The sequence below is a fragment of the Moschus berezovskii genome, chromosome 1 (assembly GCF_049115385.1).
Source record: "Moschus berezovskii isolate FMDL1 chromosome 1, NW_MosBer_1.0, whole genome shotgun sequence".
In the NCBI taxonomy this organism is placed as follows: domain Eukaryota; kingdom Metazoa; phylum Chordata; class Mammalia; order Artiodactyla; family Moschidae; genus Moschus; species Moschus berezovskii.
Genome location: NC_142460.1, coordinates 87,858,369 through 87,912,697, shown reverse-complemented (window position 1 = coordinate 87,912,697; position 54,329 = coordinate 87,858,369). Strand labels below are relative to the sequence as shown.

At 38.1% G+C, this 54,329-nt stretch overlaps 1 protein-coding gene across 2 annotated transcripts; it reads right to left on the bottom strand.

The window, feature by feature from the left end:
* Window positions 1-4,860: 4,860 nt before the first annotated feature.
* On the bottom strand, window positions 4,861-45,643 carry SLC15A2 (solute carrier family 15 member 2). 2 transcript variants are annotated; one of them, XM_055438650.2, is made up of 22 exons: window positions 45,501-45,643; window positions 43,566-43,653; window positions 42,628-42,769; window positions 36,670-36,762; window positions 35,426-35,525; window positions 32,898-32,988; window positions 32,542-32,619; window positions 25,580-25,662; window positions 25,087-25,173; window positions 24,825-24,914; window positions 24,688-24,732; window positions 23,398-23,430; window positions 22,593-22,681; window positions 20,871-20,952; window positions 18,473-18,607; window positions 17,439-17,603; window positions 17,241-17,287; window positions 15,497-15,607; window positions 14,728-14,824; window positions 8,062-8,208; window positions 7,146-7,250; window positions 4,861-5,061 (listed from the first exon to the last, which is right to left on the bottom strand). In XM_055438650.2, the coding sequence occupies exons 1-22, from the start codon at window positions 45,603-45,605 to the stop codon at window positions 4,942-4,944; spliced, it is 2,133 nt and encodes a 710-aa protein (XP_055294625.1). In that variant the 5' UTR covers window positions 45,606-45,643; the 3' UTR covers window positions 4,861-4,941. The 2 variants fall into 2 exon arrangements, with proteins under 2 accessions (XP_055294625.1, XP_055294556.2); XM_055438581.2 differs by lacking the exon at window positions 4,861-5,061 and adding an exon at window positions 5,636-6,814.
* Between the last annotated feature and the right edge of the window lie 8,686 nt (window positions 45,644-54,329).

Sequence of the window (54,329 nt, the reverse complement as noted above, 5' to 3'; positions counted from 1 at the left end):
GAGTTACTCACTGGAAAGACTCTGATGCTGGGAGGGATTGGGGGCAGGAGGAGACAGGGACAACAGAGAATGAGATGGCTGGATGGCATCACCGACTCAATGGACATGAGTTTGAGTGAACTCCGGGAGTTGGAGATGGACAGGGAGGCCTGGCGTGCTGTGATTCATGGGGTGGCAAAGAGTCGGACACGACTGAACGACTGAACTGAACTGAACTGAATGAGTGTTCACACAGCCAAGGAACTAGAATAAGAACAAAATAGCAGAATAGAAGACGTTTTTTGCAATACCAACCCTACTGCAGCCAAACACCTCCATTATGGTGTCTATGGGACTGAGTAGGGAGTTAAACTTCGATCCCTGAATCAACGCTGGAGTCTGATTTTCCCACTAGAATGGTGTTCGCAAGGTCAGTGGTAGCAAGCAGTATTCTGATTCCACTACTTCTAGGGTAGTGTCACCATAACCAAGCAAGGAGCTGAGAGCTTCCACCCTTTATAAGTTAGGAAGCAAAAGGAGGTGGTTGAAGCTGATACAAGTCAGCACTTTTTTTCCCTTCTGCCCTTGTGTTGGAAAGCCCAGAGTTTTGCTGAACTTCTTCCTCTACCCGGCAGCAAAGAGATGGAATGAAGTGGGCATATTGGCTGTCCACTTTCTCCATTCTTTCCATCTTTCCATCCCTAGTTGAAGTAGAGCTCATCAGAGAACTGAAGTTCAACACCTACCCAGTAGCAAGAGGTGAAAGGGGAAGAGCAGGGTGTGTTAGTGGCACTCTAGTCTCCCCTCTGCTGTCATGGGGCCCAGAAGGGAGCTGAACTTTAAACTCAGCAGCAATGAGATAGTACTCATTGGTATCATAGGAGCCAGGGTTGTCATAGGACCATTGGGGAGCCAAAAATCCACCCCCCTCCTGATCTGAGCAGTACACCTAAATAAGGTGAATTCTTGTCAGAAAAGAAAAAGATTAAGTAGCATGCAGAGTCTAACAACAAAAATGTACAAGACATAATTGAAAATAACTCATCAATCTAAGAACCAGGAAAATCACAAACGAGAAAAGACAATTAGCAGATGCCAACAATGAGCTGATTCAGATGTTGGAATTATCTGACAATGACTCTAAAACAGCAGTTGTAAAAATATTTTAACTAGCAATTACACACATTCTTGAAACAAATGAAAAAGTAGAAATCATCAGCAAAGAAATAAAGCTATAAAAGAGAAAATTTGAAAATTACAGTAAATGATGCAGAACTCACTGGATGTGCTCAACAGCAGACTAGATATGACAGAGTAAAGAATCAGTAAACTGAAAAACAGATTAATCTTAGCTATCCTGTCAACAACAGCAAATGAACAGAGACTCGGGCATGTGGGACAAGAAAAAAAAGATCTAACATTTATGTCATGAGAGCCCCAGAAGCAGAGGAGAAAGAGAGTAGGGCTGAAAAATTATTGAAAGAAATAATCAAAGGATGAAAACTTTTCAAGTTCAATGAAAGACACTAATCTAGAGATTCAAAAAGATTAGGTAATCACAAAAAGGATAAACTAAAAGAAAAAATTTAAGCCATGACACATCATTAACCAAACTTCAAAAAGCCATAAAAAAGAAAAAGAACAAAAACAAATCTTGAAAGCAGTTGCAGAGAAAATGACACATTGTCTATAATGGAAAATGGTTCAAATGACAGCAGATTTTTTGACATGTTAAGTTGGTTATGCAAAGTGATTCTACCTAGGCTGTGCAGCTTAAACCTCATGACAGCAGTGTCTGCACACTGAATAGCAATTTTTTTTAACCCGAGACCAAAAAAAGGTAATACAACATTTTCGAAGTGCTGAAAAAAAAAACAAAACTGTTAATCTTACATCTATATATAGGGAAAATATACTTCAGTAATGAAGAGCAAATAAAAACATTCTTAAATGAAGAAAAACTAAGAAAATTTGTCACCAGCAGACTCACCAGTAATGGATGACTCAAAAGAAGTTCTGTAAACAGAGAGGAAATGATGACCAAAGGAAACTTTAAGATATAGTTGATTTTGAGGTTGACTGAGTTATCCCAGCTAAAATAAAATGGAGATCTTTGGCACCTTAAAAAGGTGTCAAAGAATTGGTGTTAATGTTTATGTTTACGGATGTGGAAGACTTCAACATATTATATACTTCTACAGCCTTGCTGCTGCTGCTGCTAAGTCACTTCAGTCGTGTCCGACTCTGTGTGACCCCATAGACGGAAGCCCACCAGGCTCCCCCGTCCCTGGGATTCTCCAGGCAAGAACACCGGAGCGGCCTGCCATTTCCTTCTCCAATTCTGCAGCCTTATCTCCCACTATTTCTATGCACACACTCTGCTCCACACAAATTAGGCTACTCATCATTTTCCCAATGTTGTGTTTTCCTGCCTCTTCACCTCTGTTTGTGTTGGAACCTTGCTACCTGGAATGCTGTCTTATCCCTCACTTCCTTGTCCAAATTCTAGTCGCCTTCAAAGTGAAGCCTAAAACGATATCTATTCCATGAATCCTTCCTCAATTCCTGTGGCCAGAAGTAAACTCTCCTTATGAATTTTTGTAACATTTTGTAATTTCCTTGGCATAGGTGACATTCTGTCTTCAGTAAACAGGACTGAAATAATGCACATGAAAAGTAAATTGCTAAACAAATGAAATTTATTATACTAGGTTTTATTTACATTATAGCTATTTATGTATATGCCTTCTCTTCCTTCTGCAGGCTCCTAAGAGTAAGGACTCTATTCCCATTAAGTTCTCCCATAGCTTCTGATATGTCTCTCAGGTTTAAAAAAAAAAAAAAAAGGTCCATTATATTGAATTAAACCATGGAAGCAAAAGGATTCAGGAAAACTTACATAGAAATTATCAGAACCCAAGTTTCCATGTCCATTCTAAAGGAGATCAATCCTGGGTGTTCATTGGAAGGACTGATGCTGAAGCTGAAACTCCAATACTTTGGCCACCTCATGCGACGAGTTGACTCACTGGAAAAGACTCTGATGCTGGGGAGGGATTGGGGGCGGGAGGAGATGGGGACGACAGAGAATGAGATGGCTGGATGGCATCACCAACTCGATGGACATGAGTTTGAGTGAACTCTGGGAGTTGGTGATGGACAGGGAGGCCTGGCGTGCTGTGATTCATGGGGTCGCAAAGAGTCGGACACAACTGAGCGACTGAACTGAACTGAAGTTTCCGTGTGCTTCCTTTAGGTAAAAAAAAATCTTTTTTCATTTCAGTTTTATCTAATTGTAATGAAGAATGTATAATTAAATCACACTCTCCTGGTTCTCCTTTTACTTCATAAATCACCCGTTCTCATAATCTTCTGGATCCCCCTTTCTAGATCTCTAAGGTTGCGAAACTCCAGGAATACTCCTTGAAGCCCTTCTGTATATCATTTATTATAACATTCTCTATGATATTTAGGCTATCTCCTCCTATGGCATACCTTTAAATACCATTTATATGCTGATGACTCTCAAGTTTGTATACCCAGCCCTAGTTGGATACCCTATTGGGATCTGAAGTTCAAAATGCACAAAACTCTTACTTAACTCCCCAAATCAATTTTTACCCTAGTCTTCCCTAGTCTCAGAAAATTGCACCATCATTCATCCTCATTACTTGAGCCTTCAAATCTGTCAGAATTTCTGTCTTTCAAATAATGTATGTAGACCATATTCAATTCATGTCTGTCCTTCCTTAATGATAAATTCCAAGTCAAACTTCTCTCCACCTCTACTGCTACCACCTTGTCCAAATAACAATCATGTTTTATTTAGACTCCCTTTGTTTCCACTATTTCCTACTTACAGACAATTCTGTACTTAGCAACCAGTGAACTGAGAGAATCAGATTGTGTCACTCCCATGTTCTGAACCTCCAGTGGTTTCACATGGGACTTAGAATAGCATCATAATGTCTTACCATGGCCACAAAGCCCCACATGATCTGGTCCCTAGCTTCCTGGGACGGCATCCTCTACCTGTTCATACTTGACTGACTTACTCCAGTCCTGTCGTACTGTCCATATTGCTCTTCCTCAATACTCATGACTTCCTCAAGCCCCATGTAGTCTCTAAGACAGCCAGACAAGATAAGTGAAGTAAGCTTGCACACTGGTATAGCAGATTATTCATCTTTTTTTTTCCCTAACACCTAGATGAATGGAGTAAGTGAAACCCAAAAATGAATTTAAAACAACTCTAAAATTTTGAGGTTTAACCAACATGTGTTTAAAATGTAAACCTATATTGTAATATAGTTGCCTAAAACATCTAATGTTACCTAAGGCTGCATAGAACAGAAGTGTATTGTTGGGAGAAAGGCAGGTTCTAGTTCTTCTGGTCCAACCTCTTCTGGAATGTTGTATATACTTGGCTTCAGATAACACATATTAAGAGGGATTCTTATCTCCCATTGAATTTCAAGCAAAGGATATTTTTCAGAATTGGAAAAACAGTTGTGAAAGGACTGAACTAGGCTCTGTGAAGAGCCATGAAATAAACTAAAATCTTCAGTTTGATGAATACTTAATGACTGTGGAGGTGACTTGAAAATTTTCCCCAAATAGCAAGAAGTCTGCTGCGTAAAAGAGGGGTTTATGCTTATTCTTGTTAGCCATAAAGCAAAGAATCAATGGTAAGGGGTTTCAAAGAAAAAGCTTTTAGTTCAACATAAGGAAGAATTGCCTGCCAGTTTTTCCCAAGTCCGTGTTCTGCAGAACATTATACCATGTGAGGCTAAATGAGGTGTCTTATGTCTTTACTGAAGCATTTCTCAGAATCTTTAATATGCGAGTCTTAAGAAGAGGATATAATATGTTTCATTTCCAAAACTTATTTAACCATAGAAACTTTTATTCACAGAGCACTGTTAATATCTTTTGAGACAGAAGTTCATAGAATAAGTGGAGTTAAAGCTGCTTCAAAAATGAACAGATTATCTTCTGAAGAAGCACAGTCAAGTTCACATTAAGGTGTCTGTTGAAAATGGAAGTATTGCTTTGACTTCGGTACTTCTCAAAACTTGGTAACTGAAAATAGAGTATTAAAGCCTGGGAAACTGGAGCAACTTTCTTTGTTATATTTACAATGTGACTGACTCAAAACAGTTCTAGATGAGAATAATGGAGCAAAACCAATAGAAATGTTTGAACTTTTTCCCCAGCAATACACAGTAGAGTCAGGATATTCCCATGTCTGTCCACTGAGTCATTCATTGTGTGTAAGGTAATATTTCTCAACTTTTTTCACCAACACAGCGACAAACACAAAACCCTGTCATGTTCTACCACTCTAACCAGTGGTTAGATTCTACCCAGATTTTGTTAGAATCCTGATATGCGACCATGCCCTTCATTAAGCACTGCCATTTTAGAAGCTCAAACCTAGAGTGTTAAGGTAACTTAAAAAAAAAATAAACAAGTCATTTAAAAATTGTCAAAACAGTAAAAGTTATCAAAATAGATCCACTGCTTTGAAGCCAAAGGAAGTACAAATAAAATGGAAGTGAAAGTGAAAGTCGTTCAGTTGTGTCTGACTCTTTGTGACCTCATGGACTATACAGTCCATGGAATTCTCCAGGCCAGAATACTGGAGTGGGTAGCCTTTTCCTTCTAAAGGGAATCTTCCAGGGATTGAACCCAGGTCTCCTGCATTGCAGGCAGATTCTTTACCAGCTGAGCCAAATAATGTTGTTATTAAATACTTGTTTCAATAAGCAAGACAATGTGATAATAAGAAAAACCTCGCCTAATAACATTGAAAAGACAGAGTTGGAAAGTTATAATTAGTGTCTTCTATACAGTTGTCCACAGAAGGGTATGATTTAGGGCTGAAACAATGTAGTCCCTAAGAAGAGTGTACACAAAAACACTGGCTCACCAGGACTTCTACAGTTTATACTTGTTCTGTTTTCCAGAATCATGTTTATTGTCTTTAATTTGGTTTCCAAGGATGTATCAGTACTGAGAAAGGGCATTTGGATTAGTAGATAAAAGACTAATTATCAGAAAGATGTATCATCTCCTATGTGTTAGTAAAATTTAATTTTTCTCCTACTATCTGTACTGAAAATTTACTAAGGTCTTATCAGATAGCTGACAAAGCAGGTCCTGGACCAGATCACACCAGACATACCAATTCTTGAAGACCTTGTAAACAGTACAATTACACCACTAATGAAGAACATTAAAATACCATTTCTCTGTTAATTTTGCAATTTTGCCCCTGAATCAGCTCTTCAGAGAGTGGGACAGTCAGTTCTAAATAGCAGGTAAAAGAATTCCTACATAACTGTGATAACCACAGAGACCAATCTCAATTATACATTTGTGTTTTTGGAGACAGCAGGTCAGCTTCAGCAATGCTACACACTGTTTACTGAGTTCACTGACAGATGGGAAGACATAGAGTTTCAGGGGCCTTCCTGTAAAGAACTGAAAAACCTAGTCCTGGAGCTGCCTCTATCATGGGAGAAAAGTAGAGGAGATCAACTTGGATATGATGCTATTTCTCTCTTCTAACCAAGCTGGAGTAAAAAATGCTTGAATATGGTGATGGCCAAGACCAGAGTCAGGAACTGGGGTCTGGTCAGAGTCCAGGGAGCCATTAGAACTTGGTCTTCTTGGTTTCCAGGTTGATCATGTTTCCTTGGATTTGGGGGGTCTGCTTATTAGCTGACCCCTGAACATCCCCTGGCTTTAAAGGAACATAGTAGTAGCCCATGATGGAGAAGATCAGGCAGACCACCAACAAGAGGCAGGAAAACAAAATGAATTCGGCCCACTGTAGGAAGAAATACATACAAGAGAAATATATGGAGAACCTGAAACTAAAGGGATCTTTATAGGATGAGGAATGGAGAGCAGGTTGACACAGGGTCATCGGTTTAGGAAGAGCTTTGGTAGGAGAAGACAGGGCTCACTGTCCTTGACTCACATGGACCTATGTGGCCATTACTGCAATTTACGAGTCTATTTTCCTGGCAAAATCTGTGTCTAATTCATCTCAGGTCAGAGGGTTGAGTGGGAGACAGAGTGGTCGGGGAAGGGCAACAGAGGAAGATGGAGGGAAGTCCTTGGGTAGACACGTGCTCCTGTTTCTCTTAGGTACATACCTGAGCCAGGCCACTGAACTGCGCCACAATAAGCACGATGATATTCCCAACTGCAACTGTCAACAACCAGGCTGCCTGAAGTACAGACTTCATACTAGACGGAGCCTAGAGAAGACACAAATCTGTGAGTAAAGAAACTCCCTACACCACCCTGCTATTCTCATGCATCTACCCAGAAAACTTCTCACACCCCAACTTCCAGATTTGAACTTCCCCCTCAAGTCCAGCTATCACATTGGTTCAGGTAATGGTAATAATGTTCATAGTAACAACAAGATGGAGCTCTTAACTAAATATTCAAATTAATTGTATCATATAATCTTCATTACAACCCTAAGAGATAATTTCTATTACTATTCTTATTTTACACAAAAATAGCATTAGAGAGATGATAATTCACTTGCTGAAGGTTACACAATAGATGTTCAGCCAGAATTTGAACATGGACGGTTTGATTTCACAGTCCTTAATCTTAATGTTTCAGTATCCTTTTCTGGATCCCAAACAGCATGGGGATCCAGCCTGCCATGTTCCTGGGAGTCAAGCAGACTCTGCTCAGGGTCATAAGAAATCTAAAGCCAAAAACTATAGAGGTCTTGACCATGGTCACATACCTAATTAAGGCAGTCAAAGTGTTGGTTGCTCAGTTGTTGCCAACTCTTTATGACCCCATTGACTGTATTCTGCCAGGCTCCTCCGTTCATGGAATTCTCCAGGCAAGAATACTGGAGTGAGTAGCCAGTCCCTTCTCCAGGGAATCTTCCCAACCCAGGGATTGAACCTGGGCCTGCTGCATTATAGGAAGATTCTTTACCATCTGAGCCACCAGGGAAGCCCCAAGTAAGGCAGTATCAGGATTAAAACTCCATCCTCTGAGCAGTAGTTCCATCTCCACTTTCCACTTGCAAAAACCTACCTGAGAATAAGAAAACTCAAGTCCTGTGACAGAGAACATGACCTCTCCAGCTGTAACAAGAGCATATTGTGGTAGCTGCCATGCGATAGACATTTTGTTGGCTGGGATGTATTCCATCTTCCAGGCCTGAGGACCCTGATTGGTTCTCTTAGTGAGGGAAATAAGAAATGGGCTTGTTAGGAGTCTCATGTAAATATTCCTGCCCTATAGCATTTATGATCTTACATCCATCTCCTCATTATATTGTCATTCTTGTGGTACCATGAAGAGATTGAGCAATTTCTACACAATTTCAGGTTTTTGAAATTCCTTTTGGTAACAGTCCACTCACTTGCCTGGCTTCAGTCAATCAGATACCATTATTGCAGAGCCCTTAAATGGTAGACTATTTTAATACTGTAGTTTGGAGTCCCATCATTTTGACCTACTGCATATTTTGATCCTGGCCAACATTTTAAATGTAAAATGGCATCTGATATATGAACAATTATCAAAAAAGCATGTACTTTAAAAAGTTAAGTACAATTAAAATATTTCTAATATTTTCCATTTAAATATCTTACTAAAATTACTTTATCAGAATAAATTATTTTCTTGGTAACCCTAACATTAAAGATTTTCCTGATCAATTTTTAAATACCTATATCAAATACCACCTGCTATTTTGTCTTCTATTTTCTGGCCGTTAGTTTCAAACTCAAACTCACACATAAAACTTTTGCCAAAAAGATGCTATAGTCCTATAAAATTTTGGTCAGAAAGAATCTTTTCAGGGTCAATTTTTTTGATATTAATGTTACCAAATATACATGATTCTACAGTCTTTTTTCCCTAAAACTACTTTTACTGTATGTAGGTTCTCAGCTGTATTTGGTTTTACTGTATAATAAATGGAATGAAATTTTTGAAATTATAAATTTTTATAGGCATAAAACCAAGTTATTAGGTAGCAGGTGTTATTAAATAGTAGATGTAATACATGGATATATCATGAGATAAAAAACACAGATAAAATATCAAGTTTAAAAGTCCTGAAATAAAAAGCTGTTGATGTTGAAATGCCTTTGATTTCATTTGTAAATAGAGTTGTTGCAGATGTAATTAGTCAAGTTATAATTAAATCATTGGGGTGGGCCCTAATCTAACATGACTGATGTCTTCATAAGAGTCAGAGTCACTGCATTCAAAATGTAGTAAGGAAAGTGTTGCTTTCGTTGATATTGTAAACAATACTGGGCATATATTTGGGTTTTCTTAGCCTCAGAGAAGACCATGACCTGAGCCTGTAAATAAAAGTCACATTCTTAAATACTCACAGACAAGTATAATAATTAAGTAAACAAAGTAGATTGAATGGGAATGATACAGACTACAGTAAACTGTCTAAAGCATACATTCACTATAGCACCAGCCATGTGACATGGTAATACTTGTTACAAAATTTTCTGATCTAATAACAAAGAAATATTAGGAATCCAGTTTCTTTGGCGAAATTGCTTGAATTTTAAATATTGTTAATTAATAATAATTAATTATCATTTTTGTCAGGACTGTAACCAGATAAAACAGAACTACATGAGGAAATGGGCCCTCAGAACCTCTAATTAATGATCTCTACTCTAGATGATTATTAGATCCTCACATTCAGAAATAATATATATAGCCTCTAACTTGAGCAGTATACTATAGACAAAACAAAGAAAAACTGAAATAACACCAGGAATGCAAGTGTTATGAGTTGAGTTGTGCCCCCCTAAAACTCATATGTTGAATTCAAACCTCAGTACCCACCTGAGAATGTGACCTTATTTGGAAATAGAGTTGTTGCAGATATAATCAGTCAGATTATAATGAGGTCATTTGGGTGGGCCCTAATCCAATATGACTGGTGTCTTCATAAAGAGAAATTTGGACATAGACAAACATACAGGGAGAATTCCATGAGAAGATGAAAGTGGAGACTGGGGTGATTCTTCTACACACCAAGAAACACCAAACATTGCCAGAAAACCACTAAAAGCTAAAGGAAGCTAAATGAAATGGATTCTTTCTCACAGCTCTCAGAAGGAACCTACTATGCCAACACCTTGGTCTTAGATTTCTAGCCTTCATGACTATAAGACAATAAATTTCTGATGTTTAAATCATTTAGCCTGTGGCACTTTGTTACAGTGGCCCCAGAAAACTATACAGCTAGGTTGCTTTAAGAGCAGAAAATCAATTAATGCACCATATCAATAGAAATTATTTTCAGTAGACACAGAAAAAGCATTTGACAAAATTCAATGCCTCCTCCCACTTTCTTCGTAAAAAACATACAAACAAAAACCACAACAGACTAGGAATAGAAAGGAACTTAACCTTATACCCAATCAATGACACCTATAAAAACCCCACAGCTAACATACTCAGTGATAAAAGACTGAACACTATCCCCCTAAGTGGATGTCTATTCTCACCACTTCTATTCAGTATTTTATTGGTGGTTCAAGCAAGAGCACTTCATTAAGAAAAAGAAGTAAAAGAGAGAAAGAAAGAAAGAAGTAAAGCTTCTTTATGCAGATAACATGATCTTGTATGTATAAAGTCCTAAGGGATCCACTAAAAATCTATTAAAACTAACAAACAAGTTCAGTAAGGTTGCAGGACATAAGATCAGTGTCAATTGTATTTCTACATATTTCCAATAAGCAATTTAAAAATGAAATTAGGGAAATGATTCCATTAGTAACAGCAAAATAAAGAATAAAATACTTAGGAATGAATATAACAAATGTAAAACCTATACTCTAAAAAGTACAAATCATTGTTGAAAATATTTACATCTTGAAGAAGACCTAAGATAAATGGAAAGACATTTCATGTTCACTGATCAAGAGACAATATTGTTAAGGTAGCAAAACTCCTCACAATCACCTCACAAATTCACTGCAATCTTTATAAAAAATCCCAGCTGGCTGCTGATCTAAGATTATATGAAAATTCAGGGAAGCCATAATAGCCAAACCAATCTTGAAAGGGAAGAATGAGCAAAATTGAAAGACTCATACTTCCTGATTTTTAAATTGACTACAAAGTAACAGTAATTAAGAGGTTATGGTATTGGCACGAGAATAAATATATAGGTAAATGGAATAGAATTGACTCCAGAAATAAACCCTCACATTTTGATCAGTTGACTTTTGACAAGAATGTCAAGACCATTTAATGGGAAAAGAAGAATCTTCAACAGATTGTTCTGGAACAACTGGATGTTCACATACAAATAATGAAATTAACCCCCGAACTCATACCATATGCAAAAATTAACTCAAGATAGATTAAAGTCCTAAATGGTGGTTTAGTTGCTAAGTCATGTCTGACTCTTTGCAATCCTATACTATAACCTGCCAGGCTTCTCTGTCCATGGGGATTCTCCAGGCAAGAATACTGGAGTGGGTTGCCATTTCCTTCTCCAGGGGATCTTCCCAACCCAGGGATTGAACCCAGGTCTCCTGCACTGCAGGCAGATTCTTTACCAACTGAGCTACATATAGAAGTCCTAAATGTAAGAGGTCCATCTACTCAAGCTATGGTTTTTCCATTAGTCATGTATGGATGTGAGAGTTGGACTATAAAGAAAGCTGATCACGGAAGAATTGATGCTTTTGAACTGTGATGTTGGAGAAGACTCTTGAGAATCCCTTGGACTGCAAGAAGATCCAGCCAGTCCATCCTAAAGGAGATCAGTCCTGGGTGTTAATTGGAAGGACTGATGTTGAAGCTGAAACTCCAATACTTTGGCCACCTGATGAGAAGAGCTGACTAATTTGAAAAGACTCTGATGCTGGGAAAGACTGAGGGCAGGAGGAGAAGGGGACGACAGAGGATGAGATGGTTGGATGGCATCACCGACTCAATGGACATGAGTTTGGGTAAACTCTGGGAGTTGGTGATGGACAGGGAGGCCTGGTGTACTGCGGTTCATGGGGTCACAGGTCACAAAGAGTCAGACACGACTGAGTGACTGAACTCAACTGAAATGTAAGAGGTAAAAACAATAAAACTTAGAGGTAAATGTAGGCATAAATCCTCATGAGCTTAGATATGGCAACGATTTCTTAGATGTAACACTTAAAGCATATGCAACCAAAGAAAAAGTTGATAAATTGAACATCATATAGATTAAAAATGTTTGTACTTCAGTGGACACCATCAAGAAAGACAACCTTATGAATGGGAGAAAATATTTGCAAATTGTGTATCTAATAATGGACTTATATTTAAAATATGTAAAGAAAACTTGTATGCTAAGTTGCTTCAGTCTTGTCCAACTCTTTGTGAACCCTATGGAATGTAGACTGCCAGGCTCCTCTGCCCATGATTCTCCAGGCAAGAATACTGGAGTGGGTTGCCATGCCCTCCTCCAGGGGATCTTCCCCAACCAGGGATCGAACCTATGTCTCTTATGCATTGACAGGCAGGTTCTTTACCACTAGCATCACCTAGAAAGCCCTTACAAGTCAATAATTAAAAGACAACTCAATTAGAAATTGCACAAAGAATATGAATAGACATTTCTCCAAACCTGATTACAAATGGCCAATAAGTACATTAAAAGGTGCTCAAGATCATTAGTCATCAGGAAAATACAAATCAAAATCACAGTGAGATACCATTTCATACCTACTAGAATGACTGTAATTAATAAGATAGAAAAATAAGTGCTGCAAAGATATTTTTATATGAGAATATTGCCACCTTCGACTCATGGGAATGATAAATGTGCATTCACTTTGCAAAAGGGCTTCCCTGGTGTCTCAGATGGTAAAGAATCTGCCTGCAATGCAGGAAACCTGGGTTTGATCCCTGGGTTGGGAAGATTCTCCAGGAGGAGGGCATAGCAACCCCCTCCAGTATTCTTGCCTGGAGAATCCCCATGTACAGAGGAGCCTGGCAGGCTACAGTCCAAAGGGTCTCAAAGAGTTGGACATGACTGAACAACTAAGTGCATGGCAGTCCCTCAAATGGTTAAACACAGAATTACCATGTGACCTAACAATTCCACTCCTACTTATATACCCAAGAGAAGTGAAAATATATGCCCACACAAACACTTGTACATGAATATTCATAGCAACATTATTTATATCAGTCAAAAGGTGAAAACACCAAATGTCCATATACTGATGAATACATAAACATATGTGTTATATCCATGCAGTGGGATATTATTGGGCAATAAAAATAAATGAAGTACTGTTATATACCCTGAAAAGACCCTGATACTGGGAAAGATTGAGAGCAGGAGGAAAAGGGGATGACAAAGGATGAGCTGGTTGGATGGCATCACCGACTCAATGGACACGAGTTTGGGTAGGCTTCGGGAGTTGGTGATCGACAGGGAGGCCTGGCGTGCTGCAGTTCATGGGGTCGCAAAGAGTTGGACACGACTTAGCAAATGAACTAAACTGAACTGTTATATAGTGCAACTATATGAATGAACCTTAAAAATAAGCTAAATGAAAGAATCCAGACACAAAAGACCACATAGTATATCATTCCATTTATACTAAATGTCCACAATAGGCTGGTGTATAAAGAAAAAGTAAACAAGTAGTTGTCTATGGGTAAGGGGTTTGGGAGGAAATGGTGAGTGACTGCTGATGAGTATGGGGCTTCTTTTAGGAACGAGGAAAATGTTCTAAAATTACACAACTCTGAATTTTTTAAACACCACTGAATATATATTATTGAAAATATATTCTACACATGTATTGAACATACAATGCATATTGAATATGTTAATACATTTTAAACCATTATATACTTGAAGTGGGTGAATTGTATGGTATATGAATTATATCTCAATAAGGCTATAATAAAAAATGGCATACCAAAAATGTCATGCTAATTAAATTAATTACAGTAAATAAAATGTTGCAGATTATTCTCATCACCCTTCTAGAAATGTTCCATCTTTTTCTTATTCACTATCTACTTTTTATATTTAATACAATGTCAAAAGTAATGGAATAAAATTAAAATTAAAATTGACATCAGAGGTCTAATACCCTGATGGCTGAACAACTACTTTTGATGGGCCACAGTTAATTGATCCCCTAAACTTTGTGTAAAGTTTGACATTTGCTAAAAGTCTTAGTGTTTCAGGTTGTGATATACTAGCAGATCAATTGGGGGAGCCTGGTGGGCTGCCGTCTATGGGATCACACAGAGTCGGACACGACTGAAGTGATTTAGCAGCAGCAGCAGCAACAGCAGATCAATTTCCAAGGAGCTAGGAGAATCACATGTGGAGTCAGTCAAGAAGACCAAAATAATTTTTGTTTTCTTGGTGCCATAATGAGACTGGAGCAGACCACGTCACCTCATAGCAATGATTCAAAATAAATTATGTCTACCATTCCCCAAGATCCTGTGCCTGCTGCCAATGTTATCTATTTTAAGTCCTCTCTGGAGACCTTAGTAGCTTTTCTAAAGTCACTATAGAAGCTATCACCTTACACTAGAGATAAGTATGTGATACCATCTTGCCAGAGTCTTCTTTGGATCCAGGATATATATAGATACATATAGATATAGATTATGTATAAGCTTAGATGTGATATAGTTATATAGATACAGATATATGGAAGAAAAGAGTGAGGATGGCCATGGGCTACTTACATTAGTAATAACAAACAGATAAACTGCACCAAAGTCTATGAGGCCCAAATTCAGCGAAAAATCCTCATTCTTTGTTCTACAATGCACTGCAGGATATCTGCAACAGGACAAATTTAGGTTAGAATAAACATTATAATTTAGAAAAACACTTCCATCTCTGGTGGAAAGAGTGATTTCATCTCTCTACTGATGGTGAATCAAGCAGCAAAGCTACCATTTCTCTTTGAGGAGTCTTAGAGTAAATTATTTTCTTGCCAGGTTTTTTCCACCCCTGATCTGAGATTTCATTGCTTGTTGGGTATTTTTTTTTTAACCTTAAACCTGAATGCAGAAGGTACAAATTGCCTTCTGTTGTGAACTTCAGACTCTAAGTCTTCTCATCTAAATCTTATGGATTTTTCTCTTCTGAATCTTATGAACTAGTGGAACAGCTTAAAACTGAATCTGAAAGGATAAGCTCAAAGTAACAAGGTGTTAATAGGAGTTATAAAAGGGTAGGAATGGGAGCCAATAATAAACTGGCAAACCTCCAGGAGACGGCCTTCACAACAAGCATGGTCTCAATATGTCTGTGCAGAACAACATGAGACTGAGGAAAGGAGTCAAAGGTCGCAAAAGAGGAGTCTGTGTATATTTACAATTAGCTGAGATATATTTGGTACATAATTAGGTATAACTTCTATACCTAATCTGCCCACCTATACACAAAGAAAGTATTTAAAAATCAGTTGTTGATAAAAGTAAAACGTCCACAGAGTAGTGCTCTTACTCTCCTCTTTGAACAGTTCTGTAAGCAGACACACCATAGTCTTCATCAACAATGAGGGGTGCATCTGTACCCAGGGAGACATTGACCTCTTCATGCAAAGTGTTAACAAACCTAAGAGTAGAGACATTGTTAGAGATTAGACACTCTCCCACCTGATAAATGGGCAGGGGCCTTTTCTGTTTTGTTTATTGCTATATGCCTAGTGCCTAGAACAGAGGCTGGCACATAAAAGGTATGTGGTATATATTGTTAACTAAATGAATAAAGGAACTTACACATAAGTAATTAGTAGCCTTAGCTGTCCCTATCTTTTTCTTTCCTCAGGTATTCGCTTTTTGCCACATCATCACCTGATCTCAGCTGGGATGACACTGTTGTGATCACCCATAGCAGTTTGAGCCTCCTCAGTGACCCAGCTTAGGTGCACCCAATTTCTTTCTGTTTTCTAATGATAGAATTCATCAACTGAAGCTCCAAAAAGGAAAACAATTATGTATATATAAATACATATTAGTATTTATATAAAACTGATATTTTATCTTATAAATGAAGTCTGATTTGCTTTATACAAAACTCAGACTCCCGACCCACAGTAGGTTAAGCTATCATTGTTTTGGGTCTTCAGATAAACTTGAACTCTTCCAGAACCATCTTTTTAGTCTTTTGAACCTGAGCCCCTAAATTGTTCCCTCTGTTTCAATTTTTGGTAGCATTTGTGTCAGTCCCTGGCTCATGGGATTAGAAGGGCAATTCCCTCTAAAATCGTTGGTGTTGATTCCTGAACTTTTGATCATCCTGCACTAACCTAGAAATTGCTCCCTTTCATCCTTACTGGAGGTTTCCATTGCTCTCTGACCCAGGGAAGACATATTTTCATCTGTTTACTTTTTCTGAAAATCATGCAAAGGCAGATTATTATGACTGTTCCAGCCTTCAGTGAAATTCAAAATTTTCATGAAAAGTTCTCCTCTAAAATGCTATTCTCTATAGCAACCATCTAATCTTGATGGCCATAGGCACATGCATCTGTCTATTTCATGTCAAATTCCTGCCCCTGTGAGCAAGTGACCTCTTCAGGGCTTCATCTTTGTAACTGTCCCAGGGTATCTAACAAGACCTTCAACCTTATCTAGATTCGAAACCAAGTCTTTTGACTCCAACTGTGTTACCTTTACTAAACCATGATGCCTCTATAGGCTCATTTTAAATTTTACTTTAAAAACATAGTAACTATAAAAGATATTCAACTTCCAGTAATGAAGGGAGAAATATTTACTTCTAAATTTCTCTCTGAGGATCACAGACAGGAAGTACTTAATTTTTTTCTTAAGCGCAAGATAAGTGCATAAAATTCAGTAGAAGCAATCCATGTGACAGAGCACAGAGGGGTGTACATAGACACAGGGTCATTTTTGATTACCATTGAGAAAGCAAGCCAAAAGACTTGGTTTTGAATCTGTGCCTCTCAATTCCCCGGGGAAATGCCTTGACACCAATCCTCCTGACATTCTAGGAAAGAGCATCCTAGTATAAGACAATCAGAATGTGAAGTTCTGTAGATAGACACATTGTGATATTTCAATTGGAAATGGAAATTCTGTTTTTTTGTCTTCAAGTAGAGTCTCGAATAGTGTGGCATATTCTGTAGAATGAAGAATATGGGGTCTCTTCTGAAGCCCCACAACTCAGAAGAGACCCCAGATTCAAGAGAACAGAGAGGCCTGGGTCTCCTTGACATCCAAACCTCATGGCTGTCATCCCATTGGTTGTTTTGTTTTCTTCATCCTTCACCTACAATAGAGGGAAGTAAAAATCAGTTACCAGTGACTAGAAGGAAGTGATAATCATAAAATTTGGTCATCAGATATTTCCTTGATAAGATATTGATGAGCCAGTCATCATACTCTAAGATAATTTGGAAAGTAGGCCATTCCTCACTTACCATCATGCTAGAAATACTTTCCCCATCTTCTCGAATGATCAGGGTGTACCATATTTTCTCCTCCACAGAATGCTCAGTGTAGACAGACACATTGTGATATTTCAATTGGAAGTGGAAATTCTGGCTTTTTGTCTTCAAGTGGAGTTTGGAATAGTGTGGCATATTCTGCAGAATGAAGAGCCTGTTACATTCACCTTCTACCCCACCTTGAACACTGCAATCTCATAGTATACCAGGGCAGTTGACCTTATCAGATATTTTCAACATTACCCTTTAACTTCATAATTCCATTTCTGGGAATATACCATAGGATGAATTATAGACATGAAAAAGATTCATTATAGGATTACTTAGAATAATTAAAACACCAATAAGGAAATATTTTACTAAACTATGATATTTCCACAGAATGAAATATTATGTATCCATTAACACCACATACTCAAAGTTTATCTCTTAAGAAAAATTCAAAGTCAATACAGCATATAGTGTTTCAACACTTTTAAAAAATTTGTTTATTCATTTATACAAAACTGCTATCTATAATTAATCTCTGTGTGATGGATTTATAGGTGGATTTTATATCTGTTGACACACCAATTTTCAATAATAAATGTATATTTTATTAAAGTATTTTTAAATGAATATTTCAGAATATGTATAATATAGTAGTGAAAATATGCAAGCCAAACTCTTCCACAGGGTGTGTTTAGGAAGCAGTTTGAAATACTAAAACAAATTACCACCTATTGAGAGCTTACAGTGTCTCAGACATTATGCTAAGTACTTTACATATAATATTTATCCTTACAACAGCTTATGACATAAAAATTACTGCCATTTTACAGATGATAAAACTGAGGCTTAAAGATACAAATAACTTGTTCAAGGTCTTATAACTACAGAGTGACAGAATCAGGAATTGGATTGGGTCACTTCGACTCAACAAATGCATGCTATAAACCACTGTATTATGCTGCTGCCTTGGCACATAATCTGAATGTGTTTCTAACTCACTCAAGTCCATACGTCACCTGAAAAGATTTGATGGACTCTGCCAACAGAGTATTATTATCATTGCCGAGAACTGTTACCTTCACCTCATCATCTGCCAGATTTAAGACTTGTAGGAAAATCTCTTGGGAATCTGGCTGGTGTGGGGCCATTTCCTTAGGACAGAGAACACATGTTAGAATTACCAACAAATCACCCGTGAGATACAATGAGATCATATACTGCAGTACTATCTTGATAGCCAAGTTTATCTAGTCAAGAAGACACGGTTTTCTACCTCTAAAGAGCATTTGACTTTGAAAACTCTGAAGGCAGTTTGGAGCAGGAATCTCCACCTCATTGTAGTAAGCACTGATCAGAGCAGTTCACTCCCTCACTCATGTCTGACCCTTTGCGACTCCATGAACTGTAGCACGCCAGTTTTCCTGTCCATCACCAACTCCTGGAGCTTGCTCAAACTCATGTCCATCGAGTCGGTGATGCCATCCAACCATCTCATCCTCTGTCATCCCCTTCTCCTGGTTTCAGTCTTCCCAGCATCAGGGTCTTTTCCAAAGAGTCAGTTCTTTGCAGCAGATGGCCAAAGTATTGGAGTTTCAGCTTCAGAATCAGTCCTTCCAATGAATATTCAGGATTGATTTTCTTTAGGATTGACTGGTTTGATCTCTTTGCAGTCCAAGGGACCCTCAAGAGTTTTCTCCAACACCACAGTTCAAAAGCATCAATTCTTCGACACTCAGCTTTCTTTATGGTCCAACTCTCACATACATACATGACTACTGGAAAAAACCATAGCTTTGATTAGTGGACCTTTGTTGGTAAAGTAATGTCTTTCTTTCTAATATGCTGTCTAGGTTTGTCATAGCTTTTCTTCCAAGGAGTAATTGTCTTTTAATTTCATCATTGAAGTCAACATCTGCAGTGATTTTGGAGCCCAAGAAAATAAAGCCTCTCACTGTTTCCCCATCTATTTGCCATGAAGTGATGGGACTAGATGCCATGATCGTAGTTTTCTGAATGTTGAGTTTTAAGCCAACTTTTTCACTCTCCTCTTTCACTTTCATCAAGAAGCTCTTTAGTTCCTCTTCATTTTCTGCCATAAGGGTGGTGTCATCTGCATATATGAGGTTATTGATATTTCTCCTGGCAATCATGATTCCAGCTTGTGCTTCATCCAGCCTGGCATTTCACATGATGTCCTCTGCATGTAAGGTAAATAAGCAGGGTGACAATATACAGCCTTGACGTACTTCTTTCCCGATTTGGAACCAGTCTGTTGTTCCATGTCCAGTTCTAACTGTGGCTTCTTGACCTGCATATAGATTTCTCAGGAGGCAGGTAAGGTGGTCTGGTAGTCCTCTCTCTTGAAGAATTTTCCACAGTTTATTGTGATCCACACAGTCAAAGGCTTTTGCATAGTCAATACAGCAGAAATAGATGGTTTTCTAGAACTCTTGCTTTTTCGATGATCCAACAGATGTTGGCAATTTGATCTCTTGTTCCTCTGCCTTTTCTAAATCCAGCTTGAACATCTGGAAGTTCTCGGTTAATGTACTGTTGAAGCCTGGCTTGGAGAATTTTGAGCATTACTTTGATAGCATGTGAGATGAATGCAATTGTGCAGTAGTTTGAGCATTCTTTGGCATTGTCTTTCTTTCGGATTGGAATGAAAACTGACCTTTTCCAGTCCTGTGGCCACTGCTGAGTTTTCCAAATTTGCTGGCATATTGAGTGCAGCACTTTCACAGCATCATCTTTCAGGATTTGAAATAGCTCAACTGGAATTCCATCACTTCCACTAGCTTTGTTCGTAGTGCTGCTTTCTAAGGCCCACTTGACTTCACATTCCAGGATGTCTGGCTCTAGGTGAGTGATCACACCATCATGGTTATCGGGGTCATGAAGATCTTTTTTGTATAGCTCTTCTGTGTATTTTTGCCACCTCTTCTTAATATCTTCTGCTTCTGTAGCCTTTCCCTTCTCCAGGGGATCTTCCCAACTCAGGAATCAAACCCACATCTCCTGCATAGCAGGCGGATTCTTTATCAACTGAGCTAACAGGGAATTCCCCATAAGCACTGATGCCAGATAACAAACTCCATTCTTTTTTACTTGGCTGTGGCCCCATACATCATTCCCCAATAGTGACTATTCAATCTGCCAAAAGGTATTTGAGTGTTTTTATATATCTTGGATACTGGTGTTTGGAAATTCCTACATCATTCAGTGGGAGGTGGGCTGCATTTTACACTGCTGCTCTACTCCTATGTCTACTCTTTTGCCACAAATACTTATTATGCACCTTCTGTAAAACAGCTACTGTGGTAGGGCCCAGTGAATCAAGATTGAACAAGTCAGAAAAATGTACAAAATAGATATGATCCTGCCCTCATGGAGCTTAAGATTTACGGTACTCACATTAATTTTTATCTCTACAGCAGCAGCAACTGCAAAAGCCAGGCATGCTAGGATCATACCAACAGCCATTTTCCTAAGTGATCTGTAGAGGAGACAGAGGCAATTATACCTAAACTGTAGGTGCTAAAGAATAAAATCTAAAGCTCCTAAGCTTACTTAATTTGTTCTCAATTACTTTCAAAGTGTTTCCTAGTACTCCCCTTCATATATCCTTCTTTCTACCTTTACTTCAGTCACACTGAACTATTCTTTGTAATACACCAATTTTCCCCTCTTTGTTTATGATTGTTTTTCTATTATATCATAATAGCAAAAATAATAGTAGTATACCTAGAATTATTGAACATTTACCATATACGAGTTACTATATATTATTACCTTCTTTTCCTCTTCTTTATAAGTTTTTCTTTATGCTAGCCACTCTCTTCCATCTCTCATTTCCTGGCACTTTGTTTCCCTTCTTAGGCTTAACATATTAACTTAACATAATTCATCTTGTGCAATAACCTTGCACATTTTCTAGCTCCCTTACTAAAGAATAAACTCCTTAGGAGCAAGATTTGTGTTTTGCAAAGCACTTGTTGCTCAATGAATGAGTAAATGGCAAAAAGTCATTTGAATATATAAAATGATTATCAAAAGGAAATTGCTATTAAATCAGAAATTATAGATGACTTAACACCCTCCTCTGTCAAACTTTACAAAGGATAACACTTCTATTTAGAAAGGGGAAAAACAGTTTCTAACCCCACTCTTATGAGATCCTTCATTTGTTTCAAAGGGACAGTAAGAGATTTAAAGGGATTAGTTAATCATCAAAGACTTTGGACTTCTTTGAAGAGACAACTTCTAAGTACAAAGCAACAAGTTGTTTTAGGAGACTAATCACATACTTTTGACTTTCCATGAAGTGTACTCCTAACTTTTCAACATCACATATGTAAGTCTGCAGTAATGACTTGGACTCTCTAAGTTAAGAATTCAGTTCAGTTCAGTTCAGTTCAGTCGCTCAGTCGTGTCTGACTCTCCGCGACCCCATGAATCACAGCACGCCAGGCCTCCCTGTCCATCACCAACCCCCGGAGTTCACTCAAACTCATGTCCACAGAGTCGGTGATGCCATCCAGCCATCTCATTCTCGGTCGTCCCCTTCTCCTCCTGCCTCCAACTTTTCCCAGCATCAGAGTCTTTTCCAGTGAGTCAACTCGTCGCATGAGGTGGCCAAAGTATTGCAGTTTCAGCTTTAGCATCAGTCCTTCCAATGAACACCCAGGATTGATCTCTCTTAGAATGGACTGGTTGGATCTCCTTGCAGTAGAATTAATTAGATCTAATTCCCATCCTCCAGTATTAAAAGGCAAATAGAAGCAAAAAATGATAAACCAAAATAAATCATTACTAAGCAGAAAAGATACTGACTTTTTATCAAACTAGGCAAATTCTGAGTCAGTTTGGAGTAACATAGGCATAGTGAACACTTGTGTGCATGCGTGCTGATTTGCTTCAGTCATGTCTGACCCTTTGCGACCCCATGGACTGTAGCCCGTTGGTCTCCTATGTCCATGGGATTCTCTAGGCAAGAATACTGGAGTGGGTTGCCATGCCCTCTTTGAGGGGATCTTCCTGACCCAGGGATTGAACCCATATCCCTTATTTTTCCTACATTGTCAAGCAGATTCTTTACCACTTGCACCACCTGGGAAGCCCATAGTGAACACTTACGTGAAGTTAATGCCACACTTGGAGACCAGACGATAAATGACAAGGTCAAACAATGGTATGAAGATAAGAACCAAAAAGGGATTTAGCACCTGTAACACGATGGTAAAAAGAATTAGTTACAAGTGTTCTATCATGAGAATGAGCATGTGCTTTCATTTGCATGTGTGCATACTCTCACATCCAAACACACTTTCATCATACAATGTGCAGAATGATTCCGCATCTTTCAGTCCCTTTACACCCAAGACTGTATAAGCCCTGCATAGTGCATTAGCTCCCAAATATCCCAAGGAACAAGTTTCACTCTGCACCGGTTTTTCTGTCAATTAATTAGTTCTTCCCTCCCATTTGCTCTGATCTTATATAGTTTCACAACCAAGGGAAAAATGTCACAGTCAGGAGAAAGGAAGGAGAGAAGAAAGAATTGGGGGCTGTTGAACAAAACAAAGAGTTAAAAATAACTGGAAGTCACCAATAAACAGGGCTTCTGAATTCATTGCTCACACAACAAAGTGTTATACTTCCTTTGACAACATGATACTTAACATGGAAAAAAAAAATCCAATGCTTACACTTTCCCTATGAGTTCAAAACTCCTTGGAGTTTTTGCAGGAGCTACTTGCTTAAGAGAAGATATGAAAGAGAAGTGTGAGGCTTAAAGAGAATATTTTCATCCCTATGTTTAGCACTCCTCAGCACAGAAGGAAAAAAACCCATCAAATTATGGTTGGTAATCCTCCTACTACACATAAAGCTATAGATAAGGGAAAAAATAAGTACCCAAGAATATAGAGAAGTCTCCTACCTGCATCTGATCAGGCTGAAGCACAAAGAAACCCTGAAACATGGTAACAAATCACATTAAGATATTGGCATAAAGACAAAAAAAAGCCTAGATCAACAATCTTGATAATTAGCAGGTGAGAAGCATAAGATAATATCTATTAGGCCTTTGGTTCAGGACCACTATTATCCTTATAAGGGCAGGTGGGGGAATACGCTGGAATGGCTTAGACTATGGCTTCTGAAGGCAGATGGGCCCAAGGGAGAATCTTATTTTCTGTGCACTATGCTTTTTTTAACTTGAGAGAGAATAGAGTCAGTGTGTTTTTATTAATCTCAGTAACAGTAGTCATGGCGGTAAAGATGTGAAGGACAAAAAGGTTTCATGGTTAGGGTGAAGTCTCCCATCGACACACAGTGTTTTTAAAGTTTGACCCTTCAGAGGATCAAAAGGAAGAAAACCATGGTAAATCCTGGACAGCCAGAGGAAGGGAAAAGATGAAATTATATTAGGCAAGCTCCAAATAGACTGGCTTACAAAACCCTGGCATCATTCCACCCTGCCTTCTTCACAGGTGAGATGGCAGGAGAAGATACAATAATCTGGCAGCGGGAATAAATGAGAGAAGAGTTGGTCAATGATTGAAAATTTTAAAAAGAGAAGATTATGTTTAAAATTTTCCCATTATTTCTGTATCCATGAACAAAATATCCCTCCTCTGGATCCCTGCCGTGAACCCTGCCTGAGAGGTTGGGCCAGTTGTGTTGTGGCAGCAATCTGTTGTGCCCTGGGGTGCCTGGTGGTAGTGGTTTGGTTGCTAAGTCATGTCCGACTCTTGCGAGTCAATGGACTGTAGCCTAATGGGATCCTCTGTCCATGGAATTCTCCAGGCAAGAATACTGGAGTGGGTTGCCATTTCCTTCTTCAGGGGAGCTTCCTGACCCAGGAATCAAACCCAGGTCTCCTGCATTGAAGGCAGATTCTTTACTGACCGAGCTAAGAGGGGAGCTTTGGTGGGGCTTAGTTGGGAGGAAACATCCATTCCCCAGGCTTCATTTGCTCCCTATCCACTCCCTATCACTTCATTTGCTATCTTCTCAATGCTTTCTGTATACACTGAAACCTTTCCATCCTTACCTTTCTGATTTTCAAAGGTAAGATTCTTTTAAGACTCACTTTACCTACCCAGTAACTTCATGCTAAAGGTATAATCTTATGTCACTTTTTAGGAAAAAACACAAAGAAATTTTTCCTTAGTGTGGATTAAAAAGAAAATGATAGACTTCTCTGGAAAAAATGTCTTCTACTCACCAAATTCCCATTCATCCTGGTGGCTTGCAAGGTCCATCGTGAGCCCTACGGCAAACAGATGCTATGTGAGGAAATCCCTTTCCTGTGAGAGGCAAGGGGCTGGAAGAAGAGGTAGTTTTCAAAAGAACTATTCTTACCTGCTGATCCAAAAGCGCCCAGAACATGGGCAATGGGATATAAAGGAACAGTACCCTGGTCAGTGCCTTCACGTCCATAATGAGCTGCTTCTGCAAAGAGGAGAAAGAAAGAATAGGCTGAATTGGCAGTTAAGGATTTCTTGCTTGGAGTAGAAATGGCCCAGAACAGTAAGAGAAGAGGTCAAATACAGCAGGAGGGATTCAGTTTGGTTATTAGGAAAAGCTCTATGGAGGCAGCAGATGTTTCTGAAGTTCAACTTACTGGGTATTTCTCAGCTGCCCAGTCCAGCCAGTGCTCTCGCTTGGGATTGTCCCCAGAATGGTTCTTGAAACGGCTGGAAATGGCAAACTAGGGCAGAGCAGAGATATCAGGAGAGGAAAAAACAAAAAACCCATCCCCTACCTTTTCCATTTCACTGTATTTTCCCTTAGACACACATACTCTTGAGTGACTTAATCTAACCTTTTGATTTCATCACACATTGAATTTCAGAATATTTGAAATATAATTTCAACATATATAACTACATTTCGGAAAACTTTTGCCAGTTTTTAAAAATGATTATATTATTTTCAGCTTAAAGGTTAAATAGAGGCATTGAGTGAAGTGTGATCAATCCTACTTTCCAAAAGTCACAGAAGCAGCGCAGAGGTCATTGAGAAAAGTGTGTACCCATGTTTGAAGGCCTGTAGGCTCAGAACAGCATTTCTTTTCTTATGATTGAAAAAGGCAGGCAAACAATTCATGAACTTACCCAGATACATTTGACAACTTGATTCAATATGTTTCCTTCAGGAGGTGGTTTTCTGTATAGTTTACTTCCCATTGCAAACACAACTGCAGTAGATAAACAAAGTTCTTAGCTTCTCATTTAGCACATTTAGTTGTCAACACTAAGGACACTCTGCTGAAATGTAGGAATGACTGACACATCTCATAAAGGGTGGAAACTGACTGGTGCTCCCTGACTTTGGAGTCATAAAAACTATGGGAGCCAAGAGAAAAATAAAATGGTCAATGTGTAGACTTTCCTGTAATCACAGAAATGAAAGTCACCTCTGAATTCTCCATCTTCTATCTCATCTCTACATCAAATATATTATCAACTTTCACTGACCCTCTATCTTCAGTGTGTTTCCTGCCTGTCCCCTCTTTGCATCACCAGGGTTATGACTCGTATAGGACCTCACAGCTTCTACCCTGTATTTTCAAAATGGCCAACAAGTAGTTTTTTAATCCCTGTTCGTTTCTCCTTATCTGCTGCCAAATTAAAATCTTGTTTCCAAGACCTACCTAATAAGCTCTAACTCCTGAAATGGAGTTTCCCAAATTCATTATTATCCTGATGGTTATTATTGTCATTAATGATCTCTTAAAGGTTTATTATTATATGTAAAGTGTTAAACATTTTACATAATAGTATTGATTTAACCTGAAAAGGATTTTACACATAAAGAAATCAAGGATTAAGGAATTAAGCAAGTTGTACAAGATTGCACAGATGGAAATTGCCAGAAACTACACTCTTTTGCATTATTTATATTTGAACTACACTCTTTTTCATTATTTATTTTTGATATCACTAAAATTTGTTTCATATAATCTTTTAAATGATATGAAATAAATTGTATTAAAATATAAGAAGAACAAGCACATAATAGATATATAGCTTAATGAATTTTTACAAGTGAAAACATCCATGTAACTAAGACCAGATAAAGAAACACATGGTACCCCAGTGTTCCCCAGTGTTCCCTTCCAGCACTGACACCCCCACCCTCAACCCACCTCTGCTAAGTTATGTCTCTTTCAATTCCTTTTTACAGCTTGGTAGTAAGATCAGAAACTACCTTCTTGAACTGAGGCCTATCTACTCAAAAATCTATACTGTTAACCACCATAAAGTACCTTATTCATTGATTCTTGCATCACACACTTTGCCTGACACTGCTGAGAATAAAGATAAAAAAGACGTGACCCCTATCTGCAACAGAGTTCCCCACAACCAACTGCTTCCCACTTTTCCTTTCATTACTCTGTATTTGGCACTGTATCTTCTAACGACTATTCATTATTCCTAAAACAGTTTTTTTCTGTTTTATTTCTGTTCTTGAGCTCATTCTCTCTCGACACATATCTTTATCTTTTAACCACATCTCTGCAGCTATCTGTAGGTGAATTTAATTTTCTTGTTTTTACTTCATTTTCCGTCTATGGGGTCACACAGAGTCGGACACGACTGAAGTGACTTAGCAGCAGCAGCAGCAGCAGCAATGAAATAATACTTTTACAATTATAAAATAGTAAGGTTTTTTTTCAAGTGTATTTAGTTCAGTTCAGTCGCTCAGTCGTGTCCGACTCTTTGTGACCCCATGAACCGCAGCACGCCAGGCCTCCCTGTCCATCAACAGCTCCCGGAGTCCATCCAAACCCATGTCCATTGTGTCAGTGATGCCATCCAACCATCTCATCCTCAGTCGTCCTCTTCTCCTCCTGCCCTCAATCTTTGCCAGCATCAGGGTCTTTTCAAATGAGTCAGCTCTTCACATCAGGTGGCCAAAGTGTATTAAATGTAACTAAAATTTTTGGGAAATCTCCATTTTGGTACCATCTCCAGCATACTTTCCTCTTGAATGGATTTCCCAGCTCCAGCAAGAAAGATGTCCCTCTAGCAGCTCCTCTGCCAAAAATGGCTTCTTCAGTGACCAGTAACAATCTCCAATATCCTTACATCCAGAATGCCTAATCACCCTACATTTCTCTATCTTAACTTTCTACTTTCTCCATTCTTCTCTGTCAGGCTCACTTCACCACTTTTTCTTTATTATCCTCTGATTTTCTCCCAAACTTCTCTAAATAGCATGCTTTACCACTTACCATGGCCTTCTTATTGTTCATTTGATTTAAAAAAAAAAAAGTTTGGATAAAGAATGCTAATCCTGAGAGACAAGTGGGCAGATAAAAAAGGTATCTGGACAAGCATAAAATTTTGGATGGGAAATAGACAGCTCTTGTAACTAATAATGATTCTAGAAAGGGGCTGAACTTCTCAGGAATTCTGGTCTAAAATGTGACAATGGAGTGATAAAAAGAAGGTCAGGTGACAAGGTCACACTTAAATTTGAAGGCCACTTAACTGAAGAAGATGGGTAGGGACCTTGAGTTTCTCTAACATTTACTTTCACCAGTAGACATTGTTGCCTCTTACTTCACAAAGAAAATAGAAGGCTTCAAATGAAAACTCCCTCAACTCCTGCACCAAATCTATTAATACTTGTATCCACACCCATCTCCTCCTCTCTCCAGTTACATGAAGGTAATGTTCCTCCTCTTGTGTAAATACAGTTCTACCATGTGTGCTTTCATATTGATTATACTGTCTTACCTTACATCTTCAACATCTTTCTTTACTGGAGTGTTCCTAATAATAATCAAGCATGCTTAATATCCTCTCCTGACTCCATGTCACCTTTCAGCTATAAATTCTTACTGTTTTCTCTTTCATTCATTATATTCACTTCCCATTCTGCTCTAATTATTCTTGAAACTCCACCATAACTGATATCATCAAATCAAGGACCTTTGTGTCACCATATTTAATGGACATTTTCACCCTTATCTTGCTTTCCCAGTCAGTAATATTTGTTACTCTGAATGATCCCCTTCCTGAAATCTTCTTGGTATCCAAGGGAGAACTACTATCACTTTGGGCATTCGTTTTTAGTCTCATCTGTGGACTTTCCCCTCTTTATCTGTCTTTTTTTTGTTTGTTTAACTGCTGAATCTTTTACCTAATTCAAATACAATATTTAAGTCAACATATTTTCATCTTAAAGGAAATACAACAACTTATAAGTAAATGCTGGCTTGTATAAAAGTATGCTTAACACTGAATAATCTCTTTAATATGAGTAATATAAATACATCAAGAGTTGACAATCCATATATTGGAGAAAACAATTACTATTAAGTTTTCATTACAATAAGAGTCATTCACATACAAATTTGAAACATTATTCTAAAGGTTTATGCCATGGAGATTGTCCCCTAAAGATCTGATTGTGGCATTATTGAAATCACCCTGGTTCTCAAAATGCCACATTTCTGTTTTCTACATCTCCATTTGCAGTTTTTTCCCCTACCTGGAGAGCACTTCCCCAACTTTTCTTTAGTGAATCTTTATTTGAATGGCGTCAGAGCAACTTAATTATTACCTTTGCTGTACATACTTGTCAATATCTTTATTTCTGCACTTATCACAGTGAAGAGACCTTAATTTTTCACTAGGACAACAAAATTCCTTGGAAATAGTTACCATAACTTGTTTATTTCTAATGCTTGGTGCTTAGCTCATTTGTTTGTCTTTTAAATATTGGTATTCCTCAAGGTCCTATCCTTGTTCTCCTTTATCGTACTCTTAGTTATTCCATCTATTTTCATGACTTAATTGCTGTTGCTGCTGCTGCTAAGTCACTTCAGTCGTGTCCGACTCTGTGCGACCCTATAGACGGCAGCCCACCAGGCTCCGCCATCCCTGGGATTCTCCAGGCAAGAACACTGGAGTGGGTTGCCATTGCCTTCTCCCGACTTAATTGCTATCCATATACTAATAGTTCTGGCTCTATATCTATAGCCCAGACATTTATTCTGGACTTTAAACCTGTATTTCCAAATAAATACAGATTTAAAAGTTTGGTACTCCCAATTAGATGTTCCAAAAACATCTAAATGTTACATGTCCAAAACTAAATTCATTAGTATTGCCCGAAGCCTAGTCTCGCTTAGACCACACTCCTACTATCCACCAGTTTGCTCAAGTCAGAATGCTGCATTCAGTACTGGCTTATCTTCTCTCTTACTTTCACACATCTAATCATATCAAGTTTGTCAGTTCTGTCAGGGCTGAAGAAGGTGAGCTAAGGTAGGCACTCACCTTGAGCCAAAATTTAAGGGAGTACCAAAAATTCAGTAATCAAGACAAAGAGTATCCTTTATCTAACCCTTAATCCATTCTTTCTCCACATTACAGTCAGAAATACCACTGAAAAATAAACATCTAACAATCATTCCTTTATTTAAAACCCTTTTGAAGCTCCCTACTATTCTCCTGATAAAGTTCTAATTCCTTAATAAGTTAAAAGCCTTTCATTATCTGGTTTCTGTCAGTTTCTTCTCTTTATCCTCTGTTCCTTCAAGGCTTTCAAATATGTCATACTATTTCTCAACACTTTGTCTTATAGATACCATGTCCTATTTCTGTTTCACTTTCAATCTCTTCTTTGATTAACTTCTGTTAATGCTTTAGGTCTTACCTTCCCTATCATTTCTTTAGGCAAAGATTTTCTGAGGCTCGAAGTCTTAGGTATCCCTCTGTGTTCTTATAGCTTCCTCTGTATTTCTCTAGTTGTGACAATGATGATACTATATTGAAAGATCCTGTTTACTTGTCTGTCTCCCTCTTCCTGCTGGACCAAATAAATCCTTTGAAAGCATGAATTCTGTAGCTACCTAATGCACCAATGTGATCCCAGTACCTAGCACAGAATCTGATACATTAAACGTTCATTAAATAGATGTTTGTTGAATGAATTAATGAGTGAAAAACTCAAATAAATGAAATTATAGTGAAAAATCAGAGAATTGATTAGTACCCAGAAAACTGAAGTAACTAATGATGACAGCTAACACTTGTTTAACATTTAACATTCAATTAAACATTTCATAATTTGTAAATATTTCAAAAGCATCTCTTTTGATCTTCATAATTACTCTGATATGTAAATAATATTGTGCGATGACCCAGAGAAAAAGACATAGTACTAATCAGGAAAACTAGGAATATATTTGGCTTTGAAGAGAGAAGGAAGCAGAATGTATTATCACTGGGCCCTAGACTAACACATAAATTTCCTTGGAATTGGAATTGCAACTTGCCTGAGTAATAGTATTAGCCCCCCAACTCTGTTTGAAAATAATCAGATGGAACAGTGAGCCTCTGGGCTCTTTATCCTTTATTGAGCTCTTTATGTGTTTGGACTGGATATCCTCCAGGGGGGTGTCACCCAAAGGCTCAGTGTGAGAACAGGTTTCCAGGTCAATGATTAGAAACAATGATGGCCGAGTTTCCCCTTAGACTGTGTAAACTAAGCAACACATATATTCCTCTTCCTTTTCCATTGCTGGTTTCTCAGTGGTAAAGAGAATGCCACTTGATATAAGTTGCATCAGTTTTCCCCTAATTATCCAACTTCTCTTATTCTCTTTGCTCAGGAGCAAACTTCCTGGAAGCATTGCAGAGCAGGGCAGAAACAGCTGACCCTAGAAGCTTTAAAAAGCCCAAAGAATTTTTAAGTCTTCCAGTTACCAGATAGTTATCAGATGAAATAAGCTGGTCAGATGAAATAAGTTGGTTCGAGAGGAAGGATTATTTTCTTTGCTTCACTATATATTGCAACGTAGATCAGTACATCTCAACTGTGACTACAATTAGAATCAAATAGATACTTAAACTATTCAAATAGAACTGAACCGCCAGCCAATGCAGGAGACAGAAGAGATGTGGTTTGGATACCTGGGTCAGGAAGATCCCCTGGAGAAGGGTATGGCAACCCACTCCAGTATTGTTGCCTGGAGAATAACATGGACAGAAGAGCCTGGCGGGCTGTAGTCTTTGGGGTCACACAGAGTTGGACACGACTGAAGCGATTTAGCATGTGTGCATGATGTGAATTTACATTTCCTAAAATGAAGACTCTGATGCTGGGAGGGATTGGGGGCAGGAGGAGAAGGGGACGGCAGAGAATGAGATGACTGGATGGTATCACCGACTCGATGGACATGAGTTTGAGTGAACTCCGGGAGTTGGTGATGGACAGGGAGGCCTGGCGTGCTGTGATTCACGCAAAGAATTGGACACGACTGAGCAACTGAACTGAACTAAAAGATTTTTTCATTCAATATATATTGAGCATTTTTGTGGCTATTTCAGTTCACCCCATTAACTCCAGAGTTTAATAACTACTATGGCTTTAAAATAGAATTAGTTATAATGCTGTGAAAATGTGATTGGTATTATATGCTGGTGCTTTAATACCTTTTATTGTAGCTCTAAATGGTTTTTGCCCCCCAACCTATTTTTTATGGTATGCTCAGTTGCTCATTTGTATCTGGCTCTTTGTGACCCTATGTACTGTAGCCCACCAGGTTCTCCTGTTCATGGAATTTTCCAGGCGGGGATACTGGAGTGGGTTGCCATTTCCTATTCCAGTTTTTTATGGTAGGCGTATGGTAAGGAATTGGCTCAGATGTTCCCTGAGAAAATAATGTATATTCTTGGCTCATTATACAGACAATTTGTAAACTTTGGTTTATGCAAAAACTCAAAAAATTTAACCAAAAAAAAAAAAATTTTAGATGCCAAGGCTATATCCCACAGAGATCCTGATTTAATTGGTCTTACATGGCATCCAAGGATCAGTCTTTTTAAAACTCTCAGGAAACTTATTAGTTATATAACCATGGGCACTATTTTTTTTTTAGGGTTCTAAGTTTATTCAGTTAATTTATCTACAATGTCTAGGGAAAACCCCTACAATAACACTCACCTAATAAGTTTCTGTGAGGACTGAATAAAATAGTTTGTGTATAGTGCTTACTCATACTTTCCACCTGGAAGGCATCTGTGGTTATTAGTTTCCTTTGCCCCACTGTACTTACCAAGAGCTATCAGCATAAGCAGTCCTGGAACTCCAAAAGCCAATGCGTAGCAATCCTTCCCAAAACACTGCACATCTCCTACAGGAAAAAACAAAGCCAAATTAATCCTGAATCTTAAATTTTTTATGTCCTGTTCTATAAGCTCAGGTTTTTGAGGTCATAGACATAGCCATCCTCTTTCCTCCCAACAGCTAATCCATAATCCTTCTTTTGGGCCAGACAAATCAAGATTAAAAGAAATTCGCTCAGATCTTCAAACTCATATAAAAGGAGAAGATGGACAGTAAGAAGCCTTGAACGGATTTCTGGCTGGGCAGAGTAAACCTTATACAGAGGCCCTCAGAAAAGATCCCAACCTCTCAGCATGGGTGTGACAAAAGTAGAAATCAAGCTCCCTGCATTGATGGAGAGGTAGAAGACTGAGAAGTATCTAGTCCGTTCCTCTGCCTGAAAAAAAAAAAAAAAAAAAAACAAGACAAATCAGTTCAATGTGCCTCCTTGGTCCATCCCTCCCACTTCTTCAGACACATTAAGACACATACACAGATTCAGATACTGTCTCCATAGTATGTGAATGTCATATTAGATATTTTAACACATATCTTTCTGACCCAAAATAAACATTTCTCTATCTTTCAAACCCTAGTTTGAAACATTTTTAACATATTTTTACCCTTTTATATTGGCAAAAATGATCATCTTGTATACTATGTCTATGTACTGTGTCCTATACGTGTTTATTCTAGTATTAGTCTCTGTATTAAATGTCTGTTTCTTTCAGTAGGTTGAGAGTTCCTTTAGGGCAGAAAAAACATCTTATTATTTTCTGTAATCCTCACAAGCATCACTAGCATAGCACCTGTCTTATATTAGTAAATGTTTATTAACTGAATTAAGTTAGTGAATGAGTGACTGAGTTAAATAATAGATTTTGTGGAATGTGTGGTAGGAATAGGACTAGAATATGGAACAGTTGAGTAAATTGTTGATCAAACAGAATAATTTACCTAATGCTCATGGGAAGTCTGCCAGAGACTATTAAAGAAAGTCTGTGGGCTGGGCAGTGGCCAGTGGAAACTTGGAAGTGGGTTTGTCCTATTACTGAAATATCTTTGTGGAGCACTTACAAAATGAAGCAGCTTTCAAATAAAGTTGCTGATACTTTATTCATTATGCATGTCTGTGCTTCATTCTGACTCCCTGACACATCAGCACAATCTCCATTTTCCATTTATGGTGTGTTCTGCTTCCTCTTCTGATCCCCATTTAAACCTGCTCCACTCATCTATGTGTAGAATTCATTGTGCATAGAATCCCACTTGCCAGAGGTTGGTGATTTCTCTAAGGTTGGCAAGCAATTGTAATTTACAAACCCTTGGGTAGATAAAGAATATAAAATAACCCACATGGTCTGAAAGGTTAGAGAAATGCAAGAAGACATGATACAGAGAAAGAACAAAGAGTAAAAAACAAACATGATAAATAGCTATAGAAGAGGGAATAATACATGAAGACAGTCAAAAAGGAAAACTGAGAGGTAAAAAGAGGAAGCTATAAATGTTGGTTGATCTAAGAGTATTTCCTTGCCTAGTTGTCACTGCTTCCTTAACAGGTATGTTTTTACCTTTATTCATACTGTTCCCGCCACCCCCCAAGGACAGTGGAAAGTGTCTAGGAAGAGAAGGAATGATCATCAAGACAGGATCATCTAAAGAAATTCATTCTATTTTATTCCAAATGGTCATTTTCTCCTTCTTAGAATCCCAAATCTGGAGATGCTTCAGTTCAGTTCAGTTCAGTCGCTCAGTCGTGTCCGACTCTTTGCGACCCCATGAATCACAGCACGCCAGGCCTCCCTGTCCATCACCAACTCCCGGAGTACACTCAAACTCATGTCTATTGAGTTGGCGAGGCCATCCAGCCATCTCATTCTCTGTCGTCCCCGTCTCCTCCTGCCCCCAATCCCTCCCAGCATCAGAGTCTTTTCCAGTGAGTCAACTCGTCGCATGAGGTGGCCAAAGTATTGGAGTTTCAGCTTCAGCATCAGTCCTTCCAATGAACACCTAGGATTGATCTCCTTTAGAATGGACTGGTTGGATCTCCTTGCAGTCCAAGGGACTCTCAAGAGTCTTCTCCAACACCACAGTTCAAAAGCATCAATTCTTCGGCGATCAGCTTTCTTCACAGTCCAACTCTCATATCCATACATGACCACTGGATAAACCATAGCCTTGACTAGACAGACCTTTGTTGGCAAAATAATGTCTCTGCTTTTTAATATACTATCCAGGTTGGTAATAACTTTCCTTACATCATCTCCAAACTACTCATCACCTCCCATTCCCAAAGTGATGACCATGTATCTTCTTAAATACCTCAAGTGAGAGTGAACTCACTAATATTTGAAGTTTTTCCTTCCACCAAGTGAAAAGCTAACTTCATTTAGCTTTCTCTTATTGATCTTTGAATTAATTACTGACATCCTTCCAATATCTATATAAAGGGAGTAACTCAGAAGGTAAAGAATCTGCCTGCAATGCAGGAGATCCAGGTTTGATCCCTGGGTTGCGAAGATCCTCTGGAGAAAGAAATGGCAACCTACTCCAATATTCTCGCCTGGAAAATCCCATGGACCGGGATGCCTGGTGTGCTGCAGCCAATGGGGTTGCAAAGAGTTGGACACGACTGAGTGACTAAACAACAACTTCCAGTATCTATAGATAGTTATAATATTCTCTTTTAAGTCTTATATTATCCAGTCTAAATATTTTCATTTCCATCAATTTTTCTTTCTAAGCGTCATCTTTTTAGTCCATCTGTCACCCTGGCCATATTCCTTTGAAATGTTTCAGTTTTTCTTTTCATTAATGATCAGGACTCTTACATGTTTTTCTTCAAACTGGTCTCCACCAAAAGCTGCCACACAGGGTTTGATACCTCCTGTCCCCAAAGCTATTAGACTCAGGCCGACCATTGACAGGACTCTGAAATGGAAAGGTGAGAGTACTAACCATACTGATACTAAACACAACTTTAGAAATGGAATATAGAGCTATAAGAGAAAAAATATGTGTACAAAGGCACGACCTCCTTCACATTTCTATACTGTGGGCACTTCCCAATGGCTTCCTCCTAGGAGAGATTCAGGAGCATTTACAATCTTCATAATCCTTGAGTTTCTGCCAGAAAATATCATTACGTGGGAAGATTTTGTCCCTGATACTTTCATTTACCTCATGTGTGCAACATATAGAAGCTGATACTCAAGGAACACCAGCGTTAAGGTACTGGCTCTTAGTTTCATTATAGTCAAAGGGACACGTCAGTAGAAAGTCCTTGTGAACCTTTGTCCCACATATTCTTAGTAACCACAAAATAAAATCTTAAGTTAGACATAACTAATGGAAGAAATGTCAGTGATTTCTGATGGGACAACAATAATAAGGTATCTAATATCCATTAAATCTCAAACAAAATTCTTAATTCACTGGAAAATACATGTCTAGCCACATTATAAACGCAAATATATATAACCTGCTTCATGAACAAGTCTAATCCTCTCTGACTGAACCAACAAACGTCAGAACCTATCAGGATTCTCTGGCATCATAAACATCAATAACTTAACAAAGAGGGACAGAGGAACTGGAATATATGGGACTACACATAAATGGAAATAATTCAAGCTTTGTGTATGAATTCTACAATGTACTATAAAGAAGTATCACAGACATTTTTTAAAAACTCTGTTAAAGTACAATGTGTGGATGGGTGAACAGGTGAAGGAATATGGAGGGCGTGAAGATTTTCATGTCTTCAAGCATATGTAGGGTTTCTGTGAAAAGGATGCTAACTGAGCATTCTACAAGTCCCCAAATATTTAATAAAAACAAATGAGCTCAGATAAAGTAGGAAAGAGATCAACTAGTCAAATATTTTTTTCTTAACCAATTTGGTATAATAAAATAGTAGGTTGTAAAATAAGAGACATCTCTAGTAAGAAGACAGAGAAACATCTATAATGAATGTATGAAACATTTACCTGTCCAGTGGAGGAAAGTGGTTCTTTTCCAATGAGGAGGTTCATGATTTACATGATATCTACATGATTTACATGATTTTACTCACGTGTGTAACATTTGTCCCCCCAGTATTGGTAAGGCACCCATGGACTTGATCACATGGCCAAGCACATACACCAAGGAGAGATAGATGATTGTCCTGTTGAGAAAGTTAAATCAGTCAGTCTACAAACAGAATTCAGAAATTTGAGCAATACAGACTCAGAGTTCATACTGTTCTCAGTGCCAGGATAAATGGACCAGGAGAAGGACAGGGTGGAGGAGGAAAGAGTTATATGAGAAATGCAAATAGAAATAATAATGGTGAATGAAGCAAACAGACTAGAAAAGGGGACAGAAACTCTTCACCCTGTAGCATTAGGGACATTCTTTTCTCATGCTTTCTGTTTTTCCCTACCTACCCCACACAGAGAATCCCTGATCTTGTACAGATATATCATGAACAGGTTTGATCTGTAGTGAGAGATAATGTTTTAAGAAAGGAGAACCAGAAGAACAGGATATGTTTGACCTGAGGTTTTTTTCCCAAGGAATGTCTTTGATTGTAGAGATCCATAAAGGTCAAGAAAGAATCACATAAACAGGAAAATAAGGGAACAAAGAACTTTCTTTAAACACAGTCACTGGGATAAAGAGGTAAAGGGTTTAATCTGAACACTTGGGTTATTGTAATCCCCACCACAGTTTCCTCATGGACTATTTAGCAAGGGTAAGAAAGGAGCCATGGTCTTTGAACAGACTGTTAAGTGATATATAGCTCATGAAGTTGATAGGGACTTATTGTTATGTTGTTTTTCTTTCTTTTTTAACTTTTTATTTTATATTGGAGTATTTTATATTTTATATTGGCGTATGGCCAACTAACATTGTTTCGGGTGCACAGCAAAGAAAGGGACTCAGCCATACATATACATGTATCCATTCCCCCCAAACATTATATTGTTTTTCAAAAAAATATCTGAATGACAACTAGTAAGTGGAAGAGTGAGGAATCCCAGTAGGAACCTACGTTGAGATACACACACTGAAACATGGCACACTATCAAATATACAATACGTATCATGTGTATTGGGACACCAGAATTCTCTTCACATATAAGTAGAATATTAGTACTAGAAGGAACCTTAGAAATTATATAGCTTACTTCTGCAATTTTAAAGTACCATGTGCTAAAGTGGAATACAAAAAAATGTAATGAAGATAGCAAAGAGAGGCTGGAGATGCCAGAAACCTCAGGATGTGGATTTCTCATTCTAAATGCCTAATATTCCTAGGTTGGCTCACCAGGGAAAAGATCTTAGAGAGTTTATAATGGGAAATAGGAGATAAGAGAAGGGAAGGGACATGCTTTCCTAAAAGGCCTTGTAGTCTTCTGGAGAAAAGTTTTCTTCATTGGAATAAAAAGAATGAATAGAAAGAAACGGAATAAAAAGTAACTGAGAAAAGGCCGGTTATTATGAACACAAAATAGATGATGTATGCTAAATCATCGTAATATCAGATTGTTGGACTAAACAAATGAGAAAAGTGTAATTGCCTTAAAAGAAAAACAAGCTACCTTCTAGGTGAAAGATTCAAGGAATTAGTCTAAAATATGAAGAATATAAGTGAGGAAGCTAACAGCAGAGAACTTTAACAGAAGGCGAGAGAAGTCAAGAGAGACTTGGAAATTCTACGTTTGAAATGCAGTTGTCATTGGGGATATTAAAGTCCTAACTACAGGACACAAATCTGCTTCAGACAGACTTCAGTCTTCCATTTGCAAATGAGGAAAGTGAAATGCAGAGAAGTCAAAGGACATTTTTAAAGTGCCATGCTAATTAGGATTAGAATTAGGTCTAGAACTTCTTTCTTACAGTCTTCATTCCTTCAGTTTTATGAACAAGCTAATGTAGAAAAAGGAAAGGGAAAAGAAAGAAGTTTTAAATTTTGTTTCACCATAAGAATATCAAAAGCCAGAGACATTTTTAAATTGGAGTTTAGGAACTGAGAAAGAGTATGTACAATAGGCAGAGACCTACTGTGACAAAGGAAGAGACCTAGCATAAAGAGGGTCAGTTCTGACCACACAAAAAAGATAGGAGGAAGGATATGCCACAGACCCACTCAGAGAAAGAGGAAATGTAGAAAAGACATCCAAAAGTATATTTGGCAAAACACACTTAAGAGAGTGGCTTTTAGTGATTGCCATGATCAGGAGACCAGACTGACAGGCACAGATCACAAGGTATAAACCAACACTAGGGACTATGACTAAAAATGTTATTCTCTCTTAAAAGCAACTTGGCATCAAAAATAACATCTGAGCATGTAATTAACCTTCTCAGTAGATACTTATAGAAACAGTAAAAACAATATCCATGTTTAAAAAATTGTTTTTCATTGTGTATCTACTGGCTGCTCTCTCCTACATGTAGCCCTGAAGGAAGTTTCACCTCTCTCCTGACACAGTGAATTCTTTGTACAAAAGTCAGGGACCATGGGTGCCCATTTTCTCTTAACAAAGCTAGGATTCTGGGACTTCAAATAGAGGAAGTACCTTTAATATATGTTGTGTACTAAATTCAGAAAATTGTGGTTTGAAGGTGTGAGCAATGTTTCTAATGCTACGGGAAATTTTTCATCCTGAAGCTAACTTCTGAAGAAAAGGAAAGGAGTTTGAAATACTTGTTTGTTCATGTTGTTGTCATCATTCATTGTCTTTGGACACGTGAGCTCACCACACCCCCACACATCCCTAAAGAACAAGTTATTCGTGTTTCCTCCAACCCACTTTCCCCTGAAAGAGATACCTATTCATCCCTCAAAGAATTTTGTTATTTTAAAAGCAACCACAATACCCACAACAAAATAAAAGTCATCATCACACCTGCCCACACCTACCCTCAGTCTTCTGCCTATGTTCATCTGAGGGTGAATATATTTAACTGAAATATTTTTTATGGGACTCCTATGTACCAGGCACTGTTTTAAGTGCTGTGGATAAAAAACTATAAATGAGGCTTTGTCTTCTAAGTGTTTGGAAGAAGATGTTAGATTCATATACACATAGTTATTATAAGAGAGAATTTGTCATGTGACGATGAAAAATAGGGAGTTCAGAGCATATTAGATTAATTCTAGTTAGTGGTGAAAAGTAAGGGGCAGAGGATATTCCATTGCATAGGTGGCATGTGAACTGAGCCTTAAAGAGTTTGGATGTGGAAGACTGGGGAAGAAAGAGATTTCATGAAGTAGAAACTAGGCAAACACACATGGAAAAGAGATGTTCCTGGCTATCATTAGGTAAACATTAGTATTTGGTTCATCTATTGGACATTCTTGAAAGGGAGTAAGTATGACAATAAGAGCAGAAAGGTAAGTTGGATGAGATTAGTAGACAAGTGTTAGCAAAAATTTTAAGCAGAGTAGTAATGTGAATGGAGATTTCTTTTAGGAAAATTAATTTGACAGTAGTGCAAGGATTCAATTATGAACAAAGATTATGGGAAACAATGAAAGTGTCACACGTGTCCATTATAATAGTCCAGTTCAGAGGCTAAAGACAACCAAAACTAGAGTAGTGGCGACTCAGTGTTGAGGGAGGAGGAATATGAGACATAATATAGTAACAGAATTGGTAGAATTTAAAAACTGATTAGATGTAGAAGTATAGGGAAGCTGGAAGAGAGGATAAGGTGGAATATCCAGGAGATGAATGCTAATGTGCAGTTACAATGCACACCTGGGGCTTAAGTGATAGGTTAAGATTACAGTTTGAGGAGACATCAGCATATAGCTAAAATTGACACCACGGAACTTGCTAAGGGAAAACCTGGAGAAAGGAAAAAGGGTAAAAGATATACACTGGGAAATGTCTACATTCAGGAAAGAGTGAAGTAAACAAAAAGCAAAGACAAAAAAAAGCCAAATTTGGAAGAATCCAAAAAAGTAAAAGAACCAGAAAATACAGTGTTAGAGAAGCCCAGGAAGTTTCAAGAATATAGGAGCAATAAACAGACTAAAATGCTCAACATGAAAAAGAATTTATAAAAGGTCATTCAGTTTGATGGCATCATTACCAGTGACCTTAGAGAGAGGAATTTCAATAGGATAAAATTATGACTTATACTATTATTGCACTTACCATAATCTGTTCTGTATTCAAGCTAGTTGACCATGAGCAATGTGAAGCAGGTATTATGTCTTATCTGCTTAATCCTCATGGTTCTTTGGACAAATAGAAGCTGCTCAATAAACACTTATTGAATTAAAATCGATGAAATTAAATTGAATCTAACTTGATTATATTGCACTACATTATATTACTCTGCCCTAAGGAGTGATAATGAAGAGTGAGAAAGGAAGGCAACAAATATTAAGTGATTCTTTAAAAATTTTGCAAGTAGTGATAATAAGACAAAGAAGAGAGAAAAAGAAATGTTAATAATAATTTTTTTGTTTACAGCCATACGATATCTGCCATTATTTCTAGGACAAGACTATCTCTGAAGAAGAATTTGAAGGCAAGAGATGGAAATATTAAGGGTACAAAGATACCAGCGAGAGTGACCTAGGTGATGGTGATACGTATATAAAAATTCATCCAGTTGTACATTTAAGCCTTTCAGATTTGCATACTTTATTTAAGTTATACATCAATAAAAAGAAATTCAAAATAATTAAAATTACGTCATGAAGGATTGAGATTGAGGGTACAAGGAGAGATGGCCAAATTTCCTCTGAAATAGTCAGGAAGCTATTGTTCACCAAATCCCAGAGCGATACGTCTTACAAGGCAGTCATTTAAAGATAAATTAAAATACTATAAAAATGAATCTTTTATTCTATAACTGAATGAAGATACCATGGCTTATGCTTTTTTTGTGCATATAGTGCCATCCTTCTATCTGGATGGACTCAGTGACTGCTACTACATAAGGAGCACACATAGACCTCAGGCACCTGCCATCTCTCTCCCAAGTCAAGAAACTATTCAGTACTGTGTTGTGGTCGTAGCACTACATTAGGTGCTGAATAAATACTTTAGAATAATGGATATATCTAGGCCAAAGTGAGATAGAAACCAGTACTAAAGAGGATTCCTTGGAACACTCGGTCTACAAGATACCCTGAAAAAATATTCCACAGTCAAACAAGTTTGGGAAATTCTACATATCATAACCTTCTCTTGGAGATTTTATAACATTGATTAGCATGTTAAAGGCTATAAGAAGTCATGCAGTAAAGATACCTTTTTAGCTTTATTCAGTCTAGCATTTTCCCAAACTTATTTGACTATGAGAGCTTTATGTTCCTACATAACATTCTTTAGATCCTATACAACAAATTTTCAACAGAATGCACTTTGAGAAATGCTAATTTATACAATTCCGCAGATGACAACTCCACAGAAAATACCTGAGTGATGGATACCTGAGATCCAGCTCTGTCCCATGAGAATGATGTTATAGATGACAACTATAAATAATGGTGCTATTTTTAGGGACTTAAAAGATATTGAAATGAATAGACTATTAGTCTAACTCATGAAAATATTTATTATAGTTTTAAGAAAGAACCTACAGAAGGAGATTAGAAAAGAGAATCAGAGATTGTAAAAGAGCTGAAAAGAGGGACTTATAAGAAGATACTAAGAGTTGAAATGACTCAGTCTGGAGGAGAGATGAATAATATATAAAATAACTACATTTAATTATACATTTACTTGTGGGTAGCCATCTTATCACCTAAGATCAGAACAAGAATTGGTCTTAAACTTCAGAACAGAAGATTAAAATTAGATACAAGAAAAAACCCTCCTGACTGAAAAGGGTATAAAAATATTGGAAAAACTGATAATGAAGAGACAAAACCTTTCTATATTGTCAGTCTGAGAGAGATTCTTATTTATCATGGATGACACAAGTATATTCTTGCTTGGAAGCAAGAGGCTAGAAGTGATAGTCTCTGCACGTTTAATCTGTGAAGCTTCCGGGAAATGTGACCTCCCATCATCCTTACTTGAATTTTCCCAACCATGAGTCAGCAATAGCTGCTCCCAGGATGGGAGTGAAGTAACAGAGGCTGCTGAAGGCGTGGTACACAGATGTGGAAGTGTTTTCACTCCAATGCAGGAAATACAGGAAATACAGGGTCAGCACAGCTAAAGCAAAAAAAGAGAGACAAAACAAGGTAGATGCATTAAAATTATTTATGGAGGAAAAGAGCATTTGATAGGGTCTTTGCAGGTGATCTTGATCTTCAGCATTCCTATCAGTAGTAACTTCTGAGCAGTAGAAGCAGGGTCCCTTGGAGTTGTAAGGGTGAAAGGGGCTATGCTTTGTGTGTGTGTGTATGTTAGTTACTCAGTCATGTCCAACTCTTTGTGACCCCATGGACTGAAGCTCATCAGGCTTCTCTGTCCATGGAATTCTCCAGGCAGGAATACTGGAATGGATTGCCATTTCCTTCTCCAGTATATCTTCCCGACCCAGGGATTGCACCACGGTCTCCCGCTTTGCAGGCAGATGCTTTATGGACTAAGCCACTGCAATACTCCTCCCTTCAGTCTTCATGCACATAGCATCATTTAGGCCAATCTGAAAGCGGCCTAATGTTATCTTTATCTAATATCTGATATTCCTTCCTTCTCCTTCTTAGCAACAATATAATCCATAGACCTAAGGAACAAAAATTAAGAATGGAATGCTGATGATGAGTTTTTCCACTTATATTCTCATAGGCTGTGTTCTGGTTTCCACTACTCCTTTCTGTTCTTGGCCTGTATGAGTTAGAAGGTGAAATCCCACCAGGCATTTTTTGGAAGTCTTTGCCAAAGGAAAGGACCAGCTGGATGAAGGTAAAGAGTAGATAAGAGAAATAAGTGCATATAAGACAGATTGTTACAAACATGGAGTGAGAGTGAGTGGAGAAAAGTAGGATTGGAGACACAAAATTACCTTTCATGCCATAATAGGAAAAGCGCTCACAGAATTCATTCACCACAATGAAGACAATACTCAGTGGATAGTTGGAGCCACAGATTTTCTAGGAAACAAAAAGACACTGGTTCAAGCATGAACAATATATCCATATTTAGACCATTATACTGTTTCACAACAGAAAAAACCATTTAAGTCACCATGATAGGTCATGTGAAGAAGCAAAGATCCCTACTTTTCATGAAACAGCCAGTATCCTACTAAAAGTGCTTGCATTGCTGATTTAGCAGTCAAGGAAGCTATTCTGAATATTCCTTTATCCCTCAAACATTTAATATGGAGTTGCTCAGGCATTTCTTGATATAGAGACTAGGACCTGTTCATCTTCCCACAGGTACTAAATGGAAAGCCTGGGGCACTGGGCAAGAGAATAATCATCCTTATTTCTAGGAACATAACAAAGAGTTGGCCTCTGGAACACTTGATGTCCAGGTAGTTACACTCAGATGTCAGTATGCTGCTTAGCTCTACTGTGTGGATTAACTTTTCTGTCCCCACTTGCCCCATTCACTGTGCTGGGAGGAATCCTATCAATATGAAGGCTTCCTGCCAGGAATAGAGCCCAATACAGATTGCTAAAGATTAAGATGATTGATCACCTTAACCTTTGGCAGAGATTTCTTAAACCTTTTCAAATTAAATGTCCATTTGTTCTATGAAACAGATTCTATAATATTTTCATGCTAATCCTTTTGGGCATTAAAAAGACTATGCTATTTCATGCACTGTATCAGTCAGAATAAAAGGAATATCATGTTTTACTTCAAATCCCTCTCATTATGATAGCCCAACCAACATGAGAAAGGGATGGAGATATGTGGCTTTGGTTCAATCAAATCATGAGATTTTTTTATTACTTTTCCTTATTTATAAGATATACATGCATTTTTGTAAGTAGCCTCAAATTATTTGGGACCAGAAGATATACAACTAAATAAATGATTGATAAATTAATGTGTTTATTTTTTTATCCACATAGTTATATATGGATATACATAAACAACCCTCCAGAGTATTAATATGTATTAATGTATGAAAAAAAAAAACTTTCTTAAAAGACACAGTGAATAGTCTTCTTACCGTCCCAGCTCACAGCTTGAGAATTATACAGCCTGAAGTTTGGTTAACACGGCTTCTACTAGCTGTGTAACAGTGTCACTGACTGTGTTCACATACTGATCCAGGCCATGTCACTAAACCTGGCTTTATACTCCAGTTTTGTTATTCCAAAGAAACTACCCACCTCTTGAATACTGCTACTTCTTTGCTTGTAAGTAAGAACTAAGTAAATACTGGCTAGTATTACTATACCCTCTCTACTTATCAGATTTTGATATGAGGATTAAAAAAGAATTGGGAAATGTTTTAACAAGTATTAATATATAAAGTAAAACATTATTACTTCCCTATTTCTCTGTCCTTTCACCCACTGTAAACTGAAACACAATAACAGAGGCTAGATCTATTCCAAAATTTCTCTTGGTGTCCAGCATAGACTCTGTGTACAGGGGAAACTAAAGGCTGAAGTTTTGGAGGTTTTTTTGGTAAAGAAAGAACAATCACACACAGTTCTCCAGAAAGGAGTACTTGCCAAGTTTCCCTGGACATGCAAAGTGCTTTTTTTTCCACCCCAGAGAAATTCAGAATATACAATGAAATACAGCCAAGTCCTGGATACCCACTGAAGAACTCTGACCACCGCCTCCTGTTGCTTCCTCTCCTAAGTTGAAAGAAACTCCTGTTTAGATCTGGTTTATAGGTTCATTCTAACTCCAAGAGAGAATAGTTTTTAATACTCTAATACAGCTTAGCCTGAAGCTCCAGGGGCCAAGGAGGAGAACCAACAGAGTAAGTCTGTTCCTGTCAGAGCCAGAGATGAATCCCAGGACTCACCGGAGATGACTTCTTTGGAAAGCTGGGGGGTCGAGGTGGTACCTCTTCAGTGGAGACAGGTAAAAAAAGAGTTTCCTTGGAATCATTTTTCTGGAAGGGATTCATGGCTGGCTCCTCTCTCTCTCTTCAAGCATTTGGCTTTGGTAGGCAGTTGGGACAGCTGCCAGGCTACTGTGAAAAGGGGGACTGGGAGGGGAAGAGGGGGTGGCTTCAGCAACTAGTTTTAACCCTGTGGGTGTCGGGTTTAAGCAGCTTCCTGCAAGCAGAAAGCTATATGAAAAAAAAAAAAATATTGGGTCTCAGAGACTAGTTTAAAAGAATGTTTATGTAAAAGGTAAAGCACGGGGAAGTGAGATACTGCAAAATGCTGGAGAATTGCACATGAGTGAAAAGTAGTTAGAAATATAATGCCTAGGACATAGCCCGGAGCACAGATTTAAACACTGATTTCAGGGTAATAATAGCTGCCATTTATCACATACCTATTGTGTGTGTATATATATATGTGTGTGTGTGTGTATACACAAATATATTATCTTCATGTTCTTATTCTTACTACCATCCTCACTTTACAGGAACTAATATTTCAAGAGATTGCAATTTTTCCAAAGTCATGTGGCCATCAAGTGGCAGATCTGGAATTTTCACTATGCTGTTATGAATAGATTAGTATCAGTAATGCCTATGGTTATTACTTAGGAATGGAAGCTATGGAAATAGAAAGGAATGTAGGGGAACTGAAATGCATTGAAAAGGGAAAGTTATCTCCAAAGTGAATTTGGAGAGATACAAAAAAATGTTAATTTTTGGTTTTCAACATAGTAAAGTTCAACTGGAAATGTCTTATAAGCGATTAAAGAGGTGGAGCTAAAGAAAACAAAAGGAAAAGTTCAGTGATATACATTTGGGAATCATTCTTCTTTTAAAAATTCATTCTCTGTGTTGTAACTTTCTTACTTCAAGAAGAACCTATCATTTCATTTGTAAGTAAAATTTGATTTGTGTAAAAATTATGAATCAGTTATTTTCTAGGTACTATTACAAACACCATTTTTCTTAATATTCAGTGAATGGACTTCCAAAGGACTCCAGAATACATTTAGTTCTTATCAGAGGAGGAACAGGATCAGACCTGACTGTTAAATAATTATTATTTTTGCTAAGTCAAAGAGGTAAAAGAACAAAACAGTATGGTGCCCATTTAGTTGTCAGTCAAAAAGAAAAGGAAAAGAATGGCTAGAGAGAAATAAGAAAAATAAGGACTAAACCAAAAAAGAAGTCAGGAAATAGAATGCATTTTTTTATTTTAGAATATGAGAACCTATGATTCTATCCCTCATAAAATTCTTACATTACCTACTTGAGTAATCTGTTGACAGATAAGACCAGGATAAACTCTACTCTTTCCTCCCTAAACTCTATCTCAGACTTTGACCATGTTTTTTTCTCAGCTTCTGTTACACTCCTCATCCTGTTTCTCTCCCATCAACCTTTACCCAAAGAAGAGTCCAGCTTCATTTCTGCTTGTGACATTAATGATTAAGCTGTAGTTATTCTTTCAGGAAGTACTGCCCTTTCTGACCTAGTTTGGTTAATGACTCTGGATACAAAACAAATGAACAGTCAGAAGTTACTAGTCAAGTTAACCACTAGAGGCACAGATGCCTTTGAGATCTAATTATATCAATGGCTCCTCCTTCTCTAGCCTTGTACCTCTGAAATAGCATTTGATATAGCAGAGCAGATGGAATAGCACCTGTATGCAAGGCACCAACTCATTCGTGCTCATAGGTGCCCTAAATACCAAACTTTAGCATATTGGCATTGGATCTCTGATACTTGTTCGTTTAGGTGAAATTTTTCATTGATTATGGCAATACAATGATAAGCATTCATAGAATCAAATAATATCAAGATGGAAGGAATCCTAATCTTGTCATATGTAAACTAAACTTCCCTGATGATAAAAATCACTTACGGATATTTATATATATTTATATTTGTACATGTACTTATGTATCAATATACAAATTTCCAGGACCACACACACACACACACACACACACACACACACACACAGATCTAAAGAGGTAGCTAAGAACTTGTATTTTTAACAAGTATCTCTGGTAATTCTTATGTTAGGGATTTGGTGAACACTGGTTTGAAATCCCTCTACTAATCTAGCCTGAAGAATATTACAATAAGCTCAGACTAGAATCCCATATTCTAAGAACTATTCTAGAGCCTTTTCTATTTTATCAAGATGCTTCTTGTACAGCGTCATTTTTGCTAAGTTGAATTCAGAGGAATAAGAGGGAAAAAAAATCAAAGAAAAAAGCAATTCATGAACAGAAATGAGTACAAACTCTTCAGAGATGAAAAAGAATAATAGAGTAAAATAACCTAAAATATCAGTTATGAGTAAAAATATTTGTGACTCAATGATTATGACAGAAGAGAGTGATATTTTACAGTCATGTACAGAAAGGAGGCTGAAAGTCTCAAATGATAGATACTTATATAGTCAGAGAGAAGAGGCAAATATGAAATTAAAAGAGGACAGGTTTAGCAAACTATGAATACAAAATCATCACATAAAAAGATTATATTTAAATATCAGCAAAAATAAATAGAAAAGGTAATTTAAAAATAATACCAGCTCTAATAGCATAAAACATACCTAGGAATACATCTATTGAAAGATGTTTAAGACATCAATACATGCTAAAAAGTTAAAAAAGACATCAGTATTAAACACTCTAAAACATTATTGAAAGAAATTAAAGATCTAAATAAATGGAGAGACATACCATGCTCATGATTTGGAGGACTCAGTAAGATGTCAGCAATCCCCAAATCAATCTATAGTTGCAACAAAAAAATCCAACAGGTTTTGTGAATGTAGAAAATTACAGGTTGATTTTTAAAATTCATATTCCATTCCATTCCATTGCTCAGTCGTGTCCAACTCTTTGCGACCCCATGGACTGTAGACTACCAGGCTTCTCCGTCCATGGGATTCTCCAGGCGAGAATACTGGAGTGGGTTACCAATTCCTTCTCCAGGGGATCTTCCCGACCCAGGGATCGAACCCGGGTCTCCCGCATTGGAGGCAGACGCTTGAACCTCTGAGCCACCAGGGAAGCCAGCAAAACAATCTTGAAGAACAATAATGGAGGATTTGCACTACCCAGTAGGATATCTATTATAAAGCTATAGTTGGAAGTGGTCAAACAGGAGATGACAAGAGTGAACGTCGACATTCTAGGAATCAGTGAACTAAAATGGACTGGAATGGGTGAATTTAACTCAGATGACCATTATATCTACTACTGTGGGCATGAATCCCTTAGAAGAAATGGAGTAGCCATCATGGTCAACAAAAGAGTCCGAAATGCAGTACTTGGATGCAATCTTAAAAATGAGAGAATGATTTCTGTTCGTTTCCAAGGCAAACCATTCAATATTACAGTAATCCAGGCCTATGCCCCAACCAGTAATGATGAAGAAGCTGAAGTTGAATGGTTCTATGAAGACCTAAAAGACCTTTTAGAACTAACACCCAAAAAACATGTCCTTTTCATTATAGAGGACTGGAATGCAAAAGTAGAAGTCAAAAAACACCTGGAGTAACAGGCAAATTTGGCCTTGAAGCACGGAATGAGCAGGGCAAAGGCTAATAGAGTTTTGTCAAGAGAATGCACTGGTCATAGCAAAAACCCTCTTCCAACGACACAAGAGAAGACTCTACACATGGACATCACCAGATGGTCAACACTGAAATCAGATTGATTATATTCTTTGCAGCCAAAGATGGAGAAGCTCTATACAGTCAGCAAAAACAAGACCAGGAGCTGACTGTGGCTCAGATCATGAACTCCTTATTGCCAAATTCAGACTTAAATTGAAGAAAGTAGGGGAAACCACTAGACCATTCAGATGTGGCCTAAATCAAATCCCTTATGATTATACAGTCGAAGTGAGAAATAGGTTTAAGGGACTAGATCTGATAGATAGAGTGCCTGATGAACTCTGGACGGAGGTTCGTGACATTGTACAGGAGACAGGGACCAAGACCATCCCCATGGAAAAGAAATGCAAAAAAGCAAAATGGCTGTCTGGGGAGGCCTTACAAATAGCTGTGAAAAGAAGAGAAGCGAAAAGCAAAGGAGAAAAGGAAAGATATAAGCATCTGAATGCAGAGATCCAAAGAATAGCAAGGAGAGATAAGAAAGCCTTCCTCAGCGATTGATGCAAAGAAATAGAGGAAAACAACAGAATAGGAAAAACAAGAGATCTCTTCAAGAAAATTAGAGATTCCAAGGGAACATTTCATGCAAAGATGGGCTTGATAAAGGACAGAAATGGTATGGACCTAACAGAAGCAGAAGATATTAAGAAGAGGTGGCAAGAATACACAGAAGAACTGTACAAAAATGATCTTCACGACCAAGATAGTTACGATAACGTGATCACTGACCTAGAGCCAGACATCTTGGAATGTGAAGTCAAGTGGGCCTTAGAAAGCATCACTACGAACAAAGCTAGTGGAGGTGATGGAATTCCAGTGGAGTTATTTCAAAACTTGAAAGATGATGCTGTGAAAGTGCTGCACTCAATATGCCAGCAAATTTGGAAAACTCAGCAGTGGCCACAGGACTGGAAAAGGTCAGTCTTCAATCCAATCCCAAAGAAAGGCAATGCCAAAGAATGCTTAAACTACCGCACAATTGCACTCATCTCACATGCTAGTAAAGTCATGCTCAAAATTCTCCAAGCCAGGCTTCAGCCATACGTGAACCGTGAACTTCCAGATGTTCAAGCTGGTTTTAGAAAAGGCAGAGGAACCAGAGATCAAATTGCCAACATCCGCTGGATCATGGAGAAAGCAAGAGAGTTCCAGAAAAACATCTATTTCTGTTTTATTGACTATGCCAAAGCCTTTGACTATGTGGATCACAATAAACTGTGGAACATTCTGAAAGAGATGGGAATACCAGACCACCTGACCTGCCACTTGAGAAACCTGTATGCAGGTCAGGAAGCAACAGTCAGAACTGGACATGGAACAACAGACTGGTTCCAAATAGGAAAAGGAGTACGTCAAGCTTGTATATTGTCACCTTGCTTATTTAACTTATATGCAGAGTACATCATGAGGAACGCTGGGCTGGAAGAAGCACAAGCTGAAATCAAGATTGCTGGGAGAAATATCAATAACCTCTGATATGCAGATGACACCACCCTTATGGCAGAAAGTGAAGAAGAACTAAAGAGCCTCTTGATGAAAGTGAAAGAGGAGAGTGAAAAAGTTGACTTAAAGCTCAACATTCAGAAAACGAAGATCATGGCATCTGGTCCCATCACTTCATGGGAAATAGATGGGGAAACAGTGGAAACAGTGGCTGACTTTATTTTTCTGGGCTCCAAAATCACTGCAGATGCTGAGTGCAGCCATGAAATTAAAAGACGCTTACTCCTTGGAAGGAAAGTTATGATCAACCTTGATAGTATATTAAAAAGCAGAGACATTACTTTGCCAACAAAGGTCCGTCGAGTCAAGGCTATGGTTTTTCCCGTGGTCATGTATGGATGTAAGAGTTGGACTGTGAAGAAGGCTGATCGCCAAAGAATTGATGCTTTTGAACTGTGGTGTTGGAGAAGACTCTTGAGAGTCCCTTGGACTGCAAGGAGATCCAACCAGTCCATTCTAAAGGAGATCAATCCTGGGTGTTCATTGGAAGGACTGATGCTAACGCTGAAACTGCAGTACTTTGGCCACCTCATGAGATGAGTTGACTCACTGGAAAAGACTTGATGCTGGGAAAGGTTGGGGGCGGGAGGAGAAGGGGACAACAGAGAATGAGATGGCTGGATAGCATCACCAACTCTGTGGACATGAGTTTGAGTGAACTCCGGGAGTTGGTGATGGACAAGGATGCCTGGCGTGCTGTGATTCATGGGGTAGTGGAGAGTTGGACACGACTGAGCTACTGAACTGAACTGAATTATAACAGAGTGGAAATGACACAAAGATAGATAAGGCAACCAATGCACCAGAACAGAGTTCAGAAAGAGACCCACACACATACTTTGGCATTATTTAGGCCAAACATGACACGGCAGTGCAATGGGACAAATGACTGTTTTCAATTTTAAAAAATACCATCTGGATACTCATATGGAAAAAAATCTTTACCTTACATCATGCATAAAAACCATAAAGGAAAATAATATATAGATTATATTAATATTCAGTTCAATTTGGTCACTCAGCCAAGTCCAACTATTTGTGACCCCATGGACTACAGCACTACTGGTTTCCCTGTCCATCACCAACTCTCAGAACTTGCTCAGACTCATGTATATCGAGTCGGTGATGTCATCCAACCATATCATTCTCTGTCATCCCCTTCTCCTCCTGCCTTCAATCTTTCCCAGTATCAGGGTCTTTTCAAATGAGTCAGTTCTTTGCATCAGGTGGCCAAAGTATTAGAGCTTCAACTTCAGCATCAGTCCTTCCAATGAACATTTAGAACTGATCTCTAGGATTGACTGGTTGGATCTCCTTACAGTCCAAGGGACTCTCAAGAGTCTTTTACAACACCACAGTTCAAAAGCATCAGTTCTTCAGTGCTCAGCTTTCCTTATGTTCCAAATCTCAAATACATGACTAGTGGAAAAACCATAGCTTTGACTAGATGGACCTTTGTCAGCAAAGTGATGTCTCTGCTTTTTAATACACTGTCTAGGTTGGTCATATAGAGAGATTAGATTAATTCTACATACATTACAGATCTGTTAAAGTTAAAAAAATACAGCTTTTAGGGTAAAATGTAACAGAATATCTTTATGACTGATTAAGCCAAGATTTTATTTTTTAAGCTAAGATTTTTTAAAATAAGACATATAGCAACCATAAGCAATTAATATATGGTATGCTTTTGAACTGTGGTGTTAGAGAAGACTCTTGAGAGTCCCTTGGACTGCAAGGAGATCCAACCAGTCCATTCTAAAGGAGATCAATCCTGGGTGTTCATTGGAAGGACTGATGCTGAAGCTGAAACTGCAATACTTTGGCCACCTCATGCGACGAGTTGACTCACTGGAAAAGACTCTGATGCTGGGAAAGGTTGGGGGCGGGAGGAGAAGGGGACGACCGAGAATGAGATGGCTGGATGGCATCACCGACTCTGTGGACATGAGTTTGAGTGAACTCCGGGAGTTGGTGATGGACAGGGAGGCCTGGCGTGCTGTGATTCATGGGGTCGCGGAGAGTCGGACACGACTGAGCGACTGAACTGAACTGAACTGAACTGATAGCATTAAAATTAACATTTGTTCACCAAAAGATACCATTAAGAGTAAAAAGACAACTCACAAAGTGGTAGAAAAGTCAAACTACATATATTGGCAATGGATTTGTGTCCAAACTACATAAATCACTTCAAAAATCAATGACAAAAAGACTCATATTCAGATTGTAAATCTTTTGCAATATAAATAATACTGCAGTAATAACCTTGCAAATTAGTCAAATGTATCTGTAGAATGAATTTCTGGAATTAAGATTTCTGTGACAAGTGTTTTATAATTTTTAGAACTGCCGATTCATTTCCTGTTTTCTATTGAGTTGTTTGTCCTCTTCTTGTAAACTTGTAAGATCTACTTTTATATCATTTATATTAATTATCTTCCACCCGCTACGTTGCTAATAGCTTTTTTACTGATTTTGTTTGTGGACTTTGAAAATATAACTTCAGTTCAGTTCAGTCACTCAGTCGTGTCCGACTCTCTGCGACCCCATGAATCACAGCACGCCAGGCCTACCTGTACATCACCAACTCCCGGAGTTCACTCAAACTCATGTCCACAGAGTCGGTGATGCCATCCAGCCATCTCATTCTCCGTTGTCCCCAAAAGGCACAAATCTTAAGTGTAAGACTGTAATATTTTCTACATATGTGTAACTCACACAACCACCACCCAGATAAGATTTTATATATATATATAATTTAATAAATATTTACTTACTTATAATATATAAAATACATTACATACATTATATAGTATACTACTACTATGAATTGATGATGAGGTAATGGAATTCCAGTTGAGCTATTTCAAATCCTAAAAGATAATGCTGTGAAAGTTCTGCACTCATTATGTCAGCAAATTTGGAAAACTCAGCAGTGGCCACAGGACTGGAAAGGTCAGTTTTCGTTCCAATCCCAAAGAAAGGCAATGCCAAAAAATGCTCAAACTACCGCACAATTGCACTCATCTCACATGCTAGTAAAGTCATGCTCAAAATTCTCCAAGCCAGGCTTCAGCAAGACATGAACCGTGAACCTCCAGATGTTCATGCTGGTTTTAGAAAAGGCAGAGGAACCAGAGATCAAATTGCCAACATCCGCTGGATCATGGAGAAAGCAAGAGAGTTCCAGAAAAACATTTCTGCTTTATTGACTATGCCAAAGCCTTTGACTATGTGGATCACAATAAACTGTGGAAAATTCTGAAGGAGATGGGAATACCAGACCACCTGACCTGTCTCTTGAGAAACCTGTATGCAGGTCAGGAAGCAACAGTCAGAACTGTACATGGAAAAACAGACTGGTTCCAAAGCGGGAAAGAAGTACGTCAAGGCTGTATATTGTCACCCTGCTTATTTAACTTATATGCAGAGTACATCATGAGAAACACTGGGCTGGAGGAAGCACAAGCTGGAATCAAGATTGCCAGGAGAAATATCAATAACCTCAAATATGCAGATGACACCACCCTTATGGCAGAAAGTGGAGAAGAACTAAAGAGCCTCTTGATGAA

What these genes read in the sequence shown, in the direction of transcription:
- SLC15A2 (XM_055438581.2), bottom strand. Translation starts at nt 45,605, where the DNA reads ATGAATCCCTTCCAGAAAAATGATTCCAAGGAAACTCTTTTTTTACCT. An exon ending in ACCAGTTTGAAGAAAAACAT is followed by an intron (nt 32,989 to 35,425) that starts GTAAGAGTCCTG and finishes TTTTTTTTTCAG; the next exon opens with GCAGAGGAACGGACTAGATA. An exon ending in CTGTAGAGATAAAAATTAAT is followed by an intron (nt 18,608 to 20,870) that starts GTGAGTACCGTA and finishes CTCTGTCCTAAG; the next exon opens with GAAATGGCCCCACACCAGCC.